Source organism: Nycticebus coucang, chromosome 17 (assembly GCF_027406575.1).
Source record: "Nycticebus coucang isolate mNycCou1 chromosome 17, mNycCou1.pri, whole genome shotgun sequence".
NCBI classification, from domain to species: domain Eukaryota; kingdom Metazoa; phylum Chordata; class Mammalia; order Primates; family Lorisidae; genus Nycticebus; species Nycticebus coucang.
In genome coordinates this window covers 27,337,166-27,409,254 of record NC_069796.1, presented here as the reverse complement: position 1 = coordinate 27,409,254, position 72,089 = coordinate 27,337,166, and the positions used below count along the sequence as shown (strand labels likewise).

The window sequence follows — 72,089 nt, the reverse complement described above, 5'->3', positions numbered from 1 at the left end:
TTGTTTCAGAACGCCCTACTAATGTTAGCTTTCCTTTTTTACTTCTGCCATGACAAAAAGACAAAAAATAAAAGAGAAAACCATTATATCACATGACACAGATAACCTGTAAATGTAACTGACGGGTATGACTTGTTGGCTACTCAACTAACAACCTTCAGGATGAATCTCAAGATACATATGAGGACAGGTTCACCCACATCTGCTTTCCAGCACACTCTATAAAACTGAACAAATTTGAGTTGTTATTGCTCATGACATAAGGATCATTTGGCTTCTTAGGAATGTAGTAATTCTTGTTCTTAATTGTAAGCCATGCTATCTTCACAGAGAAAGTTATTTTTCTCTTACAATTGAAAGCCAGGCAACCTTAACCAAACAAAAACTAATATGATATGGGTTGAAGTTGCAGAAAGAAGAGCCAAGGCCCTTAAAATAGACCACTTGGAATGAGTGTCTTCCATCAAGAAAAGACCTGTCCTGTCAGGTTTGACTTAAAGTATTAAGAGTTGAACTGTGCCAAATACTTTATAAATGTTGTATGAATTCTTCTCACCAAGAGGAAGATAAGAAGTGTTATGTCCTTTTGTTGAAGATGAAGAAATTGGAGTTCACAGGAGTTATTCAATATTTGATTTATCCAGGGTGGTCTCTATAGTTCCTCAGGTGAGATACCTGGTTGTTTAGGCCATTGCTATAGATCATTATGGGTCCATGTTTGCGAGACTGGAGCTCTTCACCCCATCAGAATTATCTATTGGATTCTGAAAATACAGGAAACATAGATGTGACCAGTTTCCCTTATTTTTTGATAGTTTCCAGATAGTTTTGTTGTGTAGTTAGTCTGAAACTAGAGATTGAAGGGCACCAGATTAAAAACTAGGACAGACTAACACTTAGGTCCATCTTCAAGGGTGATAGCTGAAGAGTTAACTAGAATAATCAGAAAACAGTCATAGCCAGATATAAAAGCTAACACTGCTTTGGTAGCATGAAAATTCTCTCAATGACTTTTCCAATATAATTATCAGATGACTCCATAGTAAAAAGATCTGCTGTATAATGCCAAATACGTGGAACTGAAAAATAAGGAAAACTGAACAACTACAGTTAGCTGTTTTCAAAGCTGACAGCAGATTAGACTCATTTTAGAACAGTTTTTAAAAATATTAATATCCAAGACTCAATGCAAATCAATTAACCATAATCTCCTGGGGAAGGCCAACATGGGTACATTTTTAAAGCTCTCTGATGATTCTAATGTGAGGCTGTGGTTAAGAATTAATGTCCTAAGGCGAATAACTGTTCTAAGTGAAGTTCCATCTGTCACTTTATTAGGCAATTCTTTTCTGACTTTTAACTGCCTCAAAATCGCCTGGGAATTGCATTAAACCATGGATTCTATCTCAGTAGGACTAGGGTGGGGCTCTATAGTTTTTATCTGCCATAGGCATGATGGCAACAGTGATGGGTTGAGGTGGGCAGGAAGTAGCAAGGTCTTAGAGCACTAGTTCCCAAATTTGGCTGCACTTTCGAATAACCTGGGGGTGTTTTAAGAATTAGACCCACAATATCTGGGTCCTACCCATGGAGATTCTGATTTTGTTGATATGGGACATGACCTGAGTTTGAATTTGTAAAAGCTCTTCAGCTGATTCTGATAGCTTCAAAACTTGAGGCCACTGCCTGAGAGAGCTTACATAGATTGCAATAGCAAAGGCCTATTTAAAAACTATGTATGAAGAGAAGTTAGAAAAGTACCACTTGTAGCTGAGGGGCTGAACCCACAGACTGGTTTCACAGCTCACAACCCAAAACTAAAGACCAAGATTTTCATTTTCTCTAGAATTCTTAGAAGCTCTGCACCCATGCATCAGCATTCCCCTGTGGTAGCAACCAGGTAGAGCTGAGCAGAACCTGCCCCCTTCAAAAGGTATGTGGACTTTTCAATTGCCAGGCTCTACCTGTCCCATTTTGTTTGAGTATTACATGCCCATTTTGTTTGTCCTGTGGACAATTGAGTTTGAGATCCCTGGGTTATGCGCTGCCTACTACACTAACTCCAGGCCCCTTGGTGTGACTGGAGGCTCCCCAGCATAATTTGTATTTAATCCAGAGTGACTATACACAGAGTGAATAATTAGCCTTCTCAACAGAATTTTTAGACATTGCTCTGGTATTTGTATTAATGAGCTGTCCTTCCCCACAGCTGCTATTCAGGAGAATCTGAGGCCACACAACTAGTAAGTATGCATCAGAACCCACAAAACAGAGCTCATACTTGCAATTCTTAGCCCAGTACTGTACTATTTCTGTGTTTTAGGATAACAGGGACTATCCGACTTTGTTATGAGAATTAGATCAGATAAGACATAGAGCTCTTGTCAGAGTGCCTGGCTCATCGTAAGTGTTCAATCAATGAAGGGCAAGCTGCTATTATTATCCATTTTGTATCTATACCCTTCACCTGGACATAGGGGCTGAGTATGCCCAGCGTAGGTAAAATAGCTCTCTTTACATAACTAGATGGTGAGCTCCTTCCAGAGACTATAAACTTGGAGTAACACTTCCTATCCTATTAAAGAAAAGGCCAGGCAACACTTTATCCATTAAGCTGGTGAACCCAAAACAAAAAGAACCAAAGTGAAAATACTCTGAACTTACAAAGCCCTAATTCATTTGGGGGGCAGGGAGAATGTGTTGTGTAGCATTCCGAAATTATGCCCAGTACCTTATCTTTGTCCTGACCACTCTCCTGCGGTCTTTGTTCTTTCCCTCTCACTAGTCTGAGTTCCTGCAGAAACAGTAGCTCTTTCTCAACTGTCCCCAGTGAGAGCCTTTCACTTATGTAGGTAATCAATAATGCAGTACTAGAAGAAAAAGCAGACAAAACTATGTCTGCTCATTCCAGAGAGCTCTGGTAGCTAAGGCGGGCTTGCACTGTGTTTCTCAGATGCTGAAAATCCTCCAAGGTCTATGCTGTCATAGACTGTTGGTGACAAAGGATCTCGTACTGTTAGACGTTAATACAAATGAGCCCCTGAACACCTGGAATTACATCTTTCTACATTCCAGTTAGCCAAAATAGTTTGTATAGAACCCAAATTTTAATAGCATTAACAGGCTTGTTGATTTTTCCAGAACTACGCTTTGCAATTTTGCAACTTAGTTTGCAGTGAAACCGTTTAACGCTTACCCCTCCCAAGCATCTTTCATTTATATCTTTATCAGGTCTTTTGGGAGTAAACATTTTCAAAGGGTAAAGAGAGATCTGAGCCTATTTTGAGAAGTGTTCAGCTACCAAGCTGATCTAAACATAGTATTTAGCAATCTTGTATTGTCATAGAAATTATTCCAATATCAAAAAATGTATAAAACATGCTTCAGAAATAAGCAATGAGTTTCTGTTCATTTTTTTCATGAAAAAGAAAAAAATTTCAAATTATGCAGCCAATCTAAACTATCTCTAGTCTAGACATTCCAAAAAGATAATTTTTAAAATGCTCACAACACCCTCATCCCTCATGCTTTGCAAACTCATTGGATTTTTGCTATGGTTATTTAAAAAAATGAGGTAACTTTTCTTAGTCATGCATTTACAATTGTGTTTGCATTTTCTCTTAAAATCATAAACATACCCTTTATGTTTCTCTTAAAATCATAAAGCTATCCTTCATTGAACAATTGAAAAAATAATTCATTTTCTAAGAATTCATTTAACATAAGAGCAATCAACCATATTGTGTGTAGGTGGCTCGGTTTAGGTGAAAATTCTCTGCACCCCAATTTTTAGCCCTAGGCAAGCTTCAAGTCTTATGTTAAGGTTTCCAAAGAGTATAAAACTGTCTTTAGACAAAAGGGTGGGTATCTTTTGTCATTTAATCCAACTCCACTTATTGAATGCAAGAGCTTAGAGATAGCTCAGAAAGACCTTTCAAAGGCTACTACTGGAGAGAGCCAGAACAAGAAGCAGGACCCTGCCACAGACCCTGCCCTTACACCCTGTCTGTTGAGACAGTCTTCACTGGGCTCCGACATGTCTTGCTGGGTGTGCAAAACTTCAAGGTCCTGAATACTCTTTCACTGAGCCTTTTCTGTTTATGTCGTGATGTGGCTGGTAACCTTCAGAGGCGAAGGAAGGTCTCCTTTGGGACAATGGGCAGGCTTGCTTACCGCTTGCCACAAAAGCTCAGTGTAAACTCACAGCGTGCATAATATACGTCTGGCACTCACTTCCTCCCCCCCCCCCATGGGACTTGGGACGGAGGGACATCAGTGCCAATGCATGATGCTCTCGCTGCCGGCAGTGCCGTGAGTAATAATGTTCTTTTTCTGAGTCTGGAATCTGTGAGAATCTCACAACATTCTTGAAACAGTAATGGGCTAATTTATTAACTTGTAATAAGAGTAAAATCAAATCCTGGGCCTCACACTGGTGGATTTTAGCTTGAAAATTCATGTTCAGTGTTAAATAGCAACTGATTTGATTATAATTACTCAGAACATATTAGATTGGCCAATATGGAAAGAAAACAAAGGCTATAGGGTATGTTCCTATGACTCTGAATTTTAATACGTTTTATGCTAATTTTGGTTATAATTATTTGCTACTGAATGTATATTTTACTGAAATTAAGGCTAATATATTCAGATACAAAGAAGAGTTAAAGATTTTTAGTTTTAGATAAATAGTTAAGCAAAAATACAATATGCAGAATTTGTCAAAGTCAGTGACTATTCATCATGGATAAAAAGAAACGATTTATTTCTGAAAGATTTGAATAGGTAAGTTGGGTGAGTCAACAAAAAAGTTTCAGGCTGAGAAAATTGCATTTTCAAATGCGAATAGAAAGCAATTTAATGAAGGTTTAAAGGAAATTTAAAACAAACCAAATAGTTGACATTCAACTTGTGGGTTTTTCAATGAGCTCAACAAATTATTTAATGTAAAATGTAAGTATTGAAATAAAAATCAAGCTATTTATAACATCTCTGAAATTATAGAGGGCTATCTATATATATCAAGAAAAACCGTGGGTATCCCCAAGAGCTCCCAGTCTGCCACCAGCTTCCTTCATCATCATCGTGACCTGCTCCCAGAAGTTTCCCTAGGGTCATGCCCGGGGTCCGGCTGACAAGACGGTAAGAGGGAGTGTAGCGTAACTGTTACATGCATAGTGCCCGAATGCCAGGTAAAGGAGAAGTTAACATTTCAGCCTCTCCACTTCCAACCTGGAGGATGACATTGGGCAACTTACTCCCTTTGTTCTTCATCATGGAGTTATGCGGATTATGGAGTTGACAGATTTAAAGGACTTAGGTGTCTGACATATATTTAATAATAAATATCTAGTAAACAATTTCTATGATTAGCATGCAAATATTAAATTTTTTTCAGTTTAATTATTTGAAGCATAGAATTTAGAACTGCAATGAATCTTAGGCTTAATGAACCTCATCTCTTCATCTTGTATATAAGAAATTTGCCTCAAGGGTCAAAGCTATGAAGGTCTGTCATTTCAACACCTTTGGTTACAAATGCATCATGCCAGTCTTGGGTCTTCTCTAGAAGGACAGGGAAATCCTCAATGTTTCTTGCTTCTCTGCCAACTGCCTTCATCAACCCCAGCCTTTTTGTTATTTGAAAAGATATATGTATGTAGACATATACTCACACACCACATAATGACATTTTGCTGAAAATCAGCCACATAAAACTGTGGTCCTAGATTATAATGGAGCTCCTCTATACAGATATACCATGTTTATTAATATCTTTTCTGCTATATTTTATTATTTGTTTAGATATACAAATACTTAGCATTTGCATTATAATTTTCTACAGCATTCAGTACAGTACATTCTGCACAGGAATAAACTGGTGAATACAACGCTGACATTACGGGACACAGTGTATTTGTTTTGTCAGCTCTCCAAAAGGATAAAGCACTTTCTGGCATTCAAACAATACATTTAAAAAAAGAGATGCTAACATTTGGATAGTGACTAACAATTTATACTTGTGTTGTTCATATGTTTCATGTATTATTTTTAGGATCTTAATTTCTTGGAAAAATACCCACATTTCTAACATTTTAACTTATAAAGCATTCCACGGTTTTAGTTGCGGGCTGCCAAACAGGCTATCTTAAAAGCACAATGTGCACCTTCCAGAAGTCCAATTCAAAAGTACATGTATTGGACATACATTAACAAGTACTTGTGTATTAACTATAGGTTCTGAGATACAGCACCTCACTTCTTGCATTTACTGTCTGAAATGGGAGGAACATTTTAACAAGGAAGCAGCTGCAAGAACAATGAACAAATCTGAAGTCAAGCCACTTCAGAGCTGAGCAGTAAAATGTATTGTGCAACTAATAATTATATCAGAAAATGAAGCTTTCGATATGAGAGGTGTGTTCTCTGTTTACAATTTTCTGCAAGGAAAGATACACTTTCCTCTCTACCCAACTTTTTGGGAAACAAAATAAGAGTCAATCAGGGTGGGGAACCTGCAGACTGAAGGGCCCATGTGGCCCTCCAGATCCCCCAGGACAGATCCTCAACTGAATCCAAACTTCCCAGAACAAATCCCTTCATTAAAAGCATTTGCTTTGTAAAATTTGGATTCAGTCAAAGGGCTGGACTTGAGGATACAGAAGGCAACATGCTGTCTCACCCTTGCCAGAGGTAGGATGTTTTTTCTTCCTTCTTTTCTTCATCTTTAGAGAATACTATGATGAAAGCATCAGAATAACAATGTTATTACATTCAGGAGTCAATCTGTTTGGCTTTTCTTTGTGTTAATGATTCTCTCAGTATTAATAACATAGTAGATGGACTTAACAATAACTGCATGGCTCTTGGAGAACTATGAATGTATGGCTTTATTTAACAAACCTGAATCACAAAAACCTAGTATCACTAGGGGAAAAATGCAATTCAGTGCATTGCTGGTGAAGAGTCAGAAATATCATCTTCTTATTAGTTAATACAAGTCATTAGGCAAAAATAATCTTTCTTCTCCTCCTTCCTTATTCAAAAAACAAACTGGTGCTTTTTTATTTGTGAAATAACTTATAAGCCAAGAAACAAGCCTGGTATAAGAAGCTATTTGAGGTGACACCCTCAAATAGCACAGTGGATAGGGTGCTGGCCACATGCACCCAGACTGGTGGGTTCAAACCCAGCCAGGGCCAGCTAAAACAACAATGACAACTGCAACATAAAAAATAACTGGGCATTGTGGTTGGCAAAAATAACTGGGCATTGTGGTTGGCCTGCAGTCCCAGCTACTTGGGAGGCTGAGGCAAGAGAATTGTTTAAGCCTAGGAGTTTGAGGTTGCTGTGAGCTGTGACAGGATAGCACTCTACCCAGGGTGACATGGTGAGACTCTGTCTCAAAAATAAAAAAAAAAAAGCTATTTAAATATTCCCATTTGTTCAATATTTGGCACCAATTTAGGGCCAAGCTTTGTGATGAATGCGAGTTCAAGAGCTAGGGATATAGATAAAGCAGTGAACAACACATATAAAAATCTTCATCCACGTAAGACTTACTTGGACAAGAGAAAAAAAATTAAATAGAATACACATGTTAAGTATTGCCAAATGGTATGGAAAATAAAATAGGGAAAGGGTATGGATTATGTATGTAGTGGTGGAAAGGACTATCAGTTTAAATAGGGTTGTCTGAAGGCTTTTCGCTAAAGTGATATTTGAATCATTATATGAACGTGGTGAGCATGTGGATGTCTGGGAGAAGACAGAGCCGGGCAGAGAGTACGGGGAAAGCCGAGGTCCTGAGGCAGGGGGTGTCTAAGATGTTTAAGGAACAGTGAGAGGTTGGAATGTGCCTTGGATAATATAAATGGGGGAAAGATATTACAGAAAAGGTTATTATGGAGAATTACAGGTAGCTGCAAATTCACATAAAAAAACTGAGGACTTTCACACTTCCTTTGAATCTGGGCAAGCCTAAGGCTGCTGTGACCACTGGGCCACAGGGGAGATGACACCCTGCCAGCTCCAGGCCTTGTCTTTAAGAGGACTGACAGCTTCTGCTGTGGTCTCCTGAGCCATCAGAGTAAAGGCCAACTCCCCTGCAGGACAGACCATGTAGAAAGCCCTAAGACCATATGGAGAAAAAGGGGAAAGCAGTTGAGCCCAGGCTTCCAGCCAGCCCTGCTAAGGCATCAGGCATGTAGATAAAGCCAGTTGTGACCCTAGAGACCCACCCACGACCAGCTGGACACCATCAAGTTACCTGAGCCAGCTATGACCCCACAAACCCACCATGACCAGCTGGACACCATCAAGTTACCTGAGCCAGCTATGACCCCACAAACCCACCATGACCAGCTGGACACCATCAACTTACCTGAGTCAATCATGTTCTGTAAACTCTAGTTTTATCCCACTAGGCTTCACAATAATCTGTTCCACAGCAATAGATAACAGAATCAGCCGAGAGGTAAGGGGAGGAGGGAAGGTGCTGTATGGCCCATCACAATCAGAAAGCAACAAATACTGAACTTAAGAAAATTTGCTATTTACTATGAAGGTAGATGTTCCCACCTTGTAAGAGGCTACAAAGATTCAAATCTGGTATGGTGATGCCCCCAGGTTTATTTTTATTACTAAGAACTGCCTTAGCTATATGGGGTTTTTTCCGGTTCCATACAAAACGCAGAATCATTTTTTCCAAATCTTGAAAGTACGATGTTGGTATTTTGATAGGAATGGCATTGAACAGGTAGATTGCTTTGGGAAGTATAGACATTTTAACAATGTTGATTCTTCCCATCCATGAGCATGGTATGTTCTTCCATTTGTTAATATCCTCTGCTATTTCCTTTCTGAGGATTTCATAGTTTTCTTTATAGAGGTCCTTCACCTCCCTCGTTAGGTATATTCCTAGGTATTTCATTTTCTTTGAAACTATGGTGAAGGGAGTTATGTCCTTAATTAGCTTCTCATCTTGATTGTTATTGGTGTATACAAAGGCTACTGACTTGTGGACATTGATTTTATATCCTGAAACATTACTGTATTTTTTGATGACTTCTAGGAGTCTTATGGTTGAGTCTTTGGGGTTCTCTAAGTATAAGATCATGTCATCAGCAAAGAGGGAGAGTTTGACCTCCTCTGCTCCCATTTGGATTCCCTTTATTTCCTTGTCTTTCCTAATTGTATTGGCTAGAACTTTTAGCACTACGTTGAATAGTAAAGGTGACAGAGGATAACCTTGTCTGGTTCCAGTTCTAAGAGGAAAAACTTTCAGTTTTACTCCATTCAGTAAAATATTGGCTGTGGGTTTGTCATAGATAGCTTCAATCAGTTTAAGAAATGTGCCACCTATGCCTATACTCTTCAGTGTTCTAATTAGAAAAGGATGCTGGATTTTATCAAATGCTTTTTCTGCATCTATTGAGAGGATCATGTGATCTTTATTTTTGCCTCTGTTAATATGGTGGATAACGTTTATGGACTTGCGTATGTTAAACCAGCCTTGCATCCCTGGGATGAAGCCTACTTGATCATGATGAATGACTTTTTTGATGATAAGCTGTAATCTATTGGCTAGGATTTTGTTGAGAATTTTTCCATCTATATTCATGAGTGAGATTGGTCTGAAATTCTCCTTTTTGTTTGGGTCTTTTCCTGGTTTTGGTATCAGGGTGATGTTTGCTTCATAGAATGTGTTGGGGAAGATTCCTTCTTCCTCAATTTTTTGGAATAATTTCTGCAGTACAGGAATAAGCTCTTCCTTGAAGGTTTGATAGAATTCTGGAGTGAAGCCATCTGGACCAGGGCATTTTTTGGTTGGAAGCTTTTTTAATGTTTCTTTGATCTCAGTGCTTGAAATTGGTCTGTTCAGGAGGTCTATTTCTTCCTGGCTAAGTCTAGGGAGAGGGTGTGATTCCAAATATTGATCCATTTCCTTCACATTGTCAAATTTCTGGGCATAGAGTTTCTGGTACTATTCAGAGATGATCTCTTGTATCTCTGTGGGATCAGTTGTTATTTCCCTTTTATCATTTCTGATTGAGGTTACTAGAGATTTTACTTTTCTATTCCTCATTAGTCTGGCCAATGGTTTATCTATTTTACTACAAAGCCATAGTGGTCAAGACAGCATGGCACTGTAACAAAAACAGAGATATAGACACTTGGAATCGAATTGAAAACCAAGAAATGAAACTAACATCTTACAACCACCTAATCTTCGATAAACCAAACAAGAACATACCTTGGGGGAAAGACTCCCTATTCAATAAATGGTGTTGGGAGAACTGGATGTCTACATGTAAAAGACTGAAACTGGACCCACACCTTTCCTCACTCACAAAAATTGATTCAAGATGGATAAAGGACTTAAATTTAAGGCATAAAACAATAAAAATCCTCCAAGAAAGCATAGGAAAAACACTGGAAGATATTGGCCTGGGGAAAGACTTCATGAAGAAGACTGCCATGGCAATTGCAACAACAACAAAAATAAACAAATAGTACTTCATTAAACTGAAAAGCTTCTGTACAGCTAAGGAGACAATAACCAAAGCAAAGAGACAACCTACACAATAGGAAAGGATTTTTGCATATTTTCAATCAGACAAAAGCTTGATAACTAGGATCTATAGAGAACTCAAATTAATCCACATGAAAAAAGCCAACAATCCCTTATATCAATGGGCAAGAGACGTGAATAGAACCTTCTCTAAAGATGACACACGAATGGCTAACAAACACATGAAAAAATGTTCATCATCTCTATATATTAGAGAAATGCAAATCAAAACAACCCTGAGATATCATCTAACCCCAGTGAGAATAGCCCACATCACAAAATCTCAAAACTGCAGATGCTGGCGTGGATGTGGAGAGAAGGGAACACTTTTACACTGCTGGTGGGACTGCAAACTAGTACAACCTTTCTGGAAGGAAGTATGGAGAAACCTCAAAGCACTCAAGCTAGACCTCCTATTTGATCCTACAATCCCATTACTGGGCATCTACCTAGAAGGAAAAAAATCCTTTTATCATAAGGACACTTGTACTAGACTGTTTATTGCAGCTCAATTTACAATCGCCAAAATGTGGAAACAGCCTAAATGCCCATCAACCCCGGAATGGATTAACAAGCTCTGGTATGTGTATACCGTGGAATACTATTCAGCCATTAAAAAAAATGGAGACTTTACATCCTTTGTATTAACCTGGATGGACGTGGAAGACATTATTCTTAGTAATGCATCACAAGAATGGAGAAGCATGAATCCTATGTACTCAATTTTGATATGAGGACAATTAATGACAATTAAGGTTATGGGGGGAAGCAGAAAGAGGGATGGAGGGAGGGGGGTGGGGCCTTGGTGTGTGTCACACTTTATGGGGGCAAGACATGATTGCAAGAGGGGCGTTACCTAACAATTGCAATCAGTGTAACCTGGCTTATTGTACCCTCAATGAATCCCCAACAATAAAAAAAAAAAAAAGAGGCTACGAATATTCAAGGAGGAGAAAATGAATTAAGAAAGAGAAACTGTTTTTCATTAAAATATTTTGTGTGGTTTGAGTGTCTGTGGGTTCTCCTGCCCCGAATGCATGTTGAATTCATGTTGATGGGAGCCTTTGGGGGATGATCAGACAAGGAGTTCCCTTACAAAAGTGCCCCGGAAAGCTGCCTTGTCCCTTCCAGCATGTGAGGAAGAGGCATTGTCTGTGAACCAGTGAGCTCTCACGAGATGGTGAGCAATCTGCCAGCACCTTGCCCTCAAACTTAGACTTCTGACTCCAGAACTGAGAAATAAATTTCTGTTGTTTATAAACCACCAAGTTCATGGTATTATGTTGTAACAGCCTCAACAGACTGAGACAATGTCTTATTTTAAACTCCCAGACAGAGATTGCTATTGAATAATAAATACTTCCTTGAATAGCCAGCTTTGTGTGTCAACTTGGCTAGGCTCTAAGTCCCACTATTCAAACACTAAGTGTTATTGTGCAGGTAGATATATTATGGAAGTGATTATAGTTCATAATCAGTTGACTTTAAGTAGTGGCAATTATCTCTCATAATCTGGGTGGGTCTGATTTAGTCAGTTGGGAGTTCTTACCCACAGAGCTAAGATTTTGTTTCCTAGAAGAAATTCCAAATATGGACCCCCCCAATGCCTACAAAAGTGTCCCATCCTGCCCTTCCTTATACCCACCTTACAAATTTAGCCTTGCCTAGCCAGCTCCCAAAGTTGGATAGGTCAATTCCTTGCAATAAATCTCTTAACTTTTACTATTTTTTTCTATTGAAACTTAACTGGTCGTTTCTAATCAACAACTGGGAAAGCTTAAGCTGTCGGGGACTTTAAGAAATGATGATTCTAGCCGGGCGTTGTGGCAGGCGCCTGTAGTCCCAGCTACTCGGGAGGCTGAGGCAAGAGAATCGCCTAAGCCCAGGAGTTAGAGGTTGCTGTGAGCTGTGTGAGGCCACGGCACTCTACCGGTGGCCATAAAGTGAGACTCTGTCTCTAAAAAAAAATTAAAAAAATAAAAAAATAAAAGAAATGATGATTCATGCTTCAGCTCTCACTGGAGTCCCTTGGAAAAGATGACCTAGCACAAAGCCCATGGCACCCTTCCTTACACTCCAGCCCTTTCCATGCCCCGCCCCCATCTCCCTCAGCTCCAAGTTGGTTGAGGAGGAATTCCAAATCTTCCCAAGATCCTCATTTTGAATAAAGCTGAGAAAAGGCTTAGAGGCCCTAGGAAGGTTCTGTGGTGAGCTGGGGAGGCACAGAGATGAGGGGCCAAAGGGGGAGACCACCCAAGCAACACGACGGGGCTGTAACCAGCACAGGGACCCACCCGGGCTGCACACCCAGAAAAGCCAAAGACCAAGCAAGGGCCAGTCAGCAGATAAACCCCTGAATAACAAAGTTCTTTCCCCCAAAGAAACAAATCCTGAAGTGATTATGTTTGGCTATGTTTTGCACCATCAGTAGAAACGCAGGGCTAGAAAGCGAAGTTCAATGATATAAGTTTGATTCTGCACACCTCAGATACCAACATACTCCTCTTGAAGGGAGGAGGTTTCGGCTCTGTCTTGTCCTGGAGCCTCTTATCACCCAGGCTGTAACTTTTCTCTGACTCTTAAGAGCTTAAGGAATGAAGGACCGTGGAGCCCAGACTTGAAAGCCCACAGTGAGAAGCCCGGCTTGTGACCTGAACCTCTAGGTAGACCTCAGGGTTTTTTTGGTTATCATTATTAATATTATTATTATTATTATTTTTTTTGAGACAGAGCCTCAAGCTATCGCTCTCGGTAGAGTGCGAAGGCATCACAGCTCACAGCAACCTCAAACTCCTGGGCTTAAGCGATTCTCTTGCCTCTGCCTCCCAAGAAGCTGGCAGTACAGGTGCCCACCACAACACCTGGCTATTTTTTGGCTGCAGTTGTCACTGTTTGGCAGACCTGGGCTGGATTTGAACCCGTTAGCTCTGGTGTATGTGGCTGGCGCCTTAGCTGCTTGAGCTACAGGTGCCGCCCCAGACCTCAGTTTTTATCTGAAGAAGGCAGATTAATGGCCGATAAAATGTCCACGTCCAGAATAAGGCAGATTCTGCCAAATAACAGAAACAGCCACACTGCATTAACAATGATGGAGGGGGAAGCTGTGGAGACACAGGATATAATGTAAGCAAGCCGAAATCTCCATCTTTCACAGGAAACAACTAAAACTTTAAATGAAGTCTCATGTAAGCATATTTATTTTCTCAGTTGTGGAAGTAAATGGCAGAGGGAGAAAAAATTCCTATTAAGAAGGGTTTCTTCTAGAGAGAAAGAATAAGGATAGAGGGGAGAGGGTAGGAAACACTTGCTTTTCAGAACAGAGAAAAACTATTGTTTTCTTCAAAAAGTGCTATTAAATTTTGTTTTTAAAAAAGAAAGAATAAGTCCAGTTTTCTAGCAAAGCCTATCTAATTTTAAAAACAGTGCTTTATTTGGGGAACAAATCATTTTATTACAAACACTAAGACCTAATAAAATCCACCTGAAGTCACGTGTGTTTAATAAGCCTGCTCTCTCCAAGTAAACATTTTCTTAAGTCAAATAAAAAAGTATTTGTTTTCTATTGCTATGTAGCAAACGACCACGAATTTATCAGCTTAAAACACAAATTTATTACTCCATAGTTCTATAAATCAGAAGTCCAGACACAGTATAGCTGTTATTCTTTGCTCAGGGTCTTACAAATGGAAATCAACACATTAGCTGGACTTCATTCTCATCTGGTGGTCCCAAGGACGAAACTTCTTCTAAGCTCCTCCAGGATGTTTGCTGAATGAAGTTTTTATGGTTGTACAGCTCGGCTCTCTATTTCTTTGCTGTCAGCAGGGGCTGCTTTCGGCTCCCAGATGCCCACATGCTCACATCCTCCATCTTCAAAGTCAGCAGGCGAGACGCCCAATGCACCCCACCTGATGCTCTTATACTGAGAGTCTCCTTACCTGGTAAGACTGCCCTGCGTAGTGCTCACCTGAATAGAGGTAAACTGATTAAGGTAAACTGCTTTGAGACCTTGATTACTGAAGCAAAACTCTCCACAGCTGTACCTCGTACCTAGATTAGTGTTTGATTACATAACTGGGAAGTGCGTAGCCCTGACAAGTGGAATCTCGGGGGCCATTTCACACTTCTGTTTCATACAGCAAGCAAATCAGGATTGCATTCTCTTCAATAAAGATAACAGGTTATTTACATGCTGCAGGTAGAAAAATATTTTTAAGCATGTGAATGCCATCTTGCATTTTTTTCCAGCTTGATTGAGAGCTAATTGTCAAATAAACCCTGTGTATAGTTAGGGTGTGTGCTGTTTTGATGTATGATACCACACGGAAGCCAATTAATATTTCCACATCTCAGTTACTTTTGTGCATGGTAAGAACATTTATGATCTGCTCACTTAGCAACTTAAAATATACTGTCTTCTAAAAGTTTCTTAATAAGATAGTCTACTGTCCAGGCAATATAAGTAAAACCTAGGGAACAACTTAAAAAGATAAAGGAGAGCAACATGACTTCTAAAAAAACATATTTTAAACATTTATGCAATTATCTAAATGGTGTATCTCATTTAAGTAACTGATGTACACGTGGTAGCCTAATGTATTTCAAAGTATTTTAAATCCAAGTCCAAGAAGGCCCCAGGGAAGATTAAGGAAACCCTGATCAATTTAATGATGTGGGGAAATCGATTTTCAGTTGCTGATGAAAATGACCATTTTCAGACCGTCAGACATTTCCCCCAAATTAGTGAGGAAATGTGCTTTAGAGAAAACCATAGAGAAGAAATGAGCCTAAAGGTTACAACCAAGGAAAGCTATCGGCACTAGAATATCTTACTGGTGTTCTGTTTTAAAGACTATAAAATATCTCCTTTTCAGCAGACTTTCATTGTTCTGCATGCTTTCCTTCTGGTAATCCTTAGCACTATAAATTAACGTAAGGGAGTACAAGGCAGGAGTTAACTCAGTTCTCAGCCTGCTGTGCAACTTTGGAAAAGTCGTTTCTCTCCGGGCCTCACCAGCCACATCTGTAAAATGAAAGCCTTTTAAAATTTTGGAGCTGACACGGACCTTTGAGATCATGATCTTTATATTCCACCTAGCTCTATCTTCCTATGGACCCAAATATAAACTTTTAAAAAGGGAAAACATTCCACCTACATACAGAAATGTGATACTTCAATGGATGTAACAGTGTTAGGTTCCCTGGTTGAAGTAAATTATCACTTTTCATTTTAGAGTTAGCTTCTATAGATGTTTTAGCATTTCAAGAAGTGAATTCTCTAGATCAGTATTTTTCAAACTGTTTTATAATCTCACGGCACACTTAAACCCATAGTTAGACTTCCACATCACACTTATGTTGATTAAAAAAAAAAAAAACGTTCAAGAATATGCTGGCTTGGCGCCTGTAGCTCAAGTGGCTAAGGTGCCAGTCATATACACCAGAGGTGGCAGGTGTGAATCCAGCCTGGGCCTGCCAAACAACAATGACAACTACAACCAAAAAATATCCAGGCGTTGTGGTGGGCGCCTGTAGTCCCAGCTACTTGGGAGGCTGAGGCAAGAGAATCGCTTAAGCCCAAGAGTTGGAGGTTGCCGTGAGCTGTGATGCCACAGCACTCTACCCAGGGCAACAGCTTGAGGCTCTGTCTCAAAAAAAAAAAAGAATATGCTTACCGTGCTTTGAACTTCTTTCAAAAGTAATTTAATTAATGATCTTTAAAAATTTTCACAGCTGCTCTAGGTCCTACTCCTTTCTCCCCTTGCAATTCAAAACCTTGGTCTATTCTTTTGCTTAAGTTCTTTACAACACGAATAAAATGTAATTATCCTACAAAGTTACAGAAGCTTCCAATGTCTTATGTATTAAAATCAGTTCAGTTTTCCGTAACAAGAAAGCCTTGTCACCTTGTTTGACGAACAAGAAAAAGGAGAGAAGGCAGGACTCACAATTATATTATTCTGAATTCTAATGCTTTAGTTGGCATTCCTGAACCTTTGACATAATTCAATTCAGATTTACCAAGAGGTTATGATGTGTCTGGTTTTGTGGGACACTGTAAGTTTCCAAGGGATATCTTTTTATCCTTGGGACACAGCACAATATTTAGAACTTAGGAGGATCTCAAAAATGTTCCCAGAATGAGTTTAGATAATGTACAGTACCTGCTTTCAAGGAGCTTATAATCTAGTGGGAAGGATGGAAGTATGGTAAATAACAGAAGAAAGAAAATATCGAATCACATAGTGGTGTCGGCATTACGCAGAATGGACCCCAAAGATGTTCGTCTGCCACTCCCCCAAACCTGTGTATATGTTGTTTCATAGCAAAAGGGAATTAAAGTCAAAAATGAAATAAGGTTGGCTGATCAGTTAGCCTTAAATCACATGAGCTCTTGCCAAGAAAAGGGAGGTGGAAGAGTGAGTCAGGCACATGTGACATGAGAAAGACCAGATCTGTCCTTGCTGGCTTGGAATTGGGAGCAATCAAGCCACAAGAGCCAAAAAACGTTGGCGGACAGGGCGGTGCCTATGGCTCAGTGGGTAGGGCGCCGGCCCCATATACTGAGGGTGGCGGGTTCGAACCTGGCCCCGGCCAAACTGCAACAAAGGAATAGCTGGGAGGTTGAGGCAAGAGAATTGCCTAAGCCCAGGAGTTGGAGGTTGCTATGAGCTGTGCAATTCCACGGCACTCTACTGAGAGCAATTAAGTGAGACTCTGTCTCTACAAAAAAAAAAAAAAAAGCAGTGGACGCTAGATGTCTGGAACGGCAGGACACAGGGATCCTGCACTACAGCTTCCAGGAAAAGATGGGAGCCCTGTTCATACCTAGGATTACTTTCAGCCAGTGATTCAACCTACAGAACTATAAAAAACATTTGTGTTGTTTTAAGACACTAAGTTTGTGTCTGAAGTTTGTGTGTTCAGTAGTTTGTTGCTGAAGCCAGAGGAAAGGGATCCAGGGTCACAGAATTGGTTTCAGCTGTGAAAAGTCTTCACCATGGTGGTGGTAGCTCAGAAACATAACAGCTGTTTATGAATTACTGTCTTGCTACTTCAAGTACGGTCCCTTCTGAATGGCACTAGGAGAAACTGTCCATTTTGGGGAAATGCAAAATGTCACGTCAGGCTCTACTGTAGACCTGCGTCAGAGTCAACATTTTATCAAGATCTTTAGATGATCTACATTCATATTAAAATTCCAGTAGCAGAACCATTAGGTTAAATTAATAAAAAGAAATTTTTAGAATGTAGAGAAATCTTTGATTCTCTGTTGACCCCCCCAAAAAAAATGTCTGGGAAGAAATATTCAATAAGAATGCTAGGTTGCCATTTGCTACCATTAACAAAAGAAAAAAAATCCACTCCTCTTAACTAATGAAGAAAACCCTTCGCCCCTCAGTAAAATCTGTCTCCACCTGCAAAGGGTTTTCCTTCTTTGACAATTCTCATGAGTTGAAAGATTATAAATGTCAAAATTATATTACCTTTAAAGAAATATTAGAATCTCTGGAATTATACCCGGAAAGCCATCTGTGAGAGATGGAATAATTTCATTCACAGAATACATTTTCTTTAATTACTTTAATATAAAAGACAGCAATGTTCCACATTTCACATAATATTAAAAAAAAGTGTAAAACCTTCTAATAAGTTTTTAATGAAAATAAATTTATTGAAGGGTAACAATGATCACAAATTTAAAACTACCAAGTCGGTACTGATACCTTTTGCATTAAAAATATTTGGAGGGTAGGTGGAAAAAAAGATAATGAAACAGAATGTGGTCATTTTAGAACTACATATTATCCAGCCTTTATCTTTTTGCTAAATCTGGTGCATAATAGAACATGTATTCCCAATGGTTGTAATGATACTCTACTAAAGTCATACTTCAAAGATGCTAACACAGTCCCCCACCAATTAGATGACAAATCCTTCCATCTGTTTTTAAAAATAAAATAAGCAATGGTCCCAGGAGTCTTTCCCTAGGTAAAAGATTCAGCTAAAAAAGAGAACATTAACAGAGAATTGGTGATGGGGACTAGAAGAAGAAAATCAGTATAATTAAGAAAGATGTAAAATTATTCAACATAATCTGATATGGTTAGATTAATGCAACTCACATAATAAATCAACAATAGTAAGTCCCACTGAAGAAACTGGGTAACACCATCCAGAGCCCGCTTTTTAAATTCACAAATAACAATCCTATTTTAATCAATCTATAAAGCAGGTAACCTGCGGGCCCACATGCCGATTTTGTAGACTTTTCTTGCTTACCTGTGGTGGGGCCATTTTTATTGCTCATCAGCTTTTGTTAGTTTTTGTATATTTAACACAGTGCTGCTTTTTCTGATGTACAGCAGAGATTTAAAAAAAAAGTTGGACACCCCTGCTAAAAGCACTAACTCCACATTAACATTATAACATACATCTAACAATGATACAAAAGCCAAATCATTATTGGTACTTTTTCTTTAAAGTGCACAATTTAAGAAAACTTCACAATAGTATCCACTTTTGAAAGTTACGAGAGGTGTATACAGTATAGACAGAACAGGCACCTTCATTGTAATGTTTTTTGTTTTTTTTTAATAAATAAAAGCACATTAACAAAAAAAAAAGGGAAGCAGCACCTGAAGCCTTTGACATTTGTTAACTAAATGCTGGTACTCGCACGGTCTAGCCAGTTAAGTTTCACTAAGAGGCGCAAAAAAGGAGCCATTTTTGACTTAACATTTTAATTTAGTAGAGATAAGAGCTTGTGTGGGCTTACAGTCCCGCACCTGACAATGCGTAGCATACCAGTCCTTCCAACGTCCTATACTTTGGAAAGCAGACCGGACTCTGGAGCACTCGCCTTAATTAGATTCTGAATTTCCTTGAATTTTGGATGGTCTTTGTCAGCCACCAGCTGCAGCAGGACAGCCTCACTTGTGGTTACTATAATCCCAGTTCGGGCAAGACGCTTCAAAAAAAAGAGTAAAGACAAATCAAGAAGTGAGCAGGAGAACGAACACTATCTTAAAACTGTAACAGTAAGCTGGGACACAGGAACTAGTGTCCTCTACTGAAATCATGGTCCCCAACCATTTAGCGATGGGGACAGATTTCAAAATGAGCCATACCACAAGTTCAATATGATTATTCTCAATATTAGTAAAATGGACTAGAAACAAGCAAAGAGGAAACAGGTAGCCAATGTTTGACCTGTATGTGCAGAGAGCAAGAGAATTATCAAGGCTAATAACTAAAACATGAGAGAGGACAGAGCCAGAGGAAATCACTGACTACTCAGATACTTCTAATTGACGCTATGTCCTAAACACCATCCGCAGATTTGTGCTTCACCTCTCACCCATTCATTCCCTTGAGTTACTCCTAAATTTATTACACTCTTTTATTTCTAATATTGAGCTAAAAAGGTGCCTCTGACCATATGTCCCCCCTCTGTAGCTTAGCTGAGCCATGAGATCATGATGTATATTGATATTTGTGTATTTATTTGTATTTGGTAGTGTATATTTATGCCTGGCATTCCTGGCATTTAGTAGCTATTTATTTACAAATATAGGGCAGGGTAATACTTCTAAAGCCCCATTAGCTGTGTTGTGAATATAATTGTAGCTGTCTACAATATTTCAATAGTAATTCATTATCCAGTTTTATATAACTGAATTTTTTAATGGCATTAAAACTAATGTAAGAATTAAAATAATTCTTAATTTCTTTCTGCCCCCAAACATCTGACCTAGAGCACGTGAGCCCTGTCTACCACTGCTGCTGTCTGAAATTGTTTAGAATCACCAAACGAGAGCATAACATTCAAGGCTGTGCAAAGTTTCACTGACAGGTCAAAGGATGTCCTGGCCACACTGCTCCGGTGGAGCTAAAGTAACTAAAGGGAGAAATCTCCAGGGCGGGAAGAGAGGGAGAAAGGCAAGGAGAAGGGAGGGAAGAGGACAAAGAACAGAGAGCAAGAGGGGCGGGGAGGGCAGGAGGAAGGAGGGAGCAGAGAATTCTACAGCAGAGATTCATCCCCTGGATATATTTGTTATCAGAGGGGAAAAACAGGCAAACTGTTATGACAAAAACATCCACCACAGAACCGTGAAAGAGGAAGTGGTTAGAACCATTCCTGAGCAAGTCAGAGGAGCAAACCTTGTAGCATCTGCATGGCCAGGACACCCCTACTGAGTGGAAACGAACCTCCCTTCAGATGGCCGGAGGTCAGCAACCCCAACCTTCCATTGGCAGACTCTTTCTTTCTATAAGCCTAACTTCCTTATCAGAAAGCAAATTGTACCTCGCTTCAACAACCAGTAAAGAAAAGAGTGCAAAAGTGCTAACCAGAACTCTCTAGAAGTGGAAAAACCACAGGGAGTTATGTGAAAGGCAGAGGACACGGCTATTAGTTTGGACAATAACTTACTAGGGTGAGTTATGCCCGAGTTTTTGTTAAGACATCTGGAAATTGTAATGTCCGCCTCCTTGCTTTTTAGTCAGCTATCATACTAAACCCTTTAAAAGGTCAAAAGATCACACATTTGTTTCACGAGGAAAGGCAGAGAATAAATGTAAGACACGTGCAGTGCAGGTGTGCGAGAACCGCACTGAACGTCCAGCCATGCAAGCCCAGCTCTCCCTCCGCAGGCCCTGCCCTCCCTCCTGCACACTATTGACTAAAGTGATTTACAACTATGGGATCTGAATCCGAGACCTTCACTGTCTGCGAAAGTGCTTTAGCTACACACTCCAACCCACCAACGAAGGTCAGTTCTCACGAATCTTTTTAGCTCCTTATTGAGGCAGGAGGAAATGAACTATGTTCCAAGATCTAAGAAAGAAAATTAGTGCTCCTGGGAGAAGCCTGTCTACCAGTCCAGCCTTCCCTAGGGCTCCACTGAGCCAACCCTGGTCCATTTACTCCACCAAGCCTCAGGGATGCTGAGTCGGATCGGCAGGGCAGAGACCGGGTGGGAATCCGTGACACGGAAATAAATTTTAGTAAAGTGATACCTACAAAATATTACTTAGTTCAAGATTGAGATGTAGCTAATACTGATTGGGTTTTAAAATAATCTAGCCAGGAACCTATATTAGGAGCAGGAGAGGCTTAGCAAAATAGCAAAGGTTTTAGATCTGGTTGGACCTTCCCACAGCGCCTGCCCTGCCCCAACTGGAAAGGGTGCCTGAGAAACAGCAGGAAGGAGCAGCAGCTTTCCCGACACACCTGGCTGGTTCCTACCCACCACCCTGACCATACTACTTCCAAACCCACTTTCTCTCCTGGCTTAAATGGGGGCAACAGAAATGCCTACTATTTAACGCAACTGCTACATGTACATTTGGCTTTTGAAGTTCTTCTCTCACACTCACAAAACTAGTCCAACTAGGCCAAAGGAAAAGAACGGTGGCTCTGACCTACAAACCCAAAAATGCAAGTGCATAAAGCCATAAAAGACTCGGAGGGGGGAGGAAAAAGACTAAACCGATAACATTTCCAAGGGCTACTAAAAACTCCCCAGACGCACAAGGACATCAAGTTCAAGAGAGGGTTTGATTATACATTATTCTGCATTTACTGTACAAGTATTAGTTGAAAGACACAATGCCTTTCAGAGGGCAATTGCTCAGAAAACATTCATTGAATGAAGCCCATGCCTCAGAGCCCGGCATCGTGAAGTTTCAATAATGCTAACTATAAATCTTATCAGTATAATAATCTTAACAGGCCAGATGGATAGTCTCTGGAATGAAACTGTTATGTTCTAAAGGCACACAGTAGAGGGGGGATGACCACCGTGCTATTTTAACTTTCATAGTTAAAACTTAACATTCCCCCAACCAGATTGAGAAAATTAAATCACCTCCATATCAAAAAAAAAAGATTATGAAATGAAAAATCTGTAATCTGGAGGGTTCTCCCCATCACCACCTGATCTCATCTACAATAATTTTTCCTTTCAACCTTGGGTCATGATGGCTGCTCCAGACCCTTCCAAATCTACCCCAGAAGACAGGCTTTTCCTTCCCTTTCAGATGTTAAGAACAGTCTCTTCTGGGTCTTGAAAGATACATGCTGATACATTTCTGGTAAGACTAATCTCACAAAGAGATTGTAACAAACAAATCTCACAAAGAGATTGTAACAAACAAAAAATTGTTTGTTTGATTGTACAAACAAATTGTAACAATAAAAGAAAAAAAAGCAGCAGCTAGCATTTCATTTACTGTGCTAGATACTATACTATCAACACATTATCTCATTTCATTCCCATAAAACTCCTATCATATTATTGTTTTTAACACTTCCATTTCACTAATGAGAAATATGAAGTACAGGGGTAACATCACACGTTTACAAACACCAGACCCTGCATTCAAACCCATATTATCCCCCTGACTGCCTGGACTCCCAATCCTTGCGATGACAGAGTGCCTCTCAAAAAACAAGACTGGATGGTAACTAGCTAACCATGTTTCTAATATGAGTCCTGCTGGAAGCCAGAATTGCCAATAATCAAAATGCTCTGTTAAATGCCATAATAAAGATGTGTCTAACAAACTTATGTGAACGTAGGGAGAAAAGCCCTTGAAATATCTTTACATGCAAGAAAGGTTTTAGGTTTTCCTTTCATGTTTTTTACTTCCAAAGTTCTGGACCCCAGCATTATAATAAAGGTTTATCTACAGATGACAGAGCTGCTTGCTGAGGTGGTGAGGATCTGACAGCAGACGTGTTTACATTCAGGTCACAGAGGAAACCTGAAAAGTGGAAGTTGGTTGACTCATGACTGTAAGCACGGCTTAAGGATCTTTGCTGAGACTTAGTACTAGAGACCACAGAATCCAATAGTCTAAATCGACTTGAAAATAATTTAACAAAGTAAATAAAATTATTTCTACCTGTAATCTCAATATAGCACGTAAGACTCACTGCTTCACTGCTTAAGGAATAATGAAAAAGGGACGGCTAACCAGGCCCTTGAAACAACCGCGGCTGCCAGCTACTGCCTGTTTCTGGTCAGCCGTCCCCCTGCCCTTTACTCTCCTCTTTCTCTCCTCTGCCAGCCCCTCCCTTTCTCACCAGCTCCCCCTCACAACCCTGGAGAACCTTCAGGCTAAAGAGCTGGTTTAGCAATCCCACAGAGAAAGCAGTTCACAGGCCAGCTTGTGCACCAACACTGGAGGATCTCCAAAAATAAAAATCCAAAAACCTGTTACTTCCCATTCTCAATAAAAATAAACAGTCAAAGAACTCTGTGACTAAATCTGTATGTACATTACTCTAAAACTTTTATAGGATTAGACTCAAATATGGGAGAGGGAGAGGGAGAGATCCATAACGAGGAATGAACGTTCCCAGGATTACTTGGTAGCTTGCTTTTTCACAGTCTTGGAACAGACATGCTCCAGGCAGACGGCTGTTAGGCAACAAGACAGAGAAGCCCTGACGGCGACACTGCTACAGGGGACACTGTGACACTGTGGTGTCAGAGCGCCGTGAGATACGTGTATATAGTGTCCACAGTCACTGACACACCTGCGAGTCCCAGAAATTCAAGTATGAAGAAACCTAACAGAGTTGTGCCCCAGTATCCATGAGCTACTAGTGCCAGGAACCCCCCATCCCTACCCTACTGCCAGGATACCAAAATCTGCAGATGCTCAAGTCCCTGATAGACAATGGCACAGCCTTCTGTACATTTTAAATCATCTCTAGATTACTTATAATACCGAACACAGCGTAAATGCTATGTAAATATGTTTACTGTACCTTTTTATTTATATTATTTTTATTGTTGTAGTGTTATTTTTGATTTTTTTTTCCCTGAGTATTTTTGACCCCCTATAGATTGAATCCATGGATGTGGAATCTGTGGATACCGAGGGGCAACTCTATGAGGTTGGGCTTAGCCCTACTCTGCCCTAGTTTTTGGCTAGCTCTTGGCTGAGTTAAGCTGAGTTAGGCTAAGCTGTTTTTAATGTGCAAACCTCTAACAGTTCAGGTTAGGCTTTGTGGAATACCCCTTAGTCTGTGTATAAAACTACAGTAGTTACAACAAAAGACGTAAAGGAACTTTTGGCAAATGGAAATCTAGATATGGACATGTGGTGTATTCGGTCTATAGAAATTACATCAACTTGAGGAGGTGGTCCACCGTGGAGCGTCTACTGTATTGGGGGAGCTTGACAAATCACCTATTTTCAAACAGGACAATTACCTCAAGAGCAAACACCCTGTCCATCATGCTCCTCGAGGAGGTGGCATCAGCAACGATATGGACCTCCACTCCTCGGCCAACTAGCTCCAGGGCAGTTTGCTGGATGCACACGTGAGTCTGGTAGGAAAGTGACAGTGACATGTGATAATACAGCAAACCAGAAGTATGTCACGAAGGTGCTGCAGCATAAAGCAGAGTGAGCGCCACAGATCTAAGAGCCCTTCTCGACATCTAGCTTGGCCTCTAACTAGCTAGCTTTGGATTATTCCTTTCTAAAATGAGACACGTCTGATATCAATGTTTCTGATAAGAGGGGCCTTAACTACGTTCTTAGAGTTTTGTGAGAAATGCTAAAAGATTTTTCTCTGTGTCATCTGGCTGACTTTCAGATGGCTGGCCACTACCACATGGTTTTGGTGCCACTTGCATTTATTTGGGTTTACTTCTGCATTCATAGCAAGAGCGCCACGTGAAAAGTGAGCCTGCAGCAGCGCAGACAGAATAGTAGAAAACTGAGTCGTGACAGGGCACCTGTCAAGGTAGGCCAAGTTAGAAATAACGTGCAACATCGAGAAAAAATACCCAGTTCACATCACCAGCAAATGTATTATGCAGTTCCCATCTTTGTGTTGTAACAATTCATTAACAAAAATAAGGAAAACATGTTTCAACAATAAATGAATTACATTTACAACCAAAGCACATTTCAATAATGCCACGCCAGCCAACCTTATCTTCACAAGAGTAGAGTGTTTTGGAAAATTATCAACTGACACTTCATTAAAATTAGCCTTGGAGGACTGCCCAAAGATAATTTTGATTAAGCATAAGGTCTAATTATGATGAAAAAGCAAAAAAAGTGCAGAGCCAGCAAAAGCATTTGCTATAACATATTCATACAAACAGGTTTCCTCTACACTGCCATTACTGAACTCAAACTACAGAAATATTTAATATACATCTATCTATACTGGCTATAATATCTTTTGACTTTTAAAACCTACAGCTAAAAAATCTACTTTGAAAATATCATAACTATTAACATAATATTATTTTGTTTTTATAATTTTGTTCATAATTTTTAAAATTTTCCTTTAATAGTTATTTAAAAGCTGGTAATATACTAACTAAAATCAGCATTAAGAATTCATGAGGTTTTTTTCTTATAAAAAGATATTTATGTAATTCAAATTTGAAGGTAATGAACTACACAACCTCTAGTGTTTTACTCACACAAATGTATGACCTACATGGAATCCTACCATAAAGACATAAAAATAATGCCTTGTTAAAAATATGTTCCAAAAGTAGTTAACAGCTATAAAGCACATAGGTCGGTGTCATGCAAATAGTGAACATTTAACGCAAGGTGAAAGTTTTTTATCATTATTACCACCTACCTGACATTCTTTATCCCAAATTACATTCTGGAAATATCCAGTTTTCTATAAAGCACATTGTGCTCAAAACTTAATAACAGGTACTTACTTCTACTCCAAATAACACCACACTCCTGACTCCAGGAATCTCCGCTAATGCTGCTTCTACTTCTGGTAATACCATTGAAAACTTGGTCTTTGGAAGTACCAGTTTTACACCTGTTAAATCGATTTCTTGAACAGTGCTTCCCAGACCTTTAGGGTACTGTTCCGTTACAATAACTGGAATTCCTAAAATCCGGGCCCCCTGCAACTGAAAAAAATAACCAAACACAAAAATAATAGCAATGTACATATATGTGCATATATAAATATACATCGTGCTTCAGCAAATTGGAAAAAATAAAAACACGAGCATACCAATCTTTGTCCCACGCTAATAATATCCCCAAAATACTTGATGGCTGGTCTGAACCTCTCCTGCATATCACAGCAGAAAAACACAGTACTTGAAGGTATAAGATTTCCCAGGGTTGTGAGCTGAAGAGAAAAGAAAAAAGAATGATTTAGCACTTGTTATAAAATGACATTTATTTTCAGTGGAGGTCACTAAAGGAAGAAAAAATTCCTATTGTTTGACCCAGTAATTGAATTTCTACAACTATTATGCAAAATAAAGTATCTGAATTACAAAAAAGAATTACCCCAAAAGATGTTCTCTGAACTGCTTTTAATAGTAAAAGCTAGAAAAAAACCAAGGGCCAACAAAACAGAAATTGTTTAATTTCAACTAATTAAAAAACACATATGTATATATGTTCTCAAAAAATTAATATCATCGGGTGGTGCCTGTAGCTCAGTGGGTAGGGTGCCGGCCACATGCACTAAGGCTGGCGTGTTTGAACTCGTCCTGGGCCAGCTAAAACAACAATGACAACTGCAAGAACAACAACAACAAAATAGCTGGGCACTGTGGGCGCCTATGGTCCCAGCTGCTTGGGAGGCTGAGGCAGGAGAATCACTTGAACCCAAGAATTTGAGGTTGCTGTGAACTGGGATGCCATGACACTCTACCCAGGGGGCCAGCTTGAGACTCTGTCTCAAAAAAAAAAAAAAATTAATATTATCTAAGAAAAATTATGTTTATAATGTAATACAACTACAGTATTTGAAAATATTAACAATGGTTATATAATTAAAAGTGTTGGTAATTTTTTTCTTTATACCTTATATTTTCCAAATGTTCATTAAATACATTTCCTGGATGTTATTTAAAAATGTTCCCTTTGTAATCCAAAACAAATGTTACGATGGTAAAAAAAAACTAAAATTTGATAAGAGCACTGCTTACAAGTACAAAAAGTAAAATTTAAAATAATCTGTGGCAGAGACAAGGGAACATAAAAATTAAACAAACAACAAAAAAATAGAAACAAATCCAAAGCAAATCCAGAACTGCTGCTTTCATCACGACAGAAATATTAAGATGTTGTTCTTAAGCATAACTTGTGGAGTTCAACAAATGCAATGAAACGAAATGCAAGCACGTTATCATTGTTAAATGAACTGCCTGTACTTCCAGAAGAAACCTAACTTCGATGACTGCACTCTTGGCGGGCGCCTGTAGTCCCAGCTACTCGGGAGGCTGAGGCAAGAGAATCGCCTAAGCCCAGGAGTTGGAGGTTGCTGTGAGCTGTGTGACGCCACGGCACTCTACCCGAGGGCGATAAGGTGACACTCTGTCTGTACAAAAAAAAAAAAAAAAAAAAAAAAAAAAAATGCAGTCAAGTAAGGCCAGCATGCTGGTTCATGCGTGCAATCCCAGCACTCTGGGAGGCTGAGGTAGGTGGATTGCTTCCACTCAGGAGTTTGAGACGAACCTGAGCAAGATTAAGAATCTGTCTCAAAAAAAAAAGTCAAGGAATTACGATAAACATTGAGTATTAGATTACCAAACTTCATATTAATTGCTGAAGTTGGTCTCCTAAAATAATCTGGGCCCAATATGGATCTACCAAATAACAACAAAATGAATATGAAAATTTAATTTCATTGAATTCTTTTTTTTTTTTTTTGTTTTTGAGACAGAGTCTCAAGATGTTGCCCTGGGTAGAGTGCCGTGGCATCACAGCTCAAAACAACGTCCAACTCAGGCTCAAGCAATCCTCTTGCCTCAGTTTTTCTAGGCAGTTTTTTAGTAGAGACCAGGGGGAGGGGAGGCTCTCGCTTTTGCTCAGGCTGGTCTCAAACTGGTGAGCCCAAGCAATTCACCCACCTCGGCCTCCCAGAGTACTAGGATTACAGGCATGAGCTACCACGCCAGTCCTAATTTCACTGGATTTTTAAAAAGTTCATGGTGAGGGGCGGTGCCTGTGGCTCAGTGAGTAGGGTGCCGGCTCCATATACTGAGGATTGAGCATTCGAACCTGACCCTGGCCAAACTGCAACAACAACAACAAAATAAAATAAAATAAAAGTTCATGGTGATATTCTACCTACCTCCACAAATTACAAAAAGATGTGTAAGAGGTACATTCTGATCCTGAATGAACCAGTATCTCTCCTCAGATCTCCCCTTTAATTATCCTGTCTTACACTCCCCTTCAAACCACCCACAGATAACAATTATTAACAATATTCTAGAGAAGTCTAATGGCCCAAAGACAAGGTGATGCTTTGCCACCAGCACAGCCACACACCCGGCCTTGTTATCTGTGCACGTGGCAGACACCAGGGAAACAATTACCACATGAGAAAAGAATCATTAAAAGAAATCTTTTATGCTTAATGACACACTATTCTAATCAGCTTGCACTTTATTTGATCTATGTCCTCGTAGGGACTCCGGCACTTTAATGTCCCTGTGGTACTTACTCTATAGATGTGTATTGATATAATATAAATAATGAAACATTAAATTCATGTTAGAATGTGAGAGCCATAGGTAAGTCAGTCTAACACTTTTCTAATAAAGAATGATTAAAATATTCAAATATCTTACATAGTCTTGTCATTTCCTAATTTTTTAATGCAAATGTCATGCCTCCGTTTTGGTCATTTTCAAAAGCACCGGGTATGATATACACATATAAGCATTGCCAGAAAGGCCAATTTTTGTGTATTTAGGATACTACTTTAACAATCACAATTTATTTATGACTGTGTATTTTAAATTGTCAGCAAACTTTACATCTTGGCTCAAAATCTACATGTCTTCTTTTTTATACATGTGATTCATGGGTTCCTTGTCATTCACAACGTGTTTAGGGCACACTGTATAAAGCAGTTTATACAATTGGCCTATGTTAAATAACACTAATGCAACTCGGCCAATCTCACCATTCTACCAGAGGTGGGAACCAGAACTTCTGCAGAATAAAACTCCAGGGTAGTTACATAAGTATACACTTGTTCAGAATTCCAGCTCTCAGATCCTATTTCACACTGTATTGACTAATTCCGCAAAATTCCTAAAGGTTTGGTTGTCTGAATTCTAAATTCACAAATGGTTACAAACAGCAGATGAGAAAAAGTAATTGCTGGGGGCAGACAACCTAATAGCAGCAAGAAATGACGGCTAACAGAGAAAAGATTCAAAACATAATAGCAACAGAATAAAACTCAAATGGTTCCACAGTCCAGGCCTCTGGTGAGGAAGTAACGAGCTGTTATAAATTAGGAAAACGTCATACCAGCACATTCATTTAAAAAATGTTTAATGATAATAGTATTTCAGAAGGACCAAACTGGTCAAAATATTTTTGAGTTGGGCCATATAAATCCTTAGCTACTCAGAAATCCCCCATGTGCAGAGTTGTGGCCTCCGGGAGTTCTCAGTGCTTGGTGCTTCCAGAAACCTCATTTTAGCTGTGAGGTGTCCTGTTCTGAACAGGGGACCACATCAGATAAATGTCCAATTAGACACAAACTGAGCAGGTCAGAAAACGCAGCCCTGAAATCCTCACCAGGCTGCAAAATCTTTCTATTACAGAAAAGCAACATCTATAAATTTTCAGTGAACAGAAAAGAAATCATACAGGCTACAGTGGAAGGGCTGGTTTATATGCAAAGACTGGTTATAATGCAGTGAGTCAAAAATAAATGCCTTACCTTTCATCCTCCGCACAGCCCTCGAACGTGGGGAGTACCTGTGTGAGGAGTTTAACTCCCCAAATTCTCCTGAACGCAGCTGCACTTAGTCATTTGCTTCTTAAGAGTGGAGAGGGGAGCAGTAACTTTACAGTGGAAAAACCTGGCTAACAGATCTTCAGTGATCAAGATTAATATAAATGATGCCATGTTGATAACATGTACCCTCGATATGATGCAATGACAATGACCATCAGGATCTTCCTCTCAAAATCCCACAGTCCCAGTCTGACCACAAGAACTACATCAGACAAATCAAACTTGACGGATATTCTACCGAAATGTCTGAATTACACCTCAAAATGGTCAAGGTCACTGAGAACAAAGTCTGAAAAATGTCACAGCCCAGAGGAGCCAGAGGAGACATGACAACTGAATGTAACTGGTTCTTCAAATAGAAAAAAGGAGATTTCGGGACAAAACAGTGAAATCTGAATAAAGTGTGTAGTTACTAGTAATGCACCAATGCTGGTTCCTTGGTTGTGACAAAGGTACCACAGTAATGTAAGATGTTATAACAGGGGAGCCTGGATACAGGAATACGGGAATTTTCTGTGCTATCTTTAGAGTACAGAATTTTCTGCACTCTATTTTCTGTGCTGTACTGTACTACAGTAACTTCACTGTAAATTTAAAACTATTCCAAAATTAAAAGGTTATTTAATGATATATATATTTTAAATGGCCTCCCTGTGCTATCATAGTTGGGGGAAAGATGATACTAATTTATCGTTCCTTGCAATCCAGAAAGGAGGTTTTGAGGCTACCAAAAGCAAACCGAAAAATTCTAACCATGTCTAACCGATCTGCCCAGTCCCCACCCCAAATCCACTTGAATTCCAACAGGCTGTTAAAATGATATAACTCTCTATAGTTCAGGAATTTTTATTTTAAACAACTAAAAATACTACCAGTAGTCAAACATTTATATGTCACAACTTCATGACAGCCAATCTGTCACAGCAAATAGAAAATGAACATGACCAAATTCCACCAGGAGTAAAAGTATATCAACTGCAGATAAATGCACGTTCAAGAAGCAAGAAGAAATTACATATGTGTATGTGTGCGTACCTATATGCCTTCATTTATCCATATCACTTCATATATTCCTCCACATACACATAATGAATACACAAATACATACATTTAAACATTAAAAAGTGGATCACCGCCAATGGCTTCCTCAACAAGCATTTAAGAGATTAAAGTACAATTTTTTCATCCACTTTCTTAAGAATTGTCACAGCCGAGATTTGACCTTCAGCTTCATATTCAAAAGACTTTCCATCACCTAGCCCCATTATTACCGTTACCAGGACAATATCTGCCCTTCTTCACCAGGACGTGTGCTCTAATCATTTTCCAGTAATGAGCACTATCTTTGTGAAGGGTTATCAGTTCCCCAATTACTTAGAACAGGCACAAACAGGGTGTCTGGCCTGGTTTTGTGATGAACTGGACATAAGTTCTATTTTCTCCATGAAAGTAATATGTGGTGAGTGATGTATTAAATTGTGTCCCCCCAAATTAATATGGTGAAGTCCTAGCCCCTAGTTCCTCAGAAAGTGATCTTATTTGGACAAAGGGTCAACATGGATATAATGAGTTAAGATAAGGCCCTACTGAGTAGAGTGGGTACCTACTCCAATGTGACTGGTGTTCTAAGAAGGAGACATACGGACAGGGAAAAACATATACACGGGGAGAATGCTTCCCGAAGATGAAGATGGAGACTGGTGACATGTCTAAGAAGCCAAGGAATCTCAAAGTTTGCTGGAGAGCCACCAGAAGCAAGGAGAGAGGCATGGAGCAGATCCTCCTTGCTGACACCTTGATCTTGGACATCTTGCCTTTTAGAACTGTTGGTTAAGCCGCTTAGTTTGTAGCACTTTGTTGCAACAGCCACCACCACCACCACCCCCCCCCCAAGCAAACTACTACAGTGCGTAATGTGTGTACCTTTAGGAATGATTAAAGTGCAGAACTCTAAATGTGATATTTAAAAAAATTTGGTACTCTATTAGAGTGACAAAACAGCAATGATCTGCTTGGGAGGGAGCCCAAATGAGAGTCTGGGGTATCATTTCATTCCGGAAGTGTTTCCAAGGAAATTGGATCACCACAGCTGTAGTTAAGGCCTTGCTCTAATGTCAACTCTCTTAAAACAAAAGTCTGTGTTGCAACTTCCCAGGTTACAAGGATGCCCTAAACAATGCAAGCTGGTAGGCATTAGAATCTGAGTCCAAATCTCAGTTTCACTCATTTCAATTATGTAAACTAGGATAAATCATTAACATTTTCAAATGCACTTTTCTTATCTATAACGTAACAAGAAAAACAGTATCTACCCCTATGTACCTCATAGGGCTATTTCAAGGATTAAATGAGCTTCACCTCATCAATCAATAAATGTATTAGATGACTGTGACATCCTTTATCTAGGAAACACTACACTCTACAACTTAGGATGTATTAAAAAACTTAACTCTAATGAGGCTGAATATTACTATTATGATCTTGTGAGTAAACATATAAATATATATAGAGAGAAATATTGTATAACTTGTTATGTTAAGATGATCTAGAATTAGGAAAGTAATTCATAAAATGAATTTCCAGATATCATCAAGACTTACCATGTTACCACAACACGATGTGTTACTGGAAAAACAGATTTGGGGCTTTTAAATTTAAGCTTCAGTAGAATATCTATTTTGCTCTTATTTTTACAACTTATTCACCATTGTGAACACTGATGTCACTGGCATAAGGTAATGACTCTGGCTTATCAAGTAAAGAATGAACTTTCTAACTCCTGAAGAGAAGACAGCTGTCCCCATCCATCTCAAGCCTGAGGATGAAAGGATTTCTTTAGACTGTGCCTCTGACTGGGGTGAAGGTGAAGCCAGGCAGAGCCCAGGAGCACAGTGACATCGGAGTCTACATTAGGATTTGTAAGCAAATAAATGAAAAAATATTTCAGATGCAGATCATGTCTCCTACTCTGCAACACAGTTTATTTATAGGTAGCCTCTTACAGATTCACAGGGAGCTAACGGTACATAATGCTTTGGGTATTATTCCAGAATGTTAAATTTTTTTAAAGTGATACCCTTCCTGCCCCGTGGATCAAACCAGTGGGGTAAAACCACACCACAACCTTAGGTTGGAGCTGTCTTTCTCAGTGCTCTGAGAGCACCTCATCCCACTCCCCCACCAGAAGCATCCCACTTCTGAGCCTTAGCATCCCACCCCCCAGAAGCATCCCACCTCTGAGCCTTAGCACCCACCCCCCCAGAAGCATCCCACTCTTAGCCTTAGCACCCACCCCCAGAAGCATCCCACTTCTGAGCCTTAGCTCACCTATCTGCTCCTCTGGTCACACTCCTGTGGCAAAGGTCCTGAAATCAAAAATCACCACCTTCAAACTAGCAAGCCACAGGCAGACCAGATTCCTCCCGCCTTCCTTCCCTTCACAACATGAACTCAGTATTGCAAGCTGTAAAACGTCCATGCCTCTATTTAAAATAATAGTAATAACAATAAAGTTCCAAGAAAATGAAAGCTGTTGCAGAATCCCCTTGCAACTAACCATTTCAAGAAAGCTACCAAAAGCTTCCCTCCTGGTACAGAGTAAAATCCCCTCATGGGTGGTATCCTTCACACAATGTCCATTTCCGTCTCTCTTCGGCTTAAGTCTTGATTTCCTGGGTCACAGGCTGGAAAACGTACTGGTGGTGGTATGATATCAAATTCACACTAGTTTCCACAGTTAAATGTTTCCATTAATTTAAACTTGGAAAATATCTTCTGAAAAATTAAAACTTATAAATCACAAAAATGACCTAATTTCCCACTGTATAATCTTCTCATTTACATTATTTCCCATTCTCAAAATTCATCAGACTTCAAGCATCTGACAAAGCGGCAGACACATAAACTATGCATGAAACATGAGCTAGGCCTTCAGCTACCTGAGCTGTCAGCAGACATTCAGACATTTTGACAGAATATTTAAGATAAGAAGACACTAAAAAGTTACCACAGTCTAACACTGGCAATGGGAGACTTAAAGTTTCCAGTTCCCATAGAACAAATAACTAACCACAAACGCAGTGTGGCGTAAGGAGAATAGAATTGAATTTCCTGTCTCTGTTCCAAGAGTACATACACAGGTGTGTGTGTATGTGTGTATGAGTGTGTGTGCTTGTGTGTCTCCTCCTATAGCTATAAACAGGTTATCAGAGGGTATAGAGTATGTATCCATACGTATCTTTACATTATCAACTTCTAAACAAAAGAGGTATCTGGCTGAAGTAAAAATATTATAATTAGTAAAATGGGATCATATAAAAATTACTTTTAAATAAAAGTATAAAGTGTAAAAATATTTAACTGATGCTTAACATTTCTTGTACTATTTGGTAAAAAAATATTTTTTAAAAAATGGACCAGAGTAATGCTATCATTATTAAACACCAACATAAAAAGTTAACTATATATAATCTCCTATACCAAGCAAAATACTCCAAAACCCACAAGTGACCAGGATTTTATATAATTCCTTTTGAAAATGTACATTTCAGGCATATACATTCACATTAATTTCTAGAATGCTTATTAAAAAGAGCTGTCAGACAAAGGCCTTGAATTTTTTTAAATACGAATATCTTACTCTGGTAAGGGAGGACCCTTCAGAGGAGGATGAACCTCTAGCTTAATATACATGTATTACTGTCTTAAGTAAGAGCCCTCCCACCTTCCCATCGGTATCAGAAAATGCGTCACAAATAAGTCTGTATCTGTATAGCTCCAGATCTTCACAGTTAATATTTGAATTCTCACCTTTATAAACGTATTTATCAAAGGTGCATCCAACAGCTTGAGTGTTCTGGCAGCAGTAATGTAAACAGACTGACAAGGAAGGCTGCACAGAGGTGTCAGACATGGAAACACTTGAACAAGGCAAAAAAGGGGAATGTTAACTAAGCACCTAAAAACCACATTTCTACATCTGGGTAGCAGGTCAAATCCTAGGGGATCAGATAACTCTGTCTACCCACTTCCAGGCCTTCCAGGGGTGGACAGTGGAATCTCACAGCCTTTGTCCTCGGAACACAAGAACTTTACCCAGGGGATAAAGTACCAGCTTTGGATGCTTCTGGGGTAATGGGAAACATCACCAATTCATCTGCTGACTACAGCTGAAAAAAAAACTTGTAAATAATCCTCAGAAAATGACAGAGTTAATTGGTACAAAAATATAGTTAGTGGGAATAAGATTTAGGGTACAGGGCAACTTTAATTCACAATAATTTACTGTACACTTTAAAATAATTAACAGAGTGGATTTGGAATGTTCCCAACACAGATAAAGGATAAATGTTTGAGGTGAAAGATATCCAATTGCCCTGATTTGGTTATTACATATTGTATGCTTGTGTCAAAATACCATGCACGCCATATAAATATGTACAATTACTATTACGGTACCCATAACATTTTTTTTTTTAAGAAAAAAATGACACTTTAGTATTAAAATCCCCTTTAACCATGAATCCCATATTTCAGTTTGGTTTCTAAAAAAATGGCTTATCGGTTTCTCAGCTAAAGAAAAAATATTGACATTGTAGTTCCCAAATTATACTTTATGTTCTTTCCTTTAAAAAATACAAATTCTCCAGCGAATCCTCTCATCTAATAAGAAGACGGGGATCGTCCTACCTAGTATTAGAGCACGGCTTTAAAAAAAACAAAAAACAAAAATAATGCCATTAAGTAATCCTCAGGTATGGTAACTTTCAGCCAGCAGGACCAGGAACTTACAGTCTAGCTTCAGTCGGGTATTTAAGAGGCTATTGGACTCTGGAGTCAAATGTCTTTTTCAGCGTAGGTGAAAATAAATGTAATCAACAGAATCAGTTGACACTTGGCTAAGAGCAGGCTAAGCAAGTGGTCATTTCGCTAAAGGTTAGGAGAATTGAAACCCAGGGACCTAAGAGCTTGGGAAGAGAAGGGGCAAAGGGTTTGACGCCTACAAGTTTCCGCAAGTGGTTAACACAACTCTGGGAAACAAATCTCGACACTGACCCTCCCCACCACCTCGAGATCTTTTTCCTTCTGCACCACCCACCACCCCAAAACAAAAACACAGCTACTACCGCACCGCTCTCCCGTTACGCAGGAGGCTGGGGCCAGCTCCCGGCACACAAAGCCGATGCCGGCGACCACGGACCACACACGTGGGGGAGATCGCGGGCGCCGAGACCAGCCGGGAGGCCCACGCCCCCGCCGGGCACGGCTGGTGCCCGTCACCTTTGGACTGGCGCGTTCCCCGAGGCGAGGGCGGGCTGCACGGCCCTTCCTGCTCAGCCAGGCGCGCAGGGCCCGGCTCCCGGGCGACGCCGGGCACCTGAGGAGCGCAGCGGAGGCGGGGACGGCACCGGGGAGCGGCGGAGCGCGCGGCCCTCCCGCGAGACCCACCTGGATCTGCAGCGGCACGAGGCGCACCTTGCAGCGCTCGCTCACCGCGAAGCCCTTGGGCAAGTCCACGTACTGGCCCCACTCCTCGGCGAAGAGCTGCACCACGAATTTGCGGTGCATGTCGATCTGGTCACCGTACAGGCTGAGGAACTTTTGGATGAGCAGCTCGTAGCCCGCGCCGTGCGGCACCGACGAGGGCCGCGCGAAGACGGAGAAGCAGAAGAGCACCGGGACCGAGCCCGACGGCGCCCCCGCGCCCACGCCGCCGCCGCTGGGCAGCGCCGGGACCGCCGGCTCCGCCGCCGCCATGTTCCCCCGAGCGTGTGCGAGCTACGAGGCCGCCGCCGAGCGCAGACACCGCCGGCCGCCGCGGCCCCGCCCCCGGCGCCGACAGCCCGCCCGCCAGCTTGGGAGGCGAAGGGGCGGGTCCCGACCGCCGCGGCCGGGGCTCGGCTCCCCGCCCAGGCCGAGGGCGGGCCGGCGCGGACGGGCGGGCGGAGGGGCCTGGGCTCGTGCGCACGCGACCAGCGCCTGCGCCCCCGGCCGGCCCCCTCAGATCCCCCGCGCGGGGCCCTCTCCCGCCGCCGCTCCGACGGCCCCCAGAGCTCCTGGTTGTCTCGCGGGGCGTTGCGCTTCGCCCGGGCCAACCCCGCTGTTCCTGCCTCGGTGCCCTAGTTCGCACCGGGGCTGGTGGCACCCCTCCCCGTCCGCTCGCCTTCGAACGATAGGTGTTGTCGGGGAGTTTAGGGTTGTGGCTGGGGTCACAGGGTTGCCAGGACCGGTCTGTCGAGATGAGTTACCTGTTGGCTTTGTGCAGAGACGTGCAGTCAGTCCTGGAGATGCAGCGGTGCGGTAAAACCAGAGGACGTGATAGGTACCCTGTGACCAGCCCCAGAATTTAACGCCATACGGGCCAGCCAAAGGCTCAAGTTTCGTCATTTTTCAGCCGCATAGAACACAATATCTCTAGTAATGAACTTGAGATTTTTGACCTCCCTTTATCTCAATCTAATCCGGAAAGACTTGGACTGGGAACTGCAAAAATACAAAGAAGCTTAGGAGCAAAAATCTGAATTGTATATTGGAACTGTGGATTTGTGTTTTTGAGTGAGTAAAGGGGATCAGCTTTGAATAAAACAGAGATCTGCCTTACGCACACTGCAAGGCACTACAGATAACTGGATCTGGAAAACCTTACAGTGCAAACAAAATTTCCTTACCACTGGGTTCTGGGAAGATAGGCAAGAGTCTAAACGTAACATTAGATTTTAGTTATTAGGGATATCCTCTTCTTAGCAATAACGTTTAGGGCAGGGTTTCTTCACAATTGGAATGAAAATTTGGGGGGGAAGGGGGTCTTGTATATTTGTAGGATATTTAATAGCATTCCTGGCCGCCTCCCCCACTAGAGGCTTCGTGACTGCCCCTCCTCATAATCATGGCAATCAAATATGTGTCCCGTTGCCAAAAATCCCCCATATGACAGGTTTGCCCCCAGCTAAGAAGCATACTGCTTTAAATCTAAAACCATCCTTAGGCCTTTCTTGCTCACACTAGTACTCACTACTAGAAATGTTTGGGAAGTTCTGTCAAAGTGCAAGAGATACAATTTCAGACTGTTGTCTGAACCCATCACACTCCAAATATTTTCGCAGACCTGACACCCTTGCAAGGTTTTCTGTATGCACAAGTGTTAGTTCATGGTGGTAAGTGAAAAGTGCCTCCTCTAGGCCGATTACAAAAAGATACCTATTCTGGGTGGACTAATAAAAATGTGTTCTTTCACCCTGATAGGCCTTCTGGGATAGAGCAGGTTGAACATTAGAGATTGGCCTACTTCAGAGACCCTCAGAAAGTACTTTTGCACCTACACAATCTTCTGTGGTGGCCCTGAGTCAACATACTTTATTTTGTTCTCAGATTTTTTAAGTAGGTGTCTGACTTTTCAGTAAGGAAAACAATTTCCGCATCCACTGTACTACCTGAGGTTGACCTTCAGCAACCTAACAGTGCAGTCTCTGTAGTAATAGCACATCAAATAGCAATAATACAACAGATAGTTAATGGGCACATTCACATTTACAGAGCGGTAACTGTATATCGGGCATTGGAACAGTATGCTAGAAAAGGTACAGGAGTATACATTTCACTGATAAAGACTCTTCTCAGAAATCTGATTGTTAGAGAAATAAATTTCATACGTGTTAGTAGAATGAATAGGAACTTATAAATGAATTTCCTAAGATAAGTAGAAAATAATTTCTTAATTAACAAAATCGTTATTAGGGATAAGATGCCCCGAATTATAAAGGATTTTCAGTAGCACAACTATTTAACTCTAAACTCAGAATTTAAATTCCAAACAATTCAAGAAGTTATATTATACAGCATTGATTAATACATTAATGTGTTACAGAAACCTCAAAATCTCAGTAAAATTATGTTTTTAAAGTGCTATTTGAATTGTCATGTGTTAAATGGTGCATAGAAGTCAATGTAAACATAATTGGAGTAAATGGGGGTACAAAAGTCAAATCACCGGCTGTTTGTGATGGCTTAGGGTCAGATGAGGGATGATGGCTTATATGTATTTCTTTTCCTAGTTAACAAACATTTGACAACTTGATCACTCTCTTTATTTTGAGCTATATTCACTGATGAAGTGAATCCAAAGATGATTTTTGTACTCAACTCTGTATAGTTGAGTACACCAGGGCTCAGTCCTCACACCTATTTTCTTAAAGCCCGATGGCTTTAAATACTGCCCATGTACCTTTGACTCCTAAAATGTATAATATCTAGAACCTGGCCCCTGAACTCCAGACTCATTCCACACAGGCCTGCCTTCCAGCATCTCCACCTGAGTGTGTAACAGACATCTCTTAGTTAACCTGCTCAGACAGAACTCTTGGTCATGCCCCCTCCCCAAACATCTTTCCTCTCTTGTTAATATCCAAGCAGATGGCAAACCCGTTTTGGTCACTGAATACAATAATCAAGGGTTTATCTTTTAATTTGCTTCTCTTTTTCTCATTGTCCAATCTATCAGCAGGACCTGATTGGTCAGAACCCAACTCCTTTCATTGATATCAGCGCTACCACCCGAGACCCGGCCACGATCTTTGCTCATCTGACTGTAATACATCACAAATAATGCCCATTATTTGACTTTTGTACCCCTATTTACTCTGGTTGTATTTACATTGACCATTTAACACATGGCAATTATAATGGCACTTTAAAAACATAATTTTAGAGCATGTCACTGCTCTCTTCAAATCATCCAATATATGTAGATCTCAAGAAAACACGGACATTGGAATTAAGAGAAAAGAACTTTGAAGAGGTTATTATAAGTATATTAAGGTCTTGAAAAGATAATTACAATAATGAGCAGAAGAGCAATATCAATAGAGGAAAAGAAATGACAAAAAAATTAAAAAGTAGCCAAATGTAACTTTTAATACTAGAAGCACAATGTTAGAATGAAAAGCTCACTGTATAGCCTCAGATAAGCAAAAATATCCTCACAAAAATCAGCATGCAGCCTGTGGGCTGAAGGCTGGACACCCTTGCCAATGATGTGACCTTTTCCTCTTATTTAAATCCTGCAACAAAACAACTAAATTTAAATTTCCAGGGCTGTCTCCTTCCTGAGCTTCAAACTGCATATTTGATCTCTCCACTTGGATATTTTCAGTATTTCGCAAACATATCACGGTCAAAGTAGAGCTCTTCGTTTTTATTCTATAAACATTTTCTTCAAAGTCTTCTTCCCTGTTAGAAAGTGACACCACTTCTAGTCCAGTCATCAAGCCAGAAATCTGTGTCTTTCTTGACTTGTAACACAACATTCATTTCATCAGCAAAGTGCATTGCTTCTACCAATCAATGATTCTCAAGTCCTTGTTTTTTCTCCACTCGATTGCAGCCACCCTAGTTGAAACCCATCTCACCTGGATTGCTGCTAAGTGGTTTCCCTGCCTGAGCTCTTGCCTTCCAGTCTGTGCTCCAAATAGGAGAGTGAATTATTGAAAACACAAATGAGAACATCTCACGTCTCTGCTGAAAACCTCATGTTAGTTTCTTACTATATTTAAAATGAAATAAAATCTCCTATCTTGCCTTTCAGGTCTTAGTAAGTCTTTCTACTGCTTTTCCTCTCTTCCTTCATCTTTCCATTCTGAACTCACACTGCTCCACACACACTAGATTCTCTAAGAATTTTCCTGCTTCAAAGACTCGCATTTACTCTGCTTGTAAGGCTGTTTCCCCCAAATTGCCCATGCTGGCTCTTTTTCATCCTGAGGTCTATCTAGAGTAGATTCTCTCAATCAATCCCTCTGCTCTTATCTTACCATGGTCTTTATTCTTTTCTTAGCACATGCCATTCAGCACTCATCTTTTTCACAAGTTTATTTATAAAGTGTATAGACCATGATAAACATGAAGACAGAGACTTTGTCCAACTCATTCATCAGACTATGCCCAGTAGCACAGTGCCTGTCAAATAACATGAGCTCAATAAATAATTGAACAAATCAATGAACATCTAAACTTGATTGATTTTTCTCTTTCACATTGTTTTATCCTCTTGTTGAGTAAATTGAATTCATTTCCCATTCTCTATCCCAAAGACATTATAACATACAGTGGACCCTTGGACAATGCTGGGAGTAGGGGCATCTGGTTCCTACCCAATCAAAAATCTGCATTTAACTTTTGATTTCTCCAAACCTTAATTGCTAATAGCCTACAGTTGACGAAAAGCCCTTACCAACAATACCAACAGTCAGGTAACACATACCTTTTATTACATGTATCATAAATATTCTTAAACTAGTGAAAAGAAAATACAACTAAGAAAATCATAAGGAAGAGAAAATACATTTACAGTACCGTATTGTATTTATCAATACTGTAAGTGTTTGTCCTCTGTTTACAAGATGAATCATCCGTCTGAGAGGGCAGGCAGGTGTAGCTGCAGACCTCAATCTACCCTACCTGTCAAGCAAGTCCTTTTTTATTGTACTGTCAGGACTTAGCTCTTCTACTCGGGAGCACTTCCAGCAGCACTAGTTAGACTTTGTGTGGATCCCCTGGTGTTATTCAAGGTTTATGGTATTGCAAATAAACAGGTTGAAAAATACAGGACATCCACCAGAGACCACTTTTTACTGCAATATGCAATTTACAGGAGAGAGAAACTGCTCGCGTGGAAATGACTATTGTTTTGAGCTGATGCTTTTAACACTTGAGTTCACTGCAACAGCAATAGGAGGTTGAAATTATGAAATTCCTATGATAGTAGTATGTACTACAGTTAATCGTATGCATTTATGATTTACTACTCCATATTTACCTTTGTTTTTCTCTACTGTGAATGGTGCCACGTATGGTCCATAAAGGTTTGTGTGAATAAGTTTTGATAATAAATTTGTGTGCATTTTATGGTTGTATTGATAAAATGGACTAGTATCCACATATATTTTATGCATTCATGATATACCTAATTTTTCCCTAATTTTTGCATTGTGTCCAGGCTATATGGTTATCTGCAAGTTTTTCTAACCGCCTCAAATCTCCAATTTTTTCCCAATATATTTATTGAAAAAAATCCTCATATAAGTGGACTGGGGCAGTTTAAACCCTATTTTTACGGGGTCAGTTACAGTTACATCTTAGTGTACCGCAGACCCTAAACTCAAACTGCTGTATTGGCAATCTGAATGTATTTATATATATCATACTAATTACGAATTATTTTACTCACAAGAAAATCATTTTTTACAGGATGTCTCCCAAATAGGAGTTTTCATATAACTAGAAGTCCAGCAGAGGGTGGCGGCTACGACGGCGTCCTGGCCTAACCTTGACATCTAATGCTACTAACGCTTCCGCCTGTGGTCTCCTGCTGGCTGCTGGAGTTCTGAGCACCCGCACAGTGGTATCGAGAGGTCAGAAAGAAGAGCCACGCAAGTGAGGGGAGCGGTCTTGCGGCACCTGCTATGATTAAAAAGAGTAGATTCTCTCAATGTACTCTTTTCCAGAAGCCTGTCAGCAAACTTCTGTCATATCAGTAGCCAGAAGTGGGTTTCAGGCCCACCCCAAAACTTAAAAGGAGGTATTTTGTTACCCAGGAATAAGGAGAGAATGGCTTCCCTGTAAGAATAAGGGCTATGTACTATCATGAGGTTAGCCTACTCAGGCCTTCCCTTTCTGGCTTTGCTTAGGGAAGGCAGAGCCTGGCAATCGCCCGGGTTTCCACTCATCACCCCACCCTCAATCTTGGCAAGTCTTTCCTCACGGGAACCTTGAGATTGAAGGAAACAGGGAGACCACGTGCTTTCTCCACAAAGGTAATGCATTTTTCCTTTTCTATGTGGCTTTTGTGGCCATTTTATATTGTCAATTCTGTCATCTCCATTAAATTTTAAGACCTAGATATGAAGAATTTAAGTGACCTGAACACAACCTTCTTCCTGGAGCCTAAATTAGCAAAAATAGGATTTGTATAATTAAAATTATTTTGATGCCAGTATGTATTATCCATGGTAGGGCATTTTTTTCCAATTGAAGTTTATTAAAAATTGATTGGAATGTCTCCTATTACTTTTCTTCTGAGGCACAACCACTCCACCCCTAATATGTTACCCCCAAACATGGTGCTACTGGATTTTTAAACACAAAACAATCTTAGAGGCTAAAACAAACTAATAAAAAAACCTAATGGGATTTTTGATGCAGAAATTTTGTAGTTTCCTTTAGCCTTGTAAAACCAATTGTCTACTTTATACTCTATTTCTGAACAAATTAGTGCTTTGGTGCCACCTTTTTTTGGATACTCTTTTTTGAATGTTTACTGCTAATCAGGCCCAAGACTAGCACTTTACATGTATTATTTGATTTGATTCATATAATTATCATTGAGGCAATGTTGTCTTCCCTCCACTCTCCCCCACCCTAATCCTTGGCCCTGCAGTAGCTTACACGGAACACCTAGGCTCGGGGAGGTGAAATGGCCTTCTTGGGGTTACAGGTACCTGTAGTGTAGGGACTCAGCCGGAGTCAGTTTAAAAGAGTTCAAAAAGCTCTTTTAAATCACCATAGTAGACCATCTTTCTCTTGTATATATTTCTTATTTTTCTCTGGGAAGCAAATCTTAGTTGCAGCTGCTTCTTACAGCCACTATTTTCTAGGTTGGACCAGTACCTCACATGCCCTTCCAGGTGATTTTGTCTGGAATATAAATAGGACATCTTGATTAACCAGAAGGAGAAGGCTTTGGAGGCTGGCTGCTGCCTGCTTCTAACACTACACAGGCCTCTCTACCCTCTTTCCTCTGATTCAAAGGTCCACTGGTGGAGAGTGGACTCCAAATGGCATGCTCTCTTCACTTCCCTATCAGAATAAACTTTTATCTAGAATTCTTGATCACCTTCTTTTTTTTTTTTTTGCAGTTTTTGGCCCGGGTTGGGTTTGAACCCGCCACCTCTGGTATGCGGGGCTGATGCCCTACTCACTGAGCCACAGGCACCACCCCTATCTAGAATTCTTTAGAATCACGCAGACACAAGTTCCTAAAAATATACAGATAATAGTCCTTGCCCTGTCGTGGTTCTTAGTATTTTAGAGTGTGGACTTCTGGCCATTGTCTTGTAATACTAACAACAAATCCTTTTATAATGCTTAGGATGTAACAAGCATGCATCTACGTATTTGTATGAGTTTCCTATGGTGACTGTAACAAATTATCATAAAATTAGGTGACTTAAAACAACAGGAATTTATTCTCTCACAGTTCTAGAGGCCAGATCCCAAATCAGTACCACTGGGTCAACAGTAAGGCGCAGAGGTGTGCTGCCTCTGGAAGTTCTTGAGCGAAATCCTTTCCCTGCCTCTTCCAGGTTCTGGTGGCTGCAGGCATTCCTTGGACTGTGGTCATATCGCTTCCGAGCTCTGTGTCCCTCTTCACACCACCTTCCTCTGTTCTCTATCTTGGTCAGCTCTCCCTCTGCCTCTCTCTTATCTGGATAAACATGATTGTATTTAAGGCCCATCTAAATGGGACCATCTCCCCATTACACCAGCGGTGCATCTTACAAGGGTATATGTAAAACTTGGTAAACGGTCTGTGAAGCTAGTGAATGATGCCCCATGATCATATCAATGTACACAGCTATGATTTAATAAAAAAAAAAAAATAAAAAAACAACAAAAAAAAGATCCTTAACTTAGTCACATCTGCAAAGACCCTTCTTACTATATAAATTAACATTTATAAGTTCCATATAACACGTATAGGTTCTAGGGATTAAGGCCAGATAATTTGGGGGGCAAAATCAGCCTGCACAGTACTTTATACGTATAACTCACTTATTCACACAACCATTGAGGCGGTGTGTGGTTTTAAACCTAGGAAGTTTGTGTCCTTAAAACTCTGTTGCCACCAGAAGTAAATGAAAAACTAATTCATGAAGAAGAATTCCCCAGACAGTGTGTGCCAAGATAGAAGTCAAATGAAAAGCGGTTTCTCCTCTAAAAGCCGGCTCCTCGGTTATGGAATTTCCCCACTTTCGCATCTTTGGCAGGATTCCTCGCTCCCTCGGTTCCTTTGTCATCTTCTACATACAAGTCACTTTAAGTGCAGGGCCTTCAGAGTAATATGAGAAATACGTGTTGTATGAGCTGTATGCAGCTGTGGTATTTGCCGAACTAATGGACTTTTAACCAGTCCATCAAAAGAACATCATGCTTGAGTTGGCAATAAGCAGCACACAACTTTTATAGATACTCTTTATCATTTTTTACTTTTAAATAGACCCTTCTAAAACAACATACTAGACTAGTGGTTCTCAACCTGTGGGTTGCAACCCCTTCATAACAATGAAAATACATCTTGCTTATCAGATATTTACATTACGATTCATAACAGTAGCAAAATTACCGTTATGAAGTAGCAACGAAAGTAATTGTATGGTTGGGGGTCACCACAACATGAGGAACTGTATTAATGGGTCGCGGCATTAGGAAGCATTGGAAGGTTGAGAACCACTAGACTTGTGTGGGGGAAGTCTAGAACTACTAGACTCTCACACCCACCATGCTCTAGCCTACTTACAGCTTCTGAAACCTGTAGAATTTTCTCAACCGAACATCTGCGGTATCACACTTTTCAGACTCCTAGCAGACAACTCCACGATCTATGGTCTAAGGAGCCCTAAAGATTCTGCCACTTGAAATCTTTGACTTCGTTTTGTTCAGGTTATGTACCCCATCTGTGTGTGCGTGGTTTAGGATCTTTCTCTGACAGCTCAGTATATGTTTTCCAGGAGTACATTCTTTATAGCCCCATTTTAGCCAATTCATTCTTTATTTTTCTCCCCCCTATACTCAGAGCTTCACCAAAACAATTTTCAAAGTTCTTCATATTACCATATGAAGGCCACCTCTAAGTTCTATCTGAATCTCATTCTCTCTTAAACCAAACTAGCGCAATAGCTCATATTCACCTCAGTGTATATCCTTAACCTATCCCATCAGTGCTGGGACACCACAGGTATTGCTATTTACAAAATCCTGCAAAGCTGCATTCCAAGAATAATGCCATATAAAATAATAAAAACATTTAAAAAATATTACATGTTGGTGGATGGAATGAGATAGTCCCTTACATTTCTAGTGAGCATGTGAATTTATGAAATCTTTTAAAAAAGCAATGACATCAGGCATCAAGAACCTTTAAAATATTTATATTACTTAATTATGAATTCTACTGTGTTAGTCAGGGTGGGTTAAGGTGCTGTCAATGATAAACCACATAAGCCCAAACATGTACATTGGTTTTGCAGGCAAAATAGAGACAGAAGACCCCATTCTTGGCAGGGGAAGGCACCCCCAGAAAAAGGGAAAATTAAAAAGTATGCTGAAGGAGTCGGAACAAAGAAGAGTCAGCTAATTTACCTTTAAACTAGCCATTGCTAAATTTATTACCTGAACAAGTTTCCGGCCTTTCCTGAAACTTTGGCCTATTGGGGATGCAGTTTACACAATTACCCCTGCTGATTCTGTGAACACTCAGAGGCAAATGATGACCATAATAGAGATTATGGCAAGACCTAGAAAAGATACATCTTCTAGGTCATTTTCTGCCCATTAAACAGACAAAGCAGATACCCACCGTGGAGGCTTGAGATATAGGCAAGAGGACTTACATCCCTTATTACAAAGGAAAATCTTCTGTGGTGGTGGTGAGAGGAAAATGCCTCTCTCCCACCCATTCCTACGAGGAGATTAATGCCAGTGGCGTTTTACTCCACGGTGAACTAATAGTGTTTAACACCTCCCTAGGAATCTGTGCTTGTGACTCCAGACAGGCGGCTTCCCCTACACAAGGCTCAAGTTTCAGATTCCTCAAAACTGCTCAAATCTTTAAAGTTAATAATAATAACAATAGGAGCTGAAATGCTCACTCAGAGAAATTCTGGCATCTTCGTTCCTTGTTCCTTCCCTCAGTTTACCACCTGGGCGAAGAGATTTGAATAAAAGCTGAGTGGAACAGAGACTCCAGGCCACTCGCTGCCGGAACCCATAAACGGGGTGGTGGTCCCCAGAGTTCCCACCTTTGAAAATTCTATTCTGTGTCTCATATCTCTTTCTTTATCATCTTTCCTAACTTTGTATTTCTTCAGTTGGTCATGCCAGTTCCACAGGTCTTAGCAAACCCCGCCCCTGGGGCAGGACTCAGGTTTAAACACAATAAAAGTGTATCTCTCACTTATTTAACAGCCCTAATTGGGTAATTTCCTCAACACAGTGATTCAGAGGCCAGACTTCTTCCTTCTAAGGCATTGCTTATCCCTATGTCCCCTGATGTTCTGCAATTGGCAAACAGGAGGGGAGAGAGAGCATAAGCTCATAGTGTGGAGCTAATCTCATAGTGCAGAGATAATCTCAGTAGAGCTGGTCCTGAGAGCACTTAAGCTCCAGAGACAGATCCATAGACTCAGGTTTGAATGCTTTCCCTAGTTCTTACAAACTGGGGCTCTTGGCCACATTACAATTTGTCTGATCTTATAGTTCAGATAGTAATTTCCCAAGGGAATTTAGCAAAGATTAAATAAAATGTTGTATTTAAAGCACTTACTCAATTACTTGTTACACATCTATCCTTTAATAATTGGTTACTATTATTATTGCTATTTCAAAGTTTTATATACAAATATATCTACTGCAGTTATTCATGCTGTTAATTCATTCAATAAGTTAATCATGGCATAGGCATTCAGTAGAATACAGTCATTTAGAAGTTATTATTGCAAAGTCTACATAATGCTATGGGGAAATGTTTATAAAGTATTATAAATTTAAAAAGCAGGAGACATTCATAAAGACTGTCAATTTAACCAGGTTAAAACAAAAAATTAATCTTTATTGTCTGTGACTTTTTACTTTTTTGTTTGACTTTTTATATGTTTGAAATTTTAGTAACTATCTTACTGTTTTTCTCTTTTGAATTTTCTGTTCTATTTTTTACCTAAAACTTCTTTTAAGTAATAAAATATTACAAATATAATTGAAAATCTTTTTATGACTCCACCTGATACTTTTCCCTTATCCCAGAGAAAGCAATTTTTTTTAATGTCCTCAGAGATCCCATTAGGGAACCCCATGTATTAACTACAATAAAAGCAAGGGAAATTACAATTTCCCACCAGATTTATCAAATATTAGTTTGATATTTTACTTTATTTGGTAAGCAATTTATTAGGCCACAAAATGGACAATGACATTTGAGATGCTTGCATCTTAAAAGGGAGTTCAGTTTTGAGACTATCTATAGAACATTAGAAATAAATAAGTAAAAGGTAAACACAAGTATCAAAGTATGAACAATTAGTATAAGATAAAATCTAAATAGTCAATGAACATACAAAATGTTTAACCATAAATTGGTGAAGGAAAATTAAAACCAGAGAGATACCATTAGATAGCATAGAATCAGGTATTTCATTCTAACAGCGTAAGTATGTTTGGGCTCAGCATCTGTGGCTCAAGTGGCTAAGGCGCCAGCCACATACACCTGAGCTGGTGGGTTCAAATCCAGCCTGGGCCCGCCAACAACAATGATGGCTGCAACCAAAAAATAGCTGGGCGTTGTGACGGGCACCTGTAGTCCCAGCTACTTGGGAGGTGGAGGCAGGAGAATCACTTGAGCCCAGGAGTTGGAGGTTGCTGTGAGCTGTGATGCCACAGCACTCTACCCAGGGTGACAGCTTGAGACTCTGTCTCAAAAAAAGAAATGTAAGTATGTTTGCATTAAATGTGATTATTTAGAATTCTTAATATTATATGAATGATCCAATTTCTATTTTGTTTTGTTTTTCTGAAATATTACATGTCCAATATAGGTATGTCCATACTAATTCTATAGACCTATTTTATTTATTATAATAGTTTTGTAGTATTTTGTTGAATGAATATAATACAATTCTTTGATTCATTGTCATACATAGATATTAAGGAGTTCCAGTTGTTTGCTCTTCCACAGAAATTTTGCAGTGAACTTTTTTACATAGCTCCGCCTTGTGAAATATGCAATAGATTCCATAGAGTTTATTATCAAAAGTGAAATTTCTAGGTCTTAGAATATAATAATACTGAGGTTTATAAAATGTTGCCGAGTCACTCTCTTATGAGTTTATATTCCACTAAAAATTTATGAAGTCCAATTTTTCATACCTTTTTGCCAATTCTTTCAAATGTTCCATCCTTCCCTCCCTTTTCTTTTGCCAATTCTATAGTATGTAATGATATCTCTCTGGTTTTAATTTTCCTTTCACCAATTATCAGGTTAAACATTTTGTATGTTTATTGGATATTTAGATTTCATCTTATACTAATTGTTGAATTCTTTGATATTTGTGTTTACCTTTTACTTATTTATTTCTTGGGTTCTATAGATAGTCTCAAAACTAAACTCCCTTTTAAGATATAAGCATCTTAAATGTCATTGTCCATTTTGTGGCCTATGACTTGCTTACCAAATAAGTAAAATATCAAACTAATATTTGATAAATCTGGTGGAAAATTGTAATTTCCCATTTGCTTTTATTGTGGTTAACACATGGGATTCCCTAAAGGGATTTCTGAGGACAAATGTATATTCCACACAGATCAAAGAAAGACAAGCCTCTGAACCTCTTGCAATTCACCTTCCCTGCAGCTAAAGACAACAAAATCTAAACATGCTGCCAACTGTCAAGGATTTTTGTGCTGTTCATTCAAGCGTAAATATCTGCTAATTTAGATAATGGCTACAGTCCATCAGTTAATAGTATTTACAACAATAAACATATGGCCACTACTTGGAAGGCCAGTCATTAGCTGATGTGAGTCATTTCCAGATGACATAGAGATAATTCATATCATCAGCATGAATTATTCTTGAATCGTATGTTATTATCAGGATTGACCTTAAGAATAGGTATTGGTGGCTACTTATGTATGACTATTAAAGTGCTCTGCAAAAGCCTCCTCACCCATCACAGTAACGTGGTGCAGCCTGAAACAAGCACTAAAGCTTGAGGAAGGGAGAAGAGAGGTGAGAGAAAAAGAAGGAAAAAGAAAACACTAGGAGGGTAGAGGTTGAGTAAATCGAAGTCTGCGTTAGTCAAAGAGGTGCTTTGATATAGCAATAAAATATAATCACTAATAATAAGGGCTTAACCCAACAAAAATTTCTGTTGCTGACATCCTATGGTCTCCAACCAATGTAGTTACTCAAGGAGATAGACAGACTTCCTTGATCATGAGAACCTCCTTCCCAAATGGACATGCAGTTGACCCTTGAACCATGTGGGGGTAAAGGATGCCACTCCCTATCTAGTCAAAAATTCATGTATAAATTTTGACTCTCAAACACTTAACTACTAAAGTTAAGTTTGCTGTTGACTAAAAGCCTTATGCATAACATAAATAATTGATGCAGATTTTGTATTAATATTATATACTGTATGCTTATGTTATTAAAATGATAACAAAGAGAAAACATGCGTATTTCTCTTTATTAAGTTGAATTAGATTATCCCAGAGGTCTTTATCCTCTTTATCTTCACATTGAGTGGGCTGAGGAGGAAGAGGAGGGGTTGGTCTTGCTGTTTCAGGGGTGGCAGAAGTGGAAGAAATCTGTAGGTAAGTGGCTGGCACCATTCACCCTGGAGTTGTTCAAGGGTCAACTTTATTTCTGAACACACTTGATTTTCTAAGAGGCAGATCTCATGGCTACCTATAACTTTGAGGGGAACTGATACACCATGCTGAAAGGAGAAGAACTGGACATTGTCGATATGGCACCGTGACTACCAGAGAATATGATTCTGGTGTTGGTTCAGTGGGTCTTGCTCTGTCCCACACACAAAATCCATTTAACCCCACTCCAAATAACACAACTCTAAAATAACTCACTTACGGCTTTAGGTTCAGTTCTGTGGAACAGCGTGTTAAATTCATCAATCTCTGCCTCAGGTTTGAAGGTGGCTACTCTTAACATGGAGAACTATTGTCAAAACAGACAAATTAACTTCAAGTAAACACCCGGCCCCATACATTAGTGTAACAGAAATGGATAACTGTGATAAGGCTGTAAGTAGCAGGAGACCAGGTCAGGGAGTTAAAAACTGCTGACCAAGGCCAGTTCCGTGAGTTTTCTGTGAGTCTTCCCAATGCACAGGATCAGGAAGGAGGCCGCCAGCCTTTCATTCAACCCAAAATAGGCCTACAATGATGCCTAGAAAAGACAGACACAGGACTCAGTACTTTGCTAAATATGATGGATTTAAAACTCTGTACCATGTAGAGATAGGATATGACAGTTCGGTTTTATTCCAGACTTGTTTTTCAGTTTCTAGGTCTGCAAAATTCCTTGAGGCCTGACTAATTTTAAACTCCACAACTTCTTTTTGATCCATCTGCCTCTTACAGAAGATAGATCTATAAAAAGAAAAGAGACGTGTTTATATAAAATTAAGAAGTATCATTTGAAGGAAAATATACCAAAACTGTTTTCAATAACTGGTGACACAATTGACTGAAAAATAACTTTTTTAATTTTTATTTTTTTGAGACAGAGTCTAAAGCTGCTGCCCTGGGTACAATGCTGTGGTGTCATAGCTCACAGCAACCTCCAACTCTTGGGCTCAAGAGATCCTCTTGCCTCACTTTTTCTATATTTAGTAGAGATGGGGTTTTGCTTTTGCTCAGGCTGGTCTTAAACTCCTGAGCTCAAGCAGTCCACCTGCCTTGGCCTCCCAGAGTGCTGGGAATACAGGTGTGAGCCACCGTGCCTGGCCGAAAAATAAATTCTAAATGAGAGAGCACTGGGGTATCTTTTAATATATAGATTATATTTAAAGAAGAGTAAGATCAGGAAATAATGAAATATCTAGGAGGGAGTAGAGGATGCTACACACCAAAAAAGAATGAGAACTTGAAAAGACAAAAGCATAAGGAACTTTTAAACAGAAGCAAATAAAGGAAGCTCCTCCTTTTATCAAAGTGGATGGTGGACACTGTCTACGGGTTGGGTGCCAAAACTTACAGAAGGATACCAAATTTTAACATCGTTTAGTGAATCCTACATGAATGTGTGCACTCATCTAGATGGGGTGGGGGAGGAAAAGCAGAAAGAGGGACGGAGGGAGGGGGGTGGGGCCTTGGTGTGTGTCACACTTTATGGGGGCAAGACATGATTGCAAGAGGGACTTTACCTAACAATTGCAATCAGTGTAACCTGGCCTATTATACCCTCAATGAATCCCCAACAATAAAAAAAAAAAGAAAAAAAGAAAAGTTACCAAAAAATTTTAAAAAATCATTTATATATGTACTCATGGTTTGGAAGCAGCTTCTAATACAGTGCCTGACAAGTAATTGGTTGCCAGTAACTAATTATTATTAAAACTAAACTACCCCTTTGTACTGAAAATAATGTGAAAAATTACTTCTGTGGAAAAGTTTATGTAGATGAAAAAGCAATAAATATAAAATGTGAAATATCAAATTTTCATGAAGGACTGCCTCACCATTTATATATTTCTGTACATGTACACATATAAATCATACATGCAGATATATAAAATATAATATAAATGAAATTTGTGTTATCTTTCCCATGTAAGAATCTTGGTACAACAAAGAACACTCACACAGAGACAATATCCAAGTTTACAAAGTTTGTTCAGTGGCAGAATGTGGAATAGCATTTAGTTTCCTTGACCATAATCTTACATTATATCTAGTAAGTTTGAAACTTAAATATTTTTATTAAGATTAATTACAACATGTTCCATGATGAATTTGAAATAAGAATTCTGGAATTTAAAATTAAAAACAAATTTTTACCTTGAAATTAAATTTATAAAAATATATTTTAATGTTTTATGTTATTTTATCGTTATAGACTTAGTCTTCCACTTTCCAAATAAAATAGGGGAATAATTAATATAAACAGTAAGGCCATCTCTCAGAAAAATTTTAAGTTCACTGAGGTTATAAATTTTTAAACCTAAATTTTTTTCTCACACCTGATTGGTTTTAATCTGCTGAATTTTTATAATAGAAACCACAAAACATATAAAATGTTTTATGTAATTTTCAACAAAACCTTATAAAATGTTTTGTATAATTTCAACAAAAAGTGAGCTCCCTCTGTCTTTTTTTATGTATGTTTATACACAAACACACACAGACACACACCAGACAACTGCTTTCTAATACTTCCTTGAACTTTTATCTTCTTAATGATATACTTAGATCATAAGATCTTAATTTTATTTTAATAGATTTCATATTTATTTCATTTGTTTATAAAAATATATTTTTATTTTATGATTAAATGACCAAGTGGCAGGGACTATAACTGAATTACATATTGCTTAATTATTGATGCATTAGTTAGTTACATGGAATTAATTTTAAAATTAAGTATAATTACATTTTATAATATGTTGCTATTCTAATGTCAATTAATTTCTCTGTTAATTTTGAAAGTTTGAAGGATATTAAATGTACAGTTAATTTTATTACTAAGATTAGGACAAGTTATTCATAAGAGTTTATATATGTATTTGTATATGTATAAACAAGCATACACATACATGTATACATATAATTCAAATCCCTTAACATTATTTAATTTATAACATATGCAAAATATATTAAATATTAAGAAAAGTCTTCAAGTAGCTTTTAAAAGTGAGCCTCAATTTTTAGATGGCTTGGAAATTTTGTAATTGTTTTTCTTTTTTAAATTTCAGGATATTATGGGGGGACAAATGTTGTGTCTTACATACTTTGTCTTTTGTGCAGATAGAGTCAACATTGTAAGTGTGTCCTTCACCCAGATAGCGCACACTGCGCTCAATAGATGGGAATTTACCCCTCCCTTCTTCCCTCCTCTCCCCAGCATATTTTCATTGAGATTTACTTCCATATGTGCACTTATGTGTTGATCAACTAGTTCCAATTTGGTACTGAGTACATGTGTTTTTTTCTCCATTCTTGTGAATGGAGAAGAAGAATGGTTTCCAGGTCCATAGAAGAACGGTTTCCAGGTCCATCCAGGTTGTCTCAAAAGATACTAGGTTGTCGTTTTTGTTTTATGGCTGATTAGTACTCCATAGTTTGCATATACTACGTTTTATTAATCCATTTGCATATTGGTTGGCAGTTGATTTGTTTTTATATCTTTTTCAATTGTGAATTCTGCTGCTATAAATACTCAAGTGGAGCAGTCCTTTTGATCAAATGATCTTTTTCCCTCTGGGTAAATACCCAGTAGTGGGATTGCTGGATCAAATGGTAGGTCTACTTTCAGTTCTTTGAGGTATTTCCATACAATTTTCCAGAGCGGTTTTACTAACTTACAGTCCTACCAATAGCAGATTCCTTTCTCTCTGCGTCCATGCCAGCTGCTGCTGTTTGGAGACTTTAATACAAGCCATGAAGTGACATCTCATTACAATTGTGATCTGCATTTCCCTAATGATTAGATATGTTGAGCATTTTTTTGTAATCTTGTTCACCCTTCACATAACTTCATTTGAAAAGTTTCTGTTGATGTCTTTTGGCCACTTTCTAATGGGGTTATTTGGTTGTTTCTTGCTAATATGCTTTGTATATTCTGGTTATCAATCCTTTATAGCATGCAGTATTTTCTCCCATTCTGAGAGTTGCCTATTTGTTCTTTTGATGGTGTCCTTGGCTGTGAAGAATTTTTTTAATTTGATCATGTCCCACTTATTTATTTTTATTGTTGCCATGATTAATTTTGGGGTCTTCTTTATTAATTCTCTGTGTAGGCTAATATCTATAAGAGTTTTTCCAACATTTTCTTCTAGGATTCTTAGAGTTTCCTGCCTTAGGTTTAAGTCTATTATCCATTATGAGTTAAATTTTTTAAGTGGTGAGAAGTATGGATCATGTGTCAGTCTTTTACATGTGGCTATTTGGTTTTCCCAGCACCCATCTATTGAACAGGGATTCTTTTCCCCAGTGTATGCTTTTACCTGTTTTTTAAAAAATTTAGAGGAGAATAGGAAGATGACTTCATCTCTGGGTCTCTGTTCTGATCCATAGATTGAGATCTCTATCTTTGTCCCAGTACCATACTGTTTTGGTCACTCTAGTCTTGTAGTATAGCTCAAAGTCTCACAAAGTAATACCTCCATTTTGTTCATATTATGTAAGGTTGTAATGCTAATTCTGGTTCGTTTCTGGTTCTATACCAATCATAGCACTATTTTTTTTAGATCTGAGAAAAATGGCATTTATATTTTAATGAGAATTGCATTATTGCATTGAATGGGAATACATTTATGAGCATTGTATATATTTTCCATCTGTTTACATCCTCTATAATTTCTTTCCTCAGTGTCTCATAATTCTTCCCATAGAGATTCTTTCATCTCTTTTCTTAAGTATACTCTTGGGTATTTTATTTTCTTTGTTGCTACTGAAAGTTGTTGCATCTTTGATTTGATTCTTAGCTTAATTGTTGTTGCCACATATGAAAGCTACTGATTTGTGCACAATAATTTCATAATCTTAGACTTTGATGAATTTATTTATCAATTCCAGGAGCCTCTCAGTTGACTCATTGAGGTTTCTTAGATATAAGATCATATTGTCAGCAAAGAGCAATAGTTTGATCTCTTCTTTCCCCATTTGTACCCCCTTGATTTCCTTGTCTTGCCTAATTGCTCAGGTAAGAACTTCTAGCACAATGTTGAATAAAAATAGAGGAAATGGGCAACCTTGTCTGGTTCCAGTCATAAGCAGAAACGCTCTCAATTTTTCACCATTCAATATGATGTTAGCTATAAGTTTGTCATATATTGTCTTTACGATTTTGAGGAATGTCATATCTATTCCAATTTTGTTGGATATTCTTATCATGAAAACATGCTTAATTTTGTTAAATTCTTTTTCTGTGTTGATTGAAACGATCACATGGTCTTTGTTTTTGCATCTATTTATGCGGTGAAATAAATTTTATAGATTTGTGTATGTTGAACTACCTTTGCAATTCAGTTATGAAGCCCAATTCATCATGGTGAATTATTATTTTGATATGCTGTTGAATTTCTTTTGCTAAAATTTTATTGAGAATTTTTGTATCTATATTCATGAGGTATATTGATCTGTAGTTTTCTTTTTCAGTTATGTCCTTTCCTGGCTTTAGTTTCAAGGTTATATTGACTTAAGAGAACATGTTAGGGAGCATATCTTCTTTCTCAATATTATGAAATAGTTTCTGTAGTACAGATACAAATTACTCTTTGTAGGTTTGATAACATTGAGGTGCAAAACCATTTGGCCAGGGACTCTTTTTAGTTGGAATATTTTTTTATTGCTGTTTAAATTTTATTATTTGATATTGATCTGTTTGGGAGTTCTATTTCTTCCTGATTGAGCCTTGGAAGATTGTGAGATTGTGTGTTTCCAAGAATAAGTCTACTTCTTCCCCGCTTTCAAAGTTATGGGCATAGAAATTTTTATAGTATTTTTGAGATGATCTTTTGTATTTACTTGTTATCCAGTTGTGACTTCTTCACTTTTATTTTATTTAATTAATTTATTTATTTTTGCAGTTTTTGGCCGGGGCCTGGTTTGAACCCGCCACCTCCCATATATGGGGCCAGTGCCCTACTCCTTGAGCCACAGGTGCTGCCCCATTTTTATTTTTAATTGAGTTTATTAGAGTCCTTTCTTTTCTGTTTCTAGTTAATCTAGCAAGAGTCTTGTGAAACAACAAATTAAAGAAAGACAAAGATGGTGAAGGGAACAATCCAGCATGAAGACTTAACAATCATAAACATTTATGCACCCAACACAAGAGCACTCAGATTCTTAAAACAAACTTTACTTAAACTATTCAAAATAATAACCAGCAATACTATAATTTCTGGGGACTTCAACACCCCACTGACAGAATTGGACAGGTCATCCAAACAGAAAGTAAGGGAAGAAACAATGGACCTAAATAGAACTGTAGAATAAATGGGCCTAACAAACATTAATAGATAATTCTACCCCTAAACAACTGAATATATATTCTTCTCATCAGCTCGTGTAATGTTCTCTGACATTGATCACATCACAAAACAAAACATGTTTCAACAAATATTTGAAAGATATAAATTTACCTTGTATCCTCTCAAACCATAGTGGAATAAAACTAGAAATAAGTTCCCACAGAGATATTCATCCTCACACAAAATCACGGAAACTAAACAACCTAATGTTGAACAATTGCTGGGTGAAGGAAGAGATAAAGATGAAAATCAAAACATTTTACAAACAAAATGACAATAGGGACACAAGTTATCAAAAATCTGTGGGATACAGAAAAAAACGTCCTGTCATAGCCTTAAACACCCACATCCAAAAGGCAGAAAGATCACAAGTCAACATTCTAATGGATCTTCTCAAGGAATTGGAAAACAAGAGAAAACCAATCCTGAACCTAGCAGAAGAAAAGAAATAACCCAGATTAGAGCAGAACTAAATGAAATTGAGAACAAAAGAACTATTCAGAAGATAAATGAAGAAGTTGGTTTTTTGAGAAGACATTGATTTTAATTGAATTAGTAAGATTAATCTTTTCCTTCATAGCTAGTGTTTTCCTTAGTTCATAAGGATCTTACCTAAGCAATTTGTTGTTTTGACTTTCACGTTTAGATTTGTAATCAATTTGTAATTAGTTTTTATTTATGGCATGCTGTTGAAGTGTTTCATTATTCTCCCATATGAATATTCAATTTTACCAGCATGATATTTTGCAATCAATGTCAATGTCCCAACATTCTCCAGTGCTGTTGTTTTCACAAGTCAGATGTCCACATGCATGTAGGTAGGTTTCTGGGTTCCCTAGTCTCATCCTTGTTCTGTTTTTCTCTCTTTGCAGCACTATGACAATATCTTAATTATTTGGGCTATATGATCATTCTTAATTACAAATTGAATTTACTTAACAGTTGGAAGAATATTCAATCTTACTGTTTCTTTTGTATTAGTTTAAGTAAGTTAAATTGTTCTAAACATGTTAACATACATTTAACTGATGTCCCAGGAGAGACAAAATGAGACACTAAGACAGAAGAATAGTTGAAAAGATAACTGTTAAGAATCTCAAAACTGATGAAAGACTTCATCTATAGATCTAAGAAACTCAATCTTTAATCAAGAGATAAAACTTATGTTAGAGGAAGATAAATGAGAGGAAAGTAAAAGTCACAAAAGTAGAGAAAGGAACAAAAAAGAGCAGGACATATAGAATGCAAGCAGCAAAAAATAGGCTGTAACTCAAACACTACTGACCCTAGCATGAACTCAAATAGTAGTTATATTAAACGCAAATGGACTAAGTGCTGTAACTGGGATTTTTTAGATGTTCTCAAGAGATTTAAAGCTATTCTCCAGTTGGGCGGCGCCTGTGGCTCAAGGAGTAGGGCGCCGGTCCCATATGCCAGAGGTGGTGGGTTCAAACCCAGCCGGCCAAAAAAAAAAAAAAAGCTATTCTCCAGTCTCTAAAAGAGCCAATTCCTTTCTCCTTCACCCTTGTTCCTAAAATGTAATCTTTTGAGCCCTAATCTAAAGCATTGCATACTTATAAGGGGCCCCAACATTGATGTGCTCTGGAGTTTAACTTTTGCTTCATATCTCAATACTTTATTCACAAAGATCACTGAACAAAAGCAGCCCCAAGGGACATTTTCTGCATTTCCATCTTTTCATCTAGTATTTCTTTCTTTTCTTTTTTTTTTTTTTTTTGCAGTTTTTGGCTGGGGTTGGGTTTGAACCCGCCACCTCCAGCATATGGGGCCGGTGCCCTACTCCTTTGAGCCACAGGTGCCACCCCTCATCTAGTATTTCTTTAATACCTTGTTAAGAACATGATCACTTCAAGTAAATTTTTTATAACATTTTTTTTGCAGGTTTTGTAGTCCTAATTACTAGTTTGCTGCCACCAGTTAAGAGAATCCCTCTCATTGTTTTAAAACATGGCATAGAGCTATTATTTTATCTCTTTCCAATCTAGTTAAAATAGTTTCTCCAATTCTTAAACTTCTTAAAAACAAGAGCATAGGGCGGTGCCTGTGGCTCAAGGAGCAGGGTGCTGGTCCCATATGCCAGAGGTGGCGGGTTCAAACCCAGCCCCCGCCAAAAACCAAAAAACCAAAAAAAAATAAAATAAAATAAAAAAAACAAGAGCATAAGTTTTATACTTAATAAAACTATAAAAATATTATTAAAATCAGAGAATCTCTGACCTCAATCATTAATATTATATTTAATGTTTATAAGTCAAAGTTTAATGGATTCATAATGTGTGTTTCCCTAGTATCCAATTCCATCAATATTAAAATGAGCATACATCTTTTACTAGCATATTTAACTTAGCTAACCCTAAAGAAAAACACAGTAGTAATAAATATAATATGTAGTAGAGATATGTGGAAAGTGAACTCCAAATACTATTTATAATTTGGAAGCTGCGAGAGAGACAGAAACACCAAGAAACTGAAAGGATATAAAGGTAGATATGCACAGAAGACAAATTCCACATTTTCTGATTTTCCTGAGATCGACTATCACCCCTTGGTTCTGTTCTAGAATAGCCAACAGTTTCCCTAGCGTGCAAATAATGTTGAATTGAGGCTCATGTGAACATTCCTCCCATCTCAGTTTCATAGTTGTTATGCTTGACTGTTCTTGATAATGAAAACAGAGCCAGATGGTAATGAGCTTTATGAGACAACTGTCAGAACTTAAATGGAGTTAGTTTCATTTAAGTTAAATAACTCAAAGTTTTAGCTGCTTTTCTTAGTGTGAGTAAAAAACAAATGTGTAGTCAAAGACAAAAGAGGAATTTTGTTACTTTATTTTATTTTATTTTTTTATAAGTCATATACACATAGATTATGAATACATTTATGTATATGTGGGGTACAATGTGTTGATTTTTTAATCCAATTTGATGTGCTTACATCAAACTAATCAACATAGCTTTCTCCTCATTTACTTGATTATTGTGTTAAGATATTTATATTCTACACCTGATAGATTTGACTTGTACTCTTGCAATATGCTCCATAGGTGTGATCCCACCATTGGCCCTCCCTCTATCAAACCTCTCCCCTCCCCTCTCTTCCACTCCATTTCTGTCCTTCATCCTGGGCTATAGTTGTTTCCTATCTTTCAGAGAAAGTATGAGTAAATATAAGTTAGTTTCATAGAATTACTGAGTACATTGGATACCTTTTCCTCCATTCTTGAGATACTTTACTCAGAAGAGTATGTTCTAGGTCCCTCCATGTAAACTTGAAAGAGGTAAAGTCTCCATCTTTTTTAAGGCTGCATAGTATTCTATGGTATACATATACCACAATTTATTAATGCGTTCATGGGTTGATGGACACTTGGACTTCTTCCATGACTTAGCTATTATGAATTGATCTGCAATGAATAATTGTTATTTTATTTTAATACCTCCAGCTTGCTTCAGGTAGTTCTGCTTGAAAACTACTTACAGAGTAGGGAAGATTTCCTGGTGAAAATAAAGTCCTTGATGACTGCTGAATAATGAGTATGAAATAGCAAGGTAATGAAAGGTGTTGAGGACTGGTAGTCAATGAAGAGAGATAATTAAGAGGTGTATTTAAAGGTCTTACCATGTAAGATGCAAAGAAATAGTTTCTTACTTGAGTGATTAGGTGGATGGATAATGATGACAATTGCTGTGAGCAGATAGACAATAGTCTGAAAACTCGAGATACATCAATGTTTAAAAATGAAGAAAAATAGTAAAAGACTTTGATACTACACTTGATCTTAGCCCAAAAGCTGAAAAGTTATGGGTAAATGACTTTGAGATGAAATAGGAGAGAACCAAGAGAAAGCACTACCTGAGAAGTCAAGAGATGAAAGGGTGTCAAAAAACGTAAGAACTCAAAGATATCAAATAAAGCCTGGAAATCTAAACAAAAATATGGTAAAGTCATTAGAATTAACAAAAACTTACAGGAAGCAATTTTAACATCATTATGGAACCAAAAATAAGATTTCAGTGAGTTAAAATGCAAAGGAAGTAAAGAAATGGAAATAGTAAGAGCATGAGAATGAAGTGAATTATGACTTTCAAAAATCTCTTGCTACAGTGCGATGGGATTTAGCCACTAAGGGAGGCAAAGTCAAGGGAGGGTTTTTTGTTTGTTCTTCAGAAGGAGCTAAACTTAGAGACTGAGTTAGACAAAAGGGAGTGGTAGATGAAATTGTAATTGATACAGAAAAATACCAAGTGAGAAAGAGGAACCTCTTTGGAAAATAACAATAAATGGTTGGCCTTAAAACTAAATGACATTTTTTTTTTTTTTTTTTTGTAGAGACAGAGTCTCACTTTACTGCCTTCAGTAGAGTGCCATGATGTCACAGGACTCACAGCAACCTCTAGCTCTTGGGCTTCAGTGATTCTTCTGCCTCAACCTCCCGAGCAGCTGGGACTACAGGCGCCCGCCACAACGCCCAGCTATTTTTTGGTTGCAGTTCAGCAGGGTTTGAACCCGCCACCCTCAGTAAATGACATTTTTAACAACAATGTAGGCAATGATGGTTTAATAAAAGTATGCCTGTGAGTATGTTTGTAGAAGGTGAGCTATGTGGATGAGATACTTTCAGACCCTAAAATGTGCAAAATACATTGATTAAGCTGCACTCTAAAAACTCAATTGAAGTTTATTTATTTATTTTGAGAAGAGTCTTACTTTGTCACCCTCGGTAGACTGCAGTGATGTCATGGCTCACAGCAACCTCAAACTCTTGGGCTCAAACATTCTCTTGCCTCAGCCTCCCTAGTAGCTGGGACTACAGGTGCCTATCACAATGCCAGCTATTTTTAGAAATGGGGTCTCACTCTAGCTCAGGCTGGTCTCAAAACTCCCAAGCTTAGGCCATCCACCTGGCCTCGCAGAGTGCTAGGATTATAGGTGTGAGCCACTGCACCCAGCCTAATTAACAAAAAAGAGAAATAACTTTTAATAGTCAGCCACATAATGACTCAAAATACGAGCATTTATATTATGAACAGATCCAACAAGATTTTGAGAATATAATCTTGTATGCAAGATTGAGCTTGAACTGTGATTATGGGATGTAAAGGAGTTGCTGAAGTTACCCTAAGACTATATTCCTAGCAATAAGACTGACCTCAGATTTCAAGGACATTCAGCCTATCAACCAAGGCAAATCCTAGTGGTCAGAGTAAAGTGAACATATGAGATGGCAAAAGTGAAAAAAGAGGACATTCCTAAAAGTGTAATATAAAGTAATAGCTGGGAAAGGGAGTTTTGAGACATTCATTACAATTCACTGCATGTGATAATCTTGCCTATTTACACTGGACTTTGGAATTTAGATAGAAATCACACATCCTTGTTTGTATGGTTTACACCTGTTGTCACAGCATCCTTTCCCATTCAACACATGCCATATGGTGACCCTAGATACTTCATTGAACTGTGAGCTAAGAAAGGCCATGCTGCAATTGAGTGACTACGTTAACTTAGGATAGCTAATACATTTTTGAATTGGAGTCCTGTGTCCATTGGTGTTTACTTTAACTCACTCCCAGCCGATGCATTTTGTTTTCAACTGACTTTAATGAACACGCTTGATATTATAAACTTAGTTGTTCAGACTATAGTAAATTAGCTAATGCTGAAGTATTGACCTGACGATAAAAATGGAATGACAGGGAAAATGCCTAAGAGGCTCCTAACCCCCTGGAAGCTTTATTGCAGCCTCCTGGTGGCCTCCAGGTTAAGAGCCTATGCCCTAAGAATAATCAGTAGCAGTCACAAATGAGAAGGAATCAATTATGTTAGTTTTTCTTTTTAAGGAAAAGAAAGAAAAATCAAATTAATTTCTCTTTTTTATTATTGTTCATTTGCTTTGCCTTCCTTCTCTTCTCCCTCTGGCTCCCTCCAAACCTTGGGAAAGTAACTTTTAATCTGAGTATTGTTTTACAAATACAAAACCAATGCTAAATGCTCTGTGGGCAGACAGGGAGAGCAGTGTTTCTCAGAGGTTGGCATTAGAGATGCCTGAAGGGCTTGCAATGCACAGATCTCTGAGCCCTGATCTCAGAGTTTCTGTTCTCTGAGGTCTGGAGTGGAGCCTGAAGATTGCAATTTTAACAAGTTCCCAGGTGATGCTGCTGGACCACACCCGAGACCCACAGCCTACCTATAAGTAGATGTTCAAAATGCCTTCTTCCTTGTATTGTTCTTGAGAAATACTGATATATCTTTCCACTCCCACCCTGATACCTAGATTCAATGAAAATTCAAGCCATCATTAAAAATCCTAGATAGCACTGAGAGCCCACTCTGCCTTGCCAAATTGGACATCATCTCATGGTATCTTATTTGCAGGTATCAGTTGTCCAACCTGTGGACAACCACATGCTGACTTTTTGAGGATGTTTTGCTCATTTGTCATGTCAGATAGTGAAAAGTATTCATGGACCTTTTGTTTCCCTCACCAGCTACGGTTAGTGCTTCTTTATTTAATGTGTGGCCCAAGGCAACTCTTACTCTTCCAATCAATGTGTGGCCTAGAAAAAAAAAAAAGAAAGGCAGACACCCTGCTTAAAGCTGTTTGTTCCAATTCTTTCTTTATTGCGGGCTCTTCTAGTAGGCTGGGAAAGTACGTACTTGGCTATGCTCCCAACACATGCAGGCACAAGAAGAATTCCATCAAGAGATCTAATCTCAGACGACTTTTGCCTAAACCTGCAGCGGGGAACTCCTTCTCACCCTGTACCATGCTGGAAGCAGCAGCCCTTGGGATCACACTGCCACCCAGGGATTCCACCCCCTCAACCCCCATGTAGGGTTTCTATTATTCTTTTATTCCACAGTATTTGGCCTGAGACATCAGCCAGGGTGCAGACATCAGCCATCTCCCCTCTCTGAGAATCACAGCAACATCCAATGCTATTACATCCACCCCCTTACCACCTGGCAAACTTGAGTATTATCTTCAGAGACAGGAAACATTGGCTCTGACTCCATAGCTTAAGCTTCTAAGGCTCAGAAGCTGAGGACTGACTTTTTTGTTCTGTGTCTGCTGAATTAACAAGGCTACCTTGAGGTGATGCATGCCTCTTGCCAGCTGGCTAAGGAGGTGGTGAAGAGGAAGGGAAGAGGGGAAAGGGGTTGCTCCTGGGATAACCATGGGAGAGATTCAAGTGTGAAGTTTTAGCCACACACTCATGTAACAAGGACAGGACAAGTATAAGAGTGAATATCAGAAGTGGGGGGCTCTTTAAATCATGTGGAGTTCTTGAATTTAGGTTAGCTGTGAAGTAAAAATGGCTGTACGCAAGAACAAATAGTACATGTGTTAGAAAGTAAAATTCAGGTTAGGGGCGGCGCCTGTGGCTCAAAGGAGTAGGGTGCCAGCCCCATATGCCGGAGGTGGTGGGTTCAAACCCAGCCCCGGCCAAAAAAAAAAAAAAAAAATTCAGGTTAGACTAGAAACCTATCTATACAGGTAAGAGAAAAAAGTATAGAGTACTAGTTAATTAGCCAGTTCTTTTTTGTGCACGAAATTTTATTTATTGAAATTTTTCTTGATATAGGTTAAAGTTCATATTTTTAGATGTTTTGAGGAATGAAATGTGCAGGGCAGAAAATAATTTAGTCACACTATTAAAGCTTGTTCTCCTCAAGTCACATCAGAGTTGAAAATTTTTACTTTAGGGAAAACTACAAATGAAGAACTCATCTTTATCCTCATCATCCTCTCTTCATACTGATGATTTTCAATCCTAAACTTCACATACTACCAAATATTTGAGAGAAAGTTCTCTCTCTCTGTTAAATTTATATTTTTGGATTATTATTAAAATAATACCAGAGTTTTTGCTAGACAGTTGTATTTTTGAAAGCACAATGTAAATACTGTCTTATACAGTAACAGGAAAAGAGTCAAGGCACCAGCCCATGAAGGTATTCTGTTCTCCTGGTGTAGCTAATAACCTGCTTAATTCTGTAGAGGATGAAGTCTGTGAAGGGAGCTGTTTACTAACAGGGCAGAAAGCATGCAGTAGTCTTCCTGATCCTTGCTTTTATTTTCCTAGGTTTCAGTTACCTGAGGTCAAATGTAGTCTGCAAATAGGAAATGGAAAATTCCAGAAACAAACAATTCATAAGGTTTAAACGGCGTGCTTTTCTGAGTAGCGTGATGAACTCTCGTGCTGTCCCATCAAGGTTGTGATTCATCCCTTGGTCCGACCCTGAAGAAACTCCCGGCCCCTCAGTCACTTAGCAGCCATCTCAAGGATCAGAACAATTACTGCAGTATCTCAGGGTTTGTGTTCAAGTAACCTTTTCTATACTTAATAATGGGCCCCAAAACACAGGAGTAGCGATGCAGGCAATTCAGATATGCCACAGAGAAGCCATAAAATGCTTCTTTAAGTGAAAAAGTAAGAGTTCCCAACTTGAAAAGGATAGAAAAAAGATCATATGCTGAGGTTGCTAAAATTTATTATACAAATAGATCTTCTTTCCATGAAATTATGAAGGAGGGAAAATAAATTTCCTGCTAGTTTAGCTGTCGCACCTCAGACTGCAAAACTTACAGCCTCAGTGTGTGGTAAGCACTTGGTGAAGATGAAAAAGGGATTAAGTTGGTGGGTGGAAAGCATGACCAAAAAAGAAAATGTGCTCTGATTGATAGCAGCAATGTGTTGGGCCCGAAAGCATCGAGCCATTACTAAGTCTTCAGTAAGGGATCCCCTGAAATGAATGACACCAAGTCATTTACAACAAGTAAGAGGTGGTCACACATATTCGGGAATAGGTTTGAATGGAAAAATATAAAAATTACTGAAGGGGCTTCATCTTCTGATCCTTCTCCTTGGAGTCTAAATAAAAGAAAATAAATGAATGTATGATTCCTGTATGAACTGCTGATTGACTGGTACACACTTTAATTAGTTTTGTGATGAATAATACACAGGAATATAATTTGTTAATTATAATAATTATTTTGATTCATAAAGTTTGGGAATCTGTCTCTTCAGGAATGTTACCTTCCACTAAAATAACATTTCTATGGGAAAACAAATTGATCTTTTATCATTTCTACTGAAATACATTTACATATTCATTCATTTATTCAATAGAAATGATGTTGCAGAATATAATCCTCAGCTTAGAAAAAAGTGTAGCCTTCAATGAAAGTTACATGCAATTTTTTTTTTATTTTAGATAGATGTGACAAACATTTTTTAAATTGAGTATATTCAGGGCCTTCTTATTTGTTGTTCATTTCATTCTGACAATAGTTTGGTAGTATAGATTTATAATCTTAATTTACAAATGAAGAAAATAAGATTTTACGGGTGGACATAGGAGTACTTAAGGGAAGAGTCATATTTTGATGAGCTTGCATTGCTAAAAATAATTATTTGATAAGCTTAAAACCAATATTCAATTGTTTATTATAAGTAGGTTAGGAATTGGATTAAGAAAATGATTGCAGATGATGGGCAAAAGGGAACAGAGAGAGGAGAGAAGTGGATCAGAGAAACCCAAAATCTGTTGCAAAAGCCTGGCTTTTCAAGCAGACTGGCCAGAGCTTCCTCCCTCCCTCGGTGTAGCTCCACGCAGAGGTCACTGGGTGCTGAGAGGCAAGGCTTGCAGGTGGGGGCTGCCCTCTCAGGGACAGTGAGTGCTTTGGGGGAGTTAGAGAAAACAGAATGCACTGGAGACGGGATAAGCATCTAAACCTCATCAAGATAGAAAAAGTCTCTCAGGAAAAGATAAGGAGAAAAATATCTCCTTTTTTCTGTTATCTCAGTATGTACAGAAGTGCCAGCTCATCTGAGCACAAGACTTCCCAGGGGTTAATTGCCATTCCTGAGATTTGTGTGCTGGTCTGATTGGGGTCTGCTTTGATGTCCTGCTCCTGGACTATGCTCTCCGTCCCATGCTCTATTTGTGTTAAGATCATAAATAGCTTAGAGTAATAATAGTAAGAGGTGAATCTGTCCAATTAACATAGTTAGTTAGAGAAATCGTTTGGTTAGAAAATGCAATCCCAGTAAGACCCATGATATAAGGGTTTAGCCTTCCCCCATTAGATTCATGATTAAAACAGTGACATGTGTAATAAGAGCAGAGCTAGCCTGAAGTGAGGGGCTGCTGCCACTGGCCCTCGCGCTTGAAGCTAGTCAGTCACCCCAACCTACCTCTTTAAAAAACTTTCTCTTTGTGTTTCGGCCATTCATTTCCCTTATCCTCTTGTCTCTCCCGGTCACTGGCACAGAACTCATTGTATAGTTTGGGGCTGGTCCCCAACAGACTTAGGTGATCTGCCAAAGTCACTCAGCTAGTAATAAGACAAATTTATGTTAAAACAGAACACAGTAATCCTGATTTGGAGTTGGAGACTGAATGAAGTGTGAATTCATATTTAACTTAATGTACATACAGATGGATACGTATAGAAATACTGATAGAGATGTGATGGACCTAGTTAAATAAAAGCAAGTCAGCTGGCAGGGCCTAGTCTCCGCAGCAAGCCAGCAGCCACCCCATACCTGGGGTTCTTCTGTTCTCTAATAAAAGGAAACAGGAGTGGCAGCTGCTAGCCCTGGGGCTAATATAAAAGGTGAGCTTAGAGCATTGTGTAGTGCCAGGAAGTAAACCTGAAAGCCCCAGAGAAGGGATGTGATGTGTTGAGTTATCATATGGACAGATTAAAGTGTTTACCGTCTGAAATCAAGTTTCTTCTATAGTGGGCTAAACAGATTCACAGGATTTTTTAAAAAATAAACTTAGAATAGTTTTACATCTGCAGGAAAACTGGGTCATATAGAGAACCTCCATATCCCTCTAAACAAGTTTCCCTTATTTTTAACAGATTAGTGTAGTATGTTATAATTAATAAAGCAACATTAATATGTTATTATTAACTAAGATCTATACTTTTATTCAAAATTTCCTTAACTTTTACCCACTGGTCTTTTCTGTTCCAGGATCTTATTTCATGCCGCGGACCACCCTGTCGGTGGGCTTCAGTCCGAGGGAAAGCAGGGAAACGGAGTCAGGTTGGTTGAAAGGTCGACGCAGGAATGACAGTCTGCCACACAGCACTTGGTGAAGTATGCAGCTGTACTTTACTGAGTTTTAAGTACGGTTTTTATACAATTTACACAAAGCATTACAGGTTACACAAAGTATTTTTACAACTTGCTGACCTTTACAAGTTATATTTTAAGTTTGCAAACGTGGGTAGTTATCCATTACTATTTTTCAATATCCTGCCCTTAAGGAGAACAAAGGTTAGTGGTTATCAGCGAAAACTATTTGCTTCCTCTTGCTTCCTCTTGCTTCCTCTTATCTGAGGAATGTTAGTATAGTGTAATTCTTTACATTTGTGTTTAAGTAATAGTAAAGGCATAATTTGTTTTAAGGCTCTTATTAGATATATAAATTTTAAGTTAATGTTGGTTATATATACTTTTATTATGTGCTTATTATTAATCATATGTGCTTATTCTATTGTGATTTGATTGATTAGAAATGTAGTGAAGTAAGATGTTTTTTAAGGAAAGTTTTACTGTGGGTGGTGATGGTGCATGTCGTGTTGGAACATCTTGTTTAAACATCTTGTTTGCTATGCCTGCATTGTCTTAGCCCACTGGCGTTTATGGTGGGGACTTGCTTTTGTGCAGGCTTACTTGGAGCCACTGAGTCTGGCACAGTCATACTTCTTGTGCTGTTTCTGGATCAGTAAACCATTGTGTTCATTCTTTAAAACTGTATTGCTTACTTATCAGGACAAACAGACATTCAGCTTAACATACACTTACACTGTAACAGAAAGCCATACCCTTAGAATAATGCGACAAAAAACAGCATGCTGGGCAACATCTCTGTCGCTGCGCACACTGGGGGTGCTGGGGGCTTCGCTCCGGGGAGCACAGACCTCCTTTCCGTCGTTTTACAACGCGGACAGCGCCACCTCGCTGCGGCTTGGTGCCGAGGGTGCGGCAATTTCAGGATATCATATTACATGTAGTTGTCATATCTTGTTTTTACTGACCTTGACAGTTTTCAGGAGTGCTGGTCAGGCATTTTTGTAGAATGTTCCCTACTGTGATTTTTGTCATATTTTTCTCATGATGAAACTAGGGTTATCTGTATGTTATGCATAGCCCTTTTTTTAGTCCATTGTCAGTGAGTAAAGTTTGTAAAAAAGCATATGATAAACTTGTATTATTCCTTTGTTCATATACATATACACACACATATATACAAGATCTGACAATTAAGTTTGTGAACTCATCCTAGAAAAAGTGCTACATACTTCCTCATAGCTGAATGTCACTGTGGTCACCTTTGATGTACTCCCCTTGGCCATCTGCTGACTGTTGTGATATTCAGCAATGACATAAGTAGCACTTTTTTTAGGATGAATTTGCGAACTTAATTGTCTGATCTTGTATATGTAATTTTGTTCTATTTCCTGTAAAAATTGGTTTATTTTACTAAAAATTCTATTTACTCCAAATGTCTTTTTATATTTTCCTACAAGCATACAATTATCATCGTAGCCTCAAACAATGTTCTCTTTTGGGATTTAAGTAGGCAATGAAGGGAAGGAAATAGAAAAACATCAAGTATTTTAATATTAACAAAAAACAACTGAGGATTCATAGACTTCCTTTTATAGTTTAATAATTTGGCTTGCTTACTCATCACCAAAATATTTGATTAATGTAGAATTTATGGAAGTAGGTTTAGTCATTGTCTTTGATTTTAACCAATTAGTTAATATTTCTCCCTTACTGGATTTCTGTGGTCACGTTAAAAAAAGAATTGCCTTTTGTTTACCCAACTCAGTCTGACAGTGGTTTGCTCATTACCTGATTGCATTTTGGGCATAAGTTTTCATGTATAATCTTCAATATTTTTAGTTTGTTTGTATAAAATAAAATATCTGGCCTGAATACTGAAGTTCTTAATGTATTAATAATTTGCTTTAATTTTCTGTTAGGTTATTGACAATTTGCAAAACCTATATTGGCAGAAGTGGCATTTTTCGCTCAGACATCTAGTTATAAGTAATAGAACATTCAAGAAATAGTGTAAAAAATAAAAATAAAAAAAAAGAAAGAGAGAGAGAAAGAAAGAAATAGCACAAAGAGCCACATTGAGAATCCAGTGATTGCGTGATTAGCTGCAGTCCCGTCTGTAACTCTGTGTGACCCGCCCTTCCCTGAGAGGAGTAAGTCTTAGTTCTCATCCATCATGCACACTGAGGCTGATAAGATCTCTTTGGCTGTTCCACCCATTCCAGCCCTAATTTACAAACAGAAAGAAAGAAGCAAAACAGCTGTCAATCCTACCAGATCTGGTTTGTACATCATTCTGCAAGTCTCCACGAAGCACGATAGATGGATGGGCCTCTGAGCATCTACCTGCCAAGATTTGTTTTTGCATTTTCTCTTGCACATTGAGAATTTAAAGTTACCCTGGAAGGAATTTAAATTTCAGCTCTAACCACAATTAATCTAATTCCCATTTTAGAAAACAAGACAACAACACTTAATTTCAGGCAATTGTGGCCTCTTTCTCCCACTATTTCCGTGGACATTAGGTCTAAGTTCTTGAGACTGTGCTAAGAACACTTGGAGAGAGGGGGATGTTGGGTTACCAGTCATTGTTTTATTTGTTTTCCCATCAAAGATCGGTGCAGTTATCCACTGACATGCTCCTCATTCCTAGTCGTCAGGTCTTTTGAAGCCCAGTGGCTTTTGCACTAACTTCCAGCCGAAGTTGGAGTTGTAGAAATCACTCTGTTTTGGAAATCTCTTTAGTTTTCATATATCTCTTCTTCTCTAAAGCCAGGAAAATTCTTTTCTAAATGGAAGTCACATTCTTCTTGAACCCTTTTTCACATTCTCTTAAGGATTTCAGCTCGTTTAAAAATTTAAATTGGGAAGTCACCCTTTCCCCACACTTTTCATCCTGGTAAATTGGATCTTGGTAGGAACTGAGTTCTCATTTTCTTCTCCTCTCCCTCATTACATCTCTCCCCTACGTTACTATTCAAAGGAGCATTTGGGGAGGCCAGTTAACATTTTCTCCTCTTTCAGCCCTTTCCTCTGAGGAATTGCACCCTACTTCCTTTTTGACAGGAGAAGAGGCTGGGTCTCTATAAAGAAGGATCCTGCAGTACTTGAACAATTATATACAGTAGTAATTTCCTATTCCTCTAAAGAACCTATGCTTTCTACTCAAGCAAAGAGACCACTCAAAGCTTCTTAGAACTGTTCAATAAATGGCTTATTTTAATGTACTGGGAACTACAGTAAATCATGTCCTCCTCTTCAGAATAGGAGTAAATAAGAAGGAGGAATTGAAGCAACTATTGGCTTATGTGTATCTCACAGTGGCTCAGATGGGTTCACCACTGTGGTCATTTCCCTAGTTCTAGAGTGTATGATAAAAATGAACATACCAACCAAGTAGCAGGACCCATATGTCAGTTCCTTCTATAGAGTAAGATTAATAGTAAAAGGAAAATACAAATAGAAGCCCTGAATTCTGCTTCTTCAGGGTAAGATAGACATCAAAATTAAAGGTAGTATTAAGTCACAGGAGAAATAGCATAGGTTTGAACCACCCTCAT

The 72,089-nt window shown here is 38.8% G+C and overlaps 1 protein-coding gene across 2 annotated transcripts; it reads right to left on the bottom strand.

Annotated features, from left to right (window-relative positions):
* Nucleotides 1–19,300: 19,300 nt before the first annotated feature.
* Nucleotides 19,301–37,238, bottom strand: ISOC1 (isochorismatase domain containing 1). 2 transcript variants are annotated; one of them, XM_053567003.1, is made up of 5 exons: nucleotides 36,819–37,238; nucleotides 26,604–26,723; nucleotides 26,293–26,496; nucleotides 24,805–24,921; nucleotides 19,301–19,544 (listed from the first exon to the last, which is right to left on the bottom strand). In XM_053567003.1, the coding sequence occupies exons 1-5, from the start codon at nucleotides 37,125–37,127 to the stop codon at nucleotides 19,398–19,400; spliced, it is 897 nt and encodes a 298-aa protein (XP_053422978.1). In that variant the 5' UTR covers nucleotides 37,128–37,238; the 3' UTR covers nucleotides 19,301–19,397. The 2 variants fall into 2 exon arrangements, with proteins under 2 accessions (XP_053422978.1, XP_053422979.1); XM_053567004.1 differs by lacking the exon at nucleotides 24,805–24,921.
* Between the last annotated feature and the right edge of the window lie 34,851 nt (nucleotides 37,239–72,089).

Bases quoted from the DNA above. Each gene is read 5' to 3' on its own strand.
- ISOC1 (XM_053567003.1), bottom strand. From the start codon at position 37,127: ATGGCGGCGGCGGAGCCGGCGGTCCCGGCGCTGCCCAGCGGCGGCGGC. The intron at 26,724-36,818 runs GTGGGTCTCGCG...TTTTCTCTTCAG, and splicing joins TCGTGCCGCTGCAGATCCAG to CTCACAACCCTGGGAAATCT. The intron at 24,922-26,292 runs GTAAGTACCTGT...CTTTCCTACCAG, and splicing joins TGGTGTTATTTGGAGTAGAA to ACTCACGTGTGCATCCAGCA.